General features: G+C 44.8%; 1 protein-coding gene across 1 annotated transcript; it reads right to left on the minus strand.

Moving 5' to 3' along the window:
• Nucleotides 1–19,544: 19,544 nt before the first annotated feature.
• On the minus strand, nucleotides 19,545–60,347 carry LOC137378512 (neurensin-1-like). Its single transcript, XM_068048852.1, has 3 exons — nucleotides 60,170–60,347; nucleotides 46,487–46,672; nucleotides 19,545–23,158 (listed from the first exon to the last, which is right to left on the minus strand). The coding sequence occupies exons 2-3, from the start codon at nucleotides 46,661–46,663 to the stop codon at nucleotides 22,763–22,765; spliced, it is 573 nt and encodes a 190-aa protein (XP_067904953.1). The 5' UTR covers nucleotides 46,664–46,672; nucleotides 60,170–60,347; the 3' UTR covers nucleotides 19,545–22,762.
• Nucleotides 60,348–72,089: the final 11,742 nt, after the last annotated feature.

Consider the following 72,089-nt stretch of genomic DNA (forward strand, 5'->3'; position numbering starts at 1 on the left):
TAACTCTTTCTTGAATATGTTTAATGATTTGGCCTCAACTGCTTTCCGTGGTAGAGAATTCCACAGGTTCACCACTCTCTGGGTGAAGAAATCTCTCCTCATCTCAGTCCTAAATAGCTTACCCCTTATCCTTAGACTGTGACCCCTGGTCCTGGACTCCCTCACCATCGGGAACATCCTTCCTGCATCGAGTCTGTTCAGTCCTGTTAGAATTTTGTAGGTTTCTATGAGATCCCCTCTCATTCTTCTAAACTCCAGCGAATATAAGCCTAATCGACCCAATCCCTCTTCATACATCAGTCCTGCCATCACAGGAATCAATCTGGTAAACCTTCTCTGCACTCCCTCCATAGCAAGAACATCCTTCCTCAGATAAGGAGACCAAAACTGCACACAATACTCCAGATGTAGTCTCACCAAGGCACTGTATAATTGCAGCAAAATATCCTTGCTTCTGTACACGAATCCTCTCACTCGATCATTTAGTTAACAATAATTGGCCTCAGTTGGTTGCCTGCCACTTGTCAACACAGAGCCGATCCAAACCTGAGCTGTCCTCATTTGAAATGGCTCTGTGTTGGGATCATGGTGGCAAACCAGCACGGAGGCTGTCGGTGACAAATTGCGCGCCTGCCAATCTCCAATTCAGACCCCAACCCTTTAAAAAATCCAGCCCATGGTGTGGGGCCCAGAACTGTACGTACTACATGATGTGATTTAACCAGGGCTTTGTATAGCTGCACAAAACTTCAGAAATTGGATAGATTCCTGATGGGAGTGGTTAGCACCGCAGCCTCACAGCTCCAGCGACCCGGGTTCAATTCCGGGTACTGCCTGTGTGGAGTTTGCAAGTTCTCCCTGTGTCTGCGTGGGTTTCCTCCGGGTGCTCCGGTTTCCTCCCACATGCCAAAGACTTGCAGGTTGGTAGGTAAATTGGCCATTAGCAATTGCCCCTAGTATAGGTAGGTGATAGGGAAATATAGGGACAGGTGGGGATGTGGTAGGAATATGGAATTAGTGTAGGATTAGTATAAATGGGTGGTTGATGGTCGGCACAGACTCGGTGGGCCGAAGGGCCTGTTTCAGTGCTGTATCTCTAAACTAATATTGGATACAATCTCCAAGGGAGACCGGGGGAGAAATGTGACCTGGGATGAGAACTAAAATGGTTGGTATCATATCTGCCATCAGTTATTGGCACTTTGGTTTCATTAAAGAGGTAATAACTGCCCACTTCATTAATATAATTGAGAAAGGGTTTGCATATGAAAGTGTGTCGGAGTTTGTTAGTAATCTCACATGCATGTAGCTAATTTTGTGTGGTTCTGTCACATTTTTCCTAATGTTAAGAAACCAGATTTGATTGCAAAATCAAAATAATGCAAGCCCTTGATTATTCGTAGCTAGCCTCAAGGGAAGCATTTCAGCCAGAATAATTTAAGGAATTGGAAGCCCAGTAATTAACGTCTTGAGTAATTACTTTCCTGTTGTGATCCAAACATTAACTCACTATTCTAGTCCTTTTAAACGGTGTTGCATGAAATCTCTCATTTCGCAACAGTAGTCAGTAGATGTCTGTTGGCTGGAAGGTAGCTGTAAGTCAAGATTGGTCTCCGTGTCATGTGGTGTCTGCTCTGATCCAGAACTTCACAGTCGGGGAGAAGGTTGCAAAACCATAGGGACCAACACGGTGACTGAGACAGATTTTTTATTTTGTTTAGAGATACAGCACTGAAACAGGCCCTTTGGTCAACAAGTCTGTGCTGACCAACAACCACCCATTTATACTAATCCTACATTAACCCCATATTCTCTACCACATCCCCACCATTCTCCTACCACCTACCTACACTAGGGGCAATTTACAACGGCCAATTTATCTATCAACCTGCAAGTCTTCGGCTGCGGGAGGAAACCGGAGCACCCGGCGGAAACCCACGCAGGCACAGGAAGAACTTGCAAACTCCACACAGGCAGTACCCAGAACTGAACCCGGGTCGCTGGAGCTATGAGGCTGCGGTGCTAACCACTGCGCCACTGTGCCCCCTAATCTTCTGGGAAAGATAACAACATGTTAATGATGTACTCTATGCAATGTGCAATATAATTTTTGCTTTTGATCCATTATGATTTGGACTTGTGGGGGTACAGAGCATAATTACAAAATTTGCAGATGACATGAACCTTGGACGTACAGTAAACAATGAGGAAGTTATTAATATAGGATTGTAAATATTACAACCAGATTTTCCGACCAGAGTGTTGCGAAATGTCACATTTCATCCGCCAGCATTCAAAGGAATAGAATAGTGAATTAATATCTGTGCTTTGTAATGGATTATAATAGAAAAATAATGACTCAAGAGGTTTTTAAATTATTCCAAGTAATCAAGGGCTTGCATTATTTTGATTTTGCAATCAAATATGATTTCTTAACATTATGGGGAAAAGTTACACAATTAAGCTCACTGCAAAAGAATCCGTTATATGGTTTAAAGTCATGCCTTATGTAACAATCGCATTTCTGCTTTCATACACAATTCCTTTGTCATGTGTATTCACAAAACCTTTAATTTGTTTAATGCCAGAACTACTAGTTTCTCAGGGTGCTCTCAGTATTTGATCTACAATTGTGGCAATGAAGCACATCAGCAAACAAGCCCAAGTGTTGTCATTTGCACGTCTTATTTATTTTTAGAGAGATACAGCACTGAAACAGGCCCTTCGGCCCACCGAGTCTGTGCTAACCATCAACCACCCATTTATACTAATCCCATATTCCTACCACATCCCCACCTGTCCCTATATTCCCCTACCTATACTAGGGGCAATTTATAATGGCCAATTTACTTATCAACAATGTCTTTGGCTGTGGGAGGAAACCGGAGCACCCGATGAAAACCCACATGGTCACAGGGAGAACTTGCAAACTCTGCACAGGCAGTACCCACAATTGAACCCAGGTTGCTAGAGCTGTGAAGCTGCGGTGCTAGCCACTGTGCCACTGTGCCACCCCTTTTAAATATTTGAACGCAAGTGTCTGTTTCAGACCCAAGGGAGTTAACAGCAGCTTCCCTGAGCCAATGAACAGGTATGCAAATGAAATGGGAATGGGGCAGAGACAGGCATAAGGGATCTCCTCCACAGAAATAAAAAAAGACTTGCATTTCTATATTGCCTTTCTCCACCACCGGACGTCTCAAAGCACCTTACAGCCAATTAAGTATTTCTGAAGTGTAGCCACTGTTGTAATGTAGGAAATGTGCAGCCAATTTGTGCACAGCAAGCTCCCACGAGCAGCAATGTGATAATAAAAACAGAAAGTGCTGTTAATACTCAGCAGGTCTGACAGCATCTGTGGAGAGAGAAACAGAGTTAACGTTTCACGTCTGTGACCTTTCATCAGAATGTGATGCTGACCAGCTAATCTGTTTTGCAATGTTGATTGAGGGATAGATGTTTGGACCAGGACACTGGGCTAAACTCACCTGCTCTTCTTCAAAAAAGTACCATGGGATCTTTTACATGCAGCTGAGATGGGCAGACTGGGCCTTGGCTTAACATCTCATCTGAAAGACTGTAGCTGGAACGGGTGAAAATTAAAAAACCGTTAAACAAATCAGGGCTGATTCATCCCATCTGTGGGTGTCAAAGCACAAAGAGCACTTATCACTGAGCTGTTGATTTTACTGCTTTTTGCGTTTACATACAGTAAAATTGACAAGCTCGGTTATACCTAACCACTGCTGTTTTGTTTGTTCTGCACTTCTCCCCTCTTTTCTGCTGGAACCTCTGAGTCATCAGGCCACCATTCTATAGTCACCAACAGCCCTGCACATAGGGTTTCTTGGGTATAGCACTGGGCCAGAAACCTTGTTTTTCGTGAGTTTACCACAGCAAGTTGTGAAACTATGCAGGATCATTTGCATCCACCCAAGAGACTAAATGGGTCCTCAGTTTAACATCTCATCTGAAAGATAGCACCACCAACAGTGCAGCACTCCCACAGTACTGCACTGGAGAGTCAGCCTAGATGATGTACTCAAATCTCTGGAGTGGGAGTTAAACCCACACCCTTTGTGCTCAGAGGTGAGAGTGCTACCCATTGAACCACAGCTGACACACCTTATCACCCTGATCATCCATCTTCAATCACCGAAAAACAAGGACAGCCTGGAAGCAGTTTTTGCGGAGGGCCCTATGGCCGATCCCTATGGATACGGTATATGTACTGGTGCACAATTCAATTCGAATTATGGACTAGAGAAAATCTTTATAAACACATTGATCATATCATTACGTGAAGCAATCAGCAACATTCCCCACAACATGCCAGTTACCAGTGTCCATAAAAATGGAACACAAAGCTTTTATGTAGTAGATCGCACTGCTTGAAATGATGGTGGAAGCAGATTCGATGATCAATTTCTAAAGTGAATTGGATCAATATTTGAAGGGATGAAATTACAGGTCAGGAGAGTGGGGCTAACTGGACACCTCATTCAAAGAGCCCATAACGGACATGATGGGCCAACTAGCCCCCTTCTGTGGTATATCATTCTCCAGCTTTATGGCCCTTCGAGATCTGTGCACTCCTCTAATTCTGGCCTCTTCAGCATCCCTGATTTTAATCACTCCACCATTGGCGGCCGTGCTTTCAGCTGCCCAGGCCCTAAATTCTGGAATTCTCTCCCTAAACCTCGCCATCTCTACTTCTCTCTCCTCCTTTAAGGCACTCCTTAAAACCTACTCTTTGACCAAGCTTTTGGTCATCTGTCCATATATCTCCTTATGTGGCTTGGTGTCAAAATATTTATTAATATTGCTCTTGTTAAGTGTCTTGAAGTGTTTTACTAAAAGCCCCATATAAATGCAAGTTGTTGTTAATTCAATGTTAATTAAACATTTCTCGATACAAAGGATACGGTGGCGGGGACAAGGTAAAAATTCACATTTATACTTCTCTCTTCACCTAAAAGTCCCCGCTGTTCCCTTGTTTCTTTTTATGCTATAGTTGTGCATAGTTCCCACTAAAAGGGAAACTGCTGGTGCTCGGCAGTTAAAACAAACTCATTGCTCGGGGGAAAGAGCAGGATGCAGCAGAAATCTTCCAGATTATCAGCCTGTTCTTCTGGGAACAAATGATCAGTTCGTGTGAAAGTTCCACTGAGGGATGAGTGGAAATGGAGCTAGCTGTGGGAAATATGAAAGGTCACCAATCCCTTGTGCTGAGGCAACGGGCTGAAAAAGCTGTGCTGAAGGCATCAAGAAGTTTAGAAGGGAAGAAAACAAAAACAAAAAGCACACACAGCAATTTTTGGAATCAGGAACACTGCTAGCTGGTAGATAAGGGCTTTTACTGTGATGGCCCTTAATAGAATCAACCTCATTTCTTTTAAATTTTGTTTCAGCTACTTGCTAAAGGTAGTGCTGCAAGATGAAAACTTTCTCATCCTGAGCACCCAATGTTTGGATCAAGCACTACTCCCATCACTGTATGTGTCAGCTGTGGCTCAGTGAAAAACAGGCTAGCCTCTGAGCCAGACAGTGATGGGTTTAAGTTACACTTCCACGTCCAAAATCAAGGCAGGCACTCTCAGTGCAGCATTGAGGAAGGTGGCGTCTTCTAAATGAGATGTTAAAGGGAGGCCTGTCTGCCCCGTCTGGTGGATGTAAAATATCCCATATCATTATTTCAAAGAAGAGCAGGGGAGTCTTCCATGGTGTAATTAAAACAAAAAGTGCTGGAAATACTCAACAGGTCTGGCAGCATCTGTGGAGAGAGAAGCAAAGTTAACCTTTCAGGTCAGTGACCCTTCATCAGGTCACCTGAAATGTTACTGACCTGAAACATTAACTCTGCTTCTCTCTCCACAGATGCTGCCTGACCTGCTGAGCATTTCCAGCACTTTCTGTTTTTATCTCAGATTTCCATCATCTGCAGTATTTTTGACTTTTGTTTTAGAGTCCTCCATGATGGTGTGGGCCAATATTTATCCTTGAAACAACATCACTTAAAAAAAAGATTATTTTGGTCATTATCATATTACTGTTTGTGGGGGCTTGCTGTTTGCAAATTGGCTGCTACATTCCCTATGTTACAACAGCGACTACAAATCCAAATTCAAGTTCTTTCTCTTTACCAGGCTTAGGGTTGGAGGTTCCAGGGATGAGGAACTTCAGTCACGTGGATAGATTGGAGAAGCTGGGGCTGTTCTCCTTGGAGAAGAGACAATGAAGAGGAGATTTGATAGTGCTGTTCAAAATCATGATGGCTTTGGATGCAGTAGATAGGGAGAACTGTTCCCATTGGCTGAAGGATCGAGAACCAGAGGACACCGATGTAAGGTGATTGGCAAAAGAAGCAACAGTGACATGAGGAAAAACTATTTTACGCAGCGAGTGGTTAGGATCTGGAATGCACTGCCTGAGAGTGTGGTGGAGGCAGATTCAACTGAGGCTTTCAAAAGATAACTGGATAATTATCTGGAGGGAAAATATTTGCAGGGTTATGGGGAAAATGCAGGGGAATGGGACTAGCTGAGAGCCAGCATGGACACGATAGGCCGAATGGCCTCCTTTTATGCTGTAACCATTCTATGATTTATATAGCACCTTTTACAACCACCAGATGTCCCAAATTGCTTTGCAGACAATTTGTGCACAGCAAGCTCCCTCAAACAGGATTGTGGGATAATCTGTTCTTTGTGATGTTGATTGAGGGATGAATTTTTTGGCCAAGGCACCAGGGATAACTCTCCTGCTGTTCTTCAAAGTGGTGCCATAGGATCTTTAATGTCCACGTGAGAGAGCAGATGGGGTCTCAGTTTTGCAGCTCTTCCAGAAGATGACATCTCCTCAATACTGCACTCAAGTATCAGTCTCAATTTTTATGCTTAAGCCCTAGAGTGGGAATTGAACCCACAACCGTCTAACACAGAGGCAAGAGTGCTAACAACTGAACCACTCAGTCACCTCAGTAGTCCTGAACACTGTTGACCCCACTTTTAATCTGGTTGACCTCTTTATTTCCACTGAAGAAATGTTATTTCCTTATCTTCACACTTTGTCCTTGGAGACTAGTGGGAGGATTTGTAGGCTTATTAACAGTCTGACAGGGTCCAATGTGAATGCTTCTTTCATGGCTGTAGCCATCATTATACCAGACACTGGAGTGGCTAGTCCTGTAGGGCGGGAGGATTTTACAGGCTCCCACAATATCCACCAGACATGTGTATCCCACAGGATTAAGAACCAAAACATTCTGCCTCATGAATGGAAATGGAAATGCTAAGAGTAAACTACAGGCTCACTCCTGTCATGCAGAGTACAGCTAAATCGTAAAGTAAAGCTCCTTCTGCTATGCTCCAACTAAGGACCCCAGCACTCAGCACCCTCTACTGAAACATTTGACGCGCCAACCTTCCATGTGATCTCTCTGAGTGAGATTGCCAAGCTAGTTGGCCAACTCTAGTCAAATTTTGCCAGTTCTGGCTCCTATAGTTAACAAGGGGCTCATCAGAACCTGGGAATTAGCATTGCTTTGGCATCAGTTGACTGCAAGTTGTCAGAAGGTATTATCAGAAACTCTGTGAAAATTATGTGGAAAGGACAGGAATGTCAGCATGTCCTTTGGAAGCTGAGGTCCTGTCTCATTCATTTGGTTGAATCTATTGAAGAGGTCTCAAAGTTGTTGAATGGCCTTAGTTTGGTAGACATTGTCACAGGAATTTAATTGGGGTTATTCCCACTCAGTCAGGGTAACTTTGGCAGATGTTCGGCAGAAACCCTGTTTCACCCTGCGAGCAGGGTATCTATCAAACTTATGGCAGCAGAACAGAAGAAGCTCCAACCAAATTGCTGGCGTGTGTGTCTCAATTCCCATAAAGCCTTTGATAAATTATGATACAGAAGGCCATTAAGAAGGTTATTCCTGTGGGATTGGTGTGAAGTCTTTAAGGCCGATTGTCAATTGGTTCCATTCAAGTTGGCAGAGTGGAGTTATTGATGGTGGCAGCTCCTGTGTGGGAACAGCTCACAAGTTGGAGTCCCACAAGGATCTGCGGCAGGACAATTGCTTCTCAGGTTCTCTATCAATAGTTTGGATGAAGAGAAGAACTAGAAATTTTACCTTTTACATCACAGGAACAGGCCATTCGGCCCAACAGGTCCACGCTAGTGTTTATGTTCCTCCACACAAGCCCCCTCACACCCGACTTCATCTCAACCTATCAGCATATCCTTTTATTCCTTTATCCCTCATGTACATATCTAGTTTCCTCTTAAATGCATCTACATAAGAACAGAAGAAATAGGAACAAGAATAGGCCATATGGCCCCTTGAGCCTGCTCTGCCATTCAATATGATCTTGGCTGATTTTTCACTTCAACTTCACTTTTCTGCCCGATCCCCATATCCTTTGATTCACTTAGCGTCCCAAGAAATCTATTGATCTCAGTCTTGAATACACTCAATGACTGAGTGTTCACATCTCTCTAGCGTAGAGAATTCCTAAGATTCACAACCCTCTGAGTAAAGAAATTTCTCTTCATCTCTGTCCTAAATGGACGACCACTCATCCTGAGACGATGACTGCTAGTTCTAGACTGTCCAGTTAGCGGAAATATCTACGCTATTCGTCTCAGCTACTCTGTGAAGTTTACACTTAACACAATGATATCTGTGAGAACTAGGACATTCGACTAAATAGATAGACTACAAAGAGATCTAGATACACTGCGGGAATGGGCCCATGTGTAGCAGATGTGTTTCAGTGTGAATAGCTGCAGCATGATATATTTGGTTTGGGGTCATTGCACCATATCGGATTACTCATTTAAGGTTGGGATTCATAGAATATGAAACATTGAACATCTGAAGCCATATAGCAAGTGACCAGGGCATGAGCATGTATAGCTAGCATAGTTAAATGTAAAATTAGAAAAACTAGCCTTGTATTACACAACAATTACTTTATGTAGCAATTCTAACTTAGTCCAATGTCCCAAGATGCTTCACAAAAGCCCAATCAAAGACTAAATAAAAATTTTAAATTGCTGGCATTTGGGGACCTGGGAGTTGACGTTGGTCGGCAAGGACAGTAGTCGAGTTGGACTTGGTGCGGGGTAGGATATGGGAAGCAGAGTTTCGGATGAGCTGAACTTTATGGAGTGTGCAGGATGGGAGGCCTGCTGGGCGAGCACTGCAACAGTTAGTACTTAGTTCAGGGAATAATTCTTCTTGAATTGGATCATGTATTGGTTGGTGACAATTCCAGTAAGCAGTGAATAACCTTTTAACCACAATCTTCTATTCATTTATTTATTGGGAATTAACACTGAGACGTTAGTAAGAATCCTGTGTTGCTCAATGTCATGCTTTTAATTGTGGTGAATGACAAAGGAGATGATGATTGACGGCACAAAACCTGTTGAGAATCTTGTCACTAGCTCCCCTGAATGGTCATTATTGGGAAATGCACAGCAATGCATCACATTGAGTGGGACAGACGGACACAGTCCTAGACTGATTGTCAGTCTGTGCTGAGCTAGTAGACAGCTAGACCGTGGTTTCAATGGTTCTGGTTGAGAGCAGGGAAAAGACAACTAGAGCTCAGATTCTTGAGTACTGTCCGGTGGTCCTGTGTTACATTGGCCCTTGTCCAATGACAGGCATTTTTGGTTACACTGATCATGGGCATCCCTGGGATCTTGGTGCAACATGTGTGACAGAAACCCTGGGCCGGACTTTCAAACCCTGTTGAGAGAGGGAACACTATGAGCATGATTTGAAGCTCGCCTTCTCGAAGGTCAGCACTGGGTCCCGCCACTTCTGGAACGTGATGCAATTTTTACACTTCAGTTGTTAGGGAGGGAACAGGTTGGGCGCCCGGGTCCAATTCATTGCCTGTTGAGCTCATTAAAGAGCTCGTTAACAGGCTTGTCAGGAGCTATTTTTAGGGAACGGGGAAGACTCCATGGCGGGAACACCACAGGGTAGTGAGGATTGTGGAGGGAGATGAGGGCAATGGAAATGGCCCTTTTATTTAAAGAAGAGGCAGCAAATAAAGCTTTGTTGCCTCACATTTGTCTCTCCGAGGATATTGTTGCAGATGTAGGGGTTAAATGTTACACTGGAGACTGACAGGAGACTGGATAGAGAAGTGAGCCCACTGGCATCACCATGACAGCTAAGCTTGGCATGGGAACACCTGGTGAGTGTTAAAAGCCCAGCTGATGGAGGTTAGATGGGAACAGGTGACTTTGACATTGGAGACAGCAGCTAGGATGAGCTGCAGCAGATGTACTTTCCTGGGCAGCAGGAGGCCAGAGGAGCACAGCGAAGGGCTGCAAGCAGAGGAGGGTGCTCCCAAGACATCGGGCGCACAGCCCAAGAGTCAGCTACCTGCAAAAGACAGAGCTCCAGTGCCGTAGGAAGCTGCGCCTATCCAGGCAGATGGTGTCGGTCCTGAGAAGTCTGATCCACAATGACCTGAGGCCTCACGGGCCCCGTGGCAATTCCCTACCTGCAGCCATCAAGGTCTCTGTCAGCCTGACCTTCCATGCAATTGGGTCTTTCCAGCAATCAGCTGTGGACCTAGGTAGCATCTCGTAGTCAGCATCTCATTAGACCATCAGGCAGGTCATGGATGTCCTTTTCAGGAGGGCAGGGACTACACCCACTTTGACACAGATGGGCCTTTGCTCGCAAGGAGGGTATTGAGTCTTGATGCCATTGATGGATTCCTTCAGGTGCAGGGCATCATTGATTTTACCCATGTGGCCATCAAGGCGCCCAGGGATCGGCCAGTGAGATCCATCAACAGGAAGGTCTTCCACTCCCTCAATGTCCAAATAGTCTGCTACTGCAACAAGGGTTTCCTCCATGCGTGCACTCGCTTTCCTGGCAGCTGCCGCATCCTTCATATTCCGCCAGTCCAGACTGCATCAGACCTTCGCTCCATCCCTCAAAGTGTGTGGATGGATCCAAGAGGACAAGGGAAATCCTTTGAAGAGATAGCTACTGGCCCCTCTATGGGAGTCCCAGACAGAGGTGAAACAACCAATGCTACCTGCTCAGTAGGCTAATCATTGAGCAGACCATCAGGTTTCTGAAGATTCTGGTGCCTGGATGCCGGGTGGCACCCTCCAATACCCTTGTTCATTGTAGTGGTCTGCTGCACTCTCTATAACATGGCCCTCTAGAGAGGTGTGCATCTTGAGGACAGTGAGGCCCTGGAAGGAGAAAGACCATTGGGGAGCTGCAGGAGGAGGAAGAGGGGGCAGAGGGGGATTACACTGAAGAAGGAAGTGCCCCTGCTGCACGATGAGATGGTCTCCTCCTCCTGCCACCCTCTGGGAAGAGGACCTCTCTCCTCTCCCTCACAGCCTGCAGCATTAGATCCAGGTGGGCATTGATGAAGTGAGGGTCTGCCCTGCCCCTAATGCCAGGCCTCCAGCTCCCGTGTGTCATCTCACTTCTCTCTGGTGCTGTGGAAGACAGATCTCTCCCTCAGGACAACCAACAGCCTCCCTGATGGCTGCCATGGAAGTTTACATGAGCCTCACACTCGACCTGACCGACTGCCATTTTCAATCCCACTCTGAGGACAGGAAACTCTGGCAGTGCCCTGGGAGCAATCGAGAGCCTATGTTACCCTAGAACTGCCCAAGTTGTTAGTTTTAGAAAGTTTGCCGCACTCAGGCATTGCCCAAGGCGTTATAGAGACCCTGTGTTGCCCTGGAACTGGCCAGTGTGTGGTAGAGAACCTGTGGTATCCTGGCATTGCTTAGGGAGTAATAGAGAGCTTGTGTTAGCTTGAAGCTGCCCAGTAAATGATAGAGAGCTTGTGTTACCCTGGTATTGTATATCTTTCTTCATTCTGTGATAGCTACATTCAAAAACATAATACTTTGCACTGATAGCTAATATTTTCCCCCATCATTTTTAATCGATAACTTACTCATTATTGTGGAATTTACTCCCCTATAACACTGACCTCATGCACTCCCAGTGGCTGTGAAAGATAAAACGCTGAACTTATGAGGCGACTGGAGACGGTGATATCAGACAGTCAGTCAAACAATTATTGTGCTACACTCCCACCGATTGGCAAAGCATGTCTACTACACCTGATGTTTCATTTCAAAAAGCCTTGCCAGCAAGAGTCAAAGGGAATTAAGAATAACTTTAAATGGAGCACCTTCTTCATGAAAAGAGTGTTTGGAAAACCCAGGATACAATGATTTACATTTCATTAAAATTCTTGATTGCACCATCAAGACCAAACTTGACAATTGTCTCCCCAAATAATGAGTAGTTTACATTGTAGCTATAGACTTAAGCGCTGGCATCAGTGTTAATTTATAATGTTGCATTATTATCCTTACAGATACACAATTGACAACATAACAAATGGTGTACATTGAGAACACATCAAGTAAAATCCCTCAGTAATTCAGCAATGTGAATACTTCCTTTGTCCCCACAGCAGCTGCAGGAGCTTGGTTTCATAAACATCATCACATGCCCCACTCACATGGCACTCTTTATATATGAACCCAGACTACCGTTCCCTCTAAATTACCTGCGCAGCAATCTGGAATGTACCGTGCATTTAAATAAACAAGCCGCTCACAACTTCATCAGTTTGTCAGCAGAAATTTCCGAAATTGTGAACGTCATGACTTTTAAAAAATAAACTCCTTCCCATAGATAAAATAGTAGTAATAGAACCCGATTTTAACTCTGTGTAAGTGAGTGGGATTTGAGTGAGTTAAAATCTCGCTTAACTGTCAACAAGCTCTTCCAACATGGAAGGCCTCACATCTTAGCCTTAAGCTGTGCTCACTCAGCATGCAGCCAGATTGAAGGAAAGAACTTTCCTTTATATAGCACCTTTCATGACATTAGGACCTCTCAAAGCCCTTTACAGCCAATTAAGTACTTTTGAAGTATAATCGCTATGGTAATGTAGGAAACGAGGCAGCCAATTTGCACACAGCAAGCTCCCACAAACAGCAATGTGATAATGACCAGATCATCTGTTTTCATGATGTTGGTTGAGGGGTGAATATTGGCCAGGGCACGGGGAGAAATTACCCTGCTCTTCTTTGAAATAGAGTCAAGGGCTGTTCTACATCTGCCTAAGAGGGCAGACAGGGTCTCAGTTTAATGCTTCTTTCGATAACACTGCACTGAAGTGCCAGCCTGGAACTTGCTGTCAAGTCAGTCAAGCACCCACAACCTTGAGAGGGGAGAGTGCTACCAATGTAACCATGGATGAACAATGGGTAGTGATAAAAAAGTGACTTGACTGCCCCTCCTGAGTGGTGCTGAGGCTAAATACGCCACCTTGACTGCTGCTCTGACGGAGCTGAGCAAACGCTTCATATGTTGGATAACTCAGCACCTCCCTGGTTGGTACATCTACTTGCTGAGCCACTGGGGTAGCCCTCTTAGTACAACCGCACATGTATACACCCAAGAAAATACAGATGGAAAACAGATGTCGACCCCGTGTCACCTGGAATAGGCATTGACACCCCACAGGTCCCAGCCAGAATGGAGATGATTGGGTCAATCTCCTGTCAATCACACCCAGAGACTGCATTGCTGTAAACGATAGGGATTGGTTTTATGCCCATAATGTATATTATGTAACTATCATCCACTCGCTGCATTTTGCTAGAGAAATAATCCTGCTTTTATCGGGAGAAGTTGCTGTAGTTTCAGCCATGAGTTCTGTCCGCTGTGGTGCGTAGATACATTATTTAACTAGACTCTGTAGACAGCTTGCTGAGTAAATAGACAGTTTGCTGTAAAATGGACTTTGTTTGCTGTAAGTCCCAACCCGTCCAAGTCATTGGCTGACAGTAGTGTCAATACTCACTCCATTAGGGGAATAAGGCCTGAATCCTTTTACATGTTTGGGCCTCATTATAACTGATCATCATGTTACCAGGGCTCAACAAACGTGGACAGACAGCTCACTCAATAGAGGATAGGAAAAATCTGGTACGCCCTCAATGGAACTGAGACTGAATTAAGCTTTTAAGGCAGAGTGGGGAGGGGTCAGATAAAAATCCCAGTTGGAGGGGAGGGAGGGGAGGGAGGGTGGCAGCACTGAGTAACAAATAGTAGGTGGGAAGATAAATGCTCCTCCTGGACTGCAAAAGGGAATTGTATACTTGAAACGGACAGCTGTTTCGATGCGGCCCTTTAAAGACTGTGCGTCCTGCCACTCAACATGCAGTTCCACTGGGTGATTGCACTCAGTTCCACCCAGTGGAACAGCAACACTGTGCCAGGGTCTTGCAAATGGTGTAGGACCTCAATTTATATATATTAATGAGGCTTTGTGCCTGTTCTTTGGCCGTCCATTTCAAGACCCATATCTTGGTTAGGCTGCCAACTCTCCAGGATTGACTAGGAGTCTCCAGGAATTAAAGATTAATCTCCTGGTTGCTGCGATGAGCAACATCCTGGAGAAAAATCATAGTGGTGTTAAAGAAATAGTTTTCTAAAATGTTCTGTGAACACTTTTGCCTATTAGCTATAAAAATATCTGAAGCAGGGGAAAAATGGATGGTTGGGCAAAGCATTTGGAGGTATGAGTCGATGCGATGAAACCTCCAGGTATGTATCCAACCAGAGTTGGCAACCCTTTTGGGTGAGTATTCTTTTAAAAGCAGTTTTGTCTGTTCACCCCTTTTTTTGTTTCCAACATGAACAGGCATGTTAGCTGAATGGAAATTCCATCCCCCCGCCCCTCACCCACTATCCCAGACACCCCCCAAGCTGCTTTTCTAGAGACCTGAAACCAAATTGTCAGCATTGTCCATTTGGACAAGGAAATGGTGCTGGCGAGGGTGGGGAATGGAAGTGGGGGTGACGGTTTGGGGGGGAGTGCAGGTACATAGGAACATAAGAACAGGAGTAGGCCATTCAGCCCATCGAACCTGCCCCACCATTCAATACGATCATAGCTGATTTTCCACCTCAGTGCCTTTTTCCCACATTATCCTCATATTCCCTTTATGTCATTGGTATTTAGAAATCTGTCAATCTCTGCTTTAAACATACTCGATGACTGAGCTTCCACAGCCCTCTGGGGTAGAGAATTCCAAAGATTCACAACCCTCTGAGTAAAGAAATTTCTCCTCATCTCTGTCCTAAGTGGCTTCCCCCTTATTTTGAAATTGTGTCCCCTGGTTCTAGATTCCCCAACCAGAGGAAATATCTTAGCTGCATCTACCCTGTCTATCCCTTTAAGTATTTTGTAAGTTTCAATGAGATCACTTCTCATTCTTCGAAACTCTAGAGAATACAGGCCCAGTTTCCCCAATCTCTCTTCATAGGACAGTCCCGCCATCCCGGGAACAAGTCTGGTGAACCTTCGTTGCACTCTCTCTATGGCAATAATATCCTTCCTAAAGTAAGGGGACCAAAACTGCACACAGTACGCCAGGTGCAGTCTAACCAAGGTTCTATCCAATTGAAGCAAGACTTTGCTACTCCTGTACTCAAATCCTCTTGCAATTAAGGCTAACATACCACTTGCCTTCTTAATTGTTTGCTGCACCTGCATGTTGGCTTTCAATGACTTATTGACAAGGACTCCCAGGTCCCTTTGTATATCGACATTTTCTAATCTCTTACCATTTAAGAAATATGCTGCACATCTGTTCCTGCTACCAAAATGGATAACTTCACATTTTTCCACATTATATTCCATCTGCCACGTTCTTGCCCACTCACTAAGTCTATCCAAATCCCCTTGAAGTAACTTTGCATCTTCCTCACAACACACATTCCCACCTAGTATTGTGTTATCCGTGAACTTGGAAATACTACATTTGGTCCCCACATCTAAATCATTGATATATATTGTGAACAGCTGGGGCCCAAGCACTGATCCTTGCGGTACCCCATGAGTCACAGCCTGCCTACACGAGAATGACAAGTTTATTCCTATTCTCTGCTTTCTGCCTGTTAACCAATCCTTAATCCATGCCAGTATATTACCTCCTATCCCATGTGCTTTAGTTTTGCTAACCAACCTCCTGTGGGGGACTTTATCAAAAGCCTTCTGCAAGTCCAAGTATATCAATTCTGTTAGTAACATCCTCAAAAAACTCCAACAGGTTCGTCAAACATGATTTCCCATTCATAAATCCATGTTGACTATGCCCAATCAGATCATTATTATCCAAGTGTCCATTTATCACATCCTTGAATAGATTCTAACATTTTTCCAACGACTGATGTAAGGCTAATAGGCTTGTAATTCCCTGTTTTCTCTCTCCCTCCCTTCTTAAATAGCGGGGTGACATTTGCTACCTTCCAATCTGCAGGAACTGTCCAGAATCTATAGAATTTTGGAAGATGATCACCAATGCATCCACTATCTCCATAACTACCTCTTTCAACACTCTGGGATGTCGAATATCAGGTCCTGGGAACTTATCAACCTTCAGCCCCATTAATTTCTCCAAAACAACCTTCTTACTAATACTAATTTCCTCCAATTCGTCATTCTCCCTAATCCCTGGGATCTCTAATTCTGGGAGATTTCTTGTATCTTCCTCAGTGAATACAGACACAAAGTAATCATTTAGCTTCCCTGCCATTTCTCTATTCCCCATTATAAATTCTCCTGACTCTGTCTGTAATGGACCCACATTTGTCTTAGCCAAACGTTTCCCTTTTACATACCTATAGAAGCTTTTACAGTCCATTTTTATGTTTTTTGCTGGCTTACGTTCATATTCTATTCTCCCTTTCTTTATCAGTTTCTTCATCCTCTTTTGCTGTATTCTAAAATCCTCCCAATCCCCAGGTTTACTACTATTTCTGGCAACTTTATAGGCCTTTTCTTTTAATCTTATACAATCCTTAACTTCCTTTGTTATCCATGGTTGACTGCCTTTACTTTTGGGGTATTTGTGCCTTGAAGGAATGTATAGTTGATGTAAACTATGTAATATTTATTTAAAAGACTATCCATTACCTATGTACTGTCATACCTTTTAATGTATTTTCCCATCTTCTGTCACACTTCTCCCTCCCCTTGCCCTGAAGCAAAAGGAAGAGATGGAGCAACACTGCAGGAATTTTAAAAAAAACGAATGGTAAAAAGGAAAGCAAAGTTTGAACAGTGAGTAAAAAGAGAAATCTCAGTAAAACACCCATACAAACTCTGTGCCTGCAGTCGGCAGTGATGTATTTTTTTATTTTATATTTATTTTTCATGAAGTTACGACCAAGAATCATTTCAGAATAAAGGTGGAGTCCGTTGCGATTGGGTTGCTTTAATGTGTCCCCCCTCGGGAGGTGCGTTTTCAGTGTACATCTTTATCTAAGAATCTGCTGCCCTTAATGGAACAGGTCAAGTGGTGAAGCCTCAAAACAGCCATGGTGATTATAAAGCTGCAGTGGTCAAAATCCCTGGTAGCTTCAGGCTCTTGGGACATTGGATGGACTGAAAACAGCCCTGAGGGGTCCAGAGTCAGTGGGATGGGTTAACATAGCACGTAATGGGGTTGAAGTAACACTGTGCAACTTGGGTTGCCAACCCTCCAGGATTGCCCTGGAGTCCACAGGAATGAAAGATTAATCTCCGGGGCACTGCTCAGAGCAACACCCAGGAGAAAAAGTATAGGGATATTAAACAAATAAAAACAATCTTTGAATGCTTTTATTTATTAGTTATAAAAATATGGACGATAAAAGGTTCTTCGACTGACTGTCCAGAATCATCCAATCGGATCATGAACAGGCTTATTTGCTTTCCAATTGGTGTTGCAAGGTGGGGACATCACGAGATGGACATGTCAGGCAACCAATGGTGGGAGAGTGGGGACGGGGTGGTTGGCAGCAGGAGGTCATATGATGACACTTTCAGGAAAACGTCCAAACAAAGTTGGCAGCCCTAATGTACAACATCAGTCACAAATGAAAACACTATTCTTGTGAAATTACTCTGTTCGCCTTTTAAACTATTTTATCTTTTAAACTGGATCAGCACTTTTGTTAAAATGGAGAAGGATATTCGTACAAAAACACACCAACATGGTGGTTATTAAAGTTGCACAGCTCAGTTCAACCCAAAAGGCCTGTATGTGAGGGAGGGGAGAGATTTTTCTGTCTTTGCACCTGGGTGCATTGGATTTCTGGGCACAAGGAAGAGAGAAAAACTGGGTCAGGCCAACTGGATACCAGAATGGGAGCCCTGTCTGCTTTTATATCGATTTTAAATACTAGACGGAGAATTGGGAAAGCTCTCTAAGGTGGCGTGACTTCCCATCGGAATTTCCTCTATTCACTATGCCAAAGACCTTCCAATAATTTCAGGAGTAGGAATTGGAAAACATACCTCAGTATTTCAGTAATTGGTCTGGGCTGTAACCAATGGAAAATTGTAACCTTGGAGAAAGGGTACAGAGGAATTTACCAAGACTTATAACAAGGGATGGGCGACTTCAGTTATATGACAAGACTTAAATAAGCAGGAATTGTTCTCCTTAGAGCAGAGAAGGTTAAGGGCAGATTTAATAGAGGTGTTCAAAATTATATGGGGTTTTGATAGAGTAAATAAGGAGAAACTGTTTGCACTGGTAAGTCACAAGTAGCCAATTACTTGTGTTACGATCACCAAGTTTATGGTTTGTACTAATATTTCAGAGGTCACTTTTAAGGGAAATTGGGGATATTAGATGTGGAGCTGGAGGATAATTGAAATTCCAGAATTTAAAAAGGGTTGCAGGACCACCCGAGATTTACATTTCAAAGATCTTTCTAATGTGTGCTTGCAAGGCCAAAGTTAGAGAGGTGAGAGCCATATAACAGGAGGAGGGAGATATATAATTCTCAAAAGAACCAGAGCAGAGATGAAGAGTTTTTTCTTAAGCTGCAAGTTGGAATGCGCTGCCTGAAAGGGCAGTGAAAGCAGGTTCAATAGTAACTTTCAAAAAGGAATTGGATAAATACTCAAAAAGGAAAAATTTGCATCCCATAACTTTGAACGGTTTCAAACACAGGACTCAAAGATGACAACACATTATCTGACCCACTAATGCACAGAGTCACTACATTCAAATTACTTTCTCTATAGGTCTCCTTACTCCTCATGCCTCACACATTCTCTAGATAAGAGAATGCTCTTCTGCTCCCCAACTCTGGCCTATACCACTCTTGAGTCAGCCGTGTTGAGGCATGAGAGATGCCTCATCCCAATTGTTAACTTTTGCTGCGGAATCAACATGGCATCTCCTCAACCTCCCTCACAGCAGCTCACCATGTAGAGCAGTGACAGGGTAAGAGCCCATGTCCAATCACCTCTCACACAATGTAAGATCAATATTGTTGTGACCCAGTGACCGTGAGATCTTCACGGAACTGATCACATGCTTTCAGCAGCAATCATAAGCAAAAATGCTCTGGAATGGAAAGCTAGTTAGAATTATGAAATTCTGGAATCATGAAATCATGGGCCCGGAATTTAATGCCCCCTCCCACCCTCCCACCCCACCTCCGGCAGCAGGCTGGGAGCGTAAAATCATGTGGGAGGCGAGGTTACTGTGCCCCTTGCTACCTGCCCGGGCTGCTATTTTAACAGCGGCGGGGGAGGTGGCAAATGGCCCGCTTGCCCCAGGCCAATTGAGGCACTTAAGTAGCCAATTATTTGTGTTACGATCACCAAGTTTATGGTTTGTACTAATATTTTAGAGGTCACTTTTAGGGGAATTGGGGACATTAAATGTGTAGCTGTAGGATAATTGAAATTCAAGAATTAAAAAAGGGTTACAGGACCACCCGAGATTTACATTTCAAAGATCTTTCTAATGTGTGCTTGCAAGGCCAAAGTTAGAGAGGTGAGAGCCATATTACAGCAGGTGGACTTGTTTACTTGGGGAACTGTAGCCAGAAGGTCTGAAAGGAATTGTCCTACCAGAAATCAAAGAGGTGTTTTGGAGCTGGAGGTAATTACTTAAATTGCTATCTGGAACATCCCACATGTACTAATTTGCTATGGGGATAGATGATGCAGGGAGATGCCTTTTGGTCAGGTCTTTTTTTTTAACCTCTGTGCTGATGCACAGGCAGTCAGTTGATAGAAAGCTGTGGACTTCGAAAGCAGCTGGAGTCAGGAACAGGAAGACCATCAGGAACCACGGGTGTTTCTGTTTTGAGTCAGGCCTGTGCTCAAGCTGGGACATCCAGATTCTTGAGGTGGTGAATGAGAGGGTTGTCTAGCCAGATGATAAAGGGAGGATCCCAGGAGATCTTCTACCTCGGAAGATAGCTGAGAAATCAAGGAAATGGAACTGCCTTCCTAAGAGCTATTGTAGACTTTGGATTTGTCCCAGGAGAAATAAATGAACTGCCAAGATCCTATAATGTATAGGGGAACTCTTAGGGTAGAAGTAAAAGTCAAATGGGAGTGTTTTGTTGAGATTGAGTTTAAAGTATATGTCTTCATGCTCTGTTAAGATTGTAAGTTTTGAAGTATAAATGATTTCAAATTGTAGTGTTAAGTTAGTTGTGTTTTGCTTTGTTTAACCGTCGTACAGTAATGTTTTTTTTTGCTTAAAACATGAAATCTTGTGGCGTAATTCCTTCAGTAATTCAGAGTTTGAATGTCTTTTAAAAATTGCTACTGGTCTCTAACAGGATCGTAACAGTTGCCACTTAAGGGCCTCCTCCCGCCGCTGCTGATATTTTACCAGTGGCGGGCTGACACTTCAGCACCTGAGGAAGCCGCCCAGTAAAACCGGGTGGCCTCCTTATGGGCTGTGGAGGGGGTTCTCCTGATTGAGCACCCAGTGCCTATGGAAGGGCACCCAGCAGCACTGGCTGTCCCTGTTAAAACTAACCCTACTCTGACCCATCCCCTCCACCCTTGCCAGAGCCTAGCTGATTGTCCTGCTAAGGTCCAACCCCACTTACCTGTTGCAAGACCGATGCCTATCTTGGCTCTACTCACTGGGTGCAGTTCCAGCAGTTGCCACTGCTCCTAGTGGCGCTGCTGGGACTGAAGAGCTGCTGACCCTCCAATCGGAAGGCTGGCAGTTCTTGGAGACGGGACTTCCTGCCTCAGAGAAATCCTGAATGAGGCCAATTAAGGGCCTGGGCCATGCAAAATAGCAGCATGGCTTCCAGGCCTGGTGGAGGCGGGCCCCACCCCCCCCCCCGACTTTTCAGATGGTGGGCGGGGCCAATGCCTCAGCGTTAAATTCTGGCCATGGAGTCATGGAATCATGGAATCGTAGAATTATATTGCAAGAAGGAGGCCATTCAGCCCATCCAGTCTGCTGAATCTGTGGATGAGCCATGCATTTAGTCCCAAGCCCCCCGCTCTTTCCCCATAGCCCTGCAAATTTCTCCTTTTTGTGTACATATCCAATTCCTTTTTACATAAAATTACGTAGAATATACAACACAGAAACAGGCCATTTGGCCCACCTGGTCTATGCCAGCATTTATGCTCCACACAAGCCTCCTCCTATCCCTCTATATCTAATCGTATTAGCATATCTTTCTATCCCTTTCTACTTCATATGTTTATCTGGATTCTCCTTAAGCACAGCTATGCTATTCACCTAAACTGTTTGTTGTGGTAGTGAGTTCTACATTCTAACCATTCCCTGGGTAAAGAAATTTCTCTAGAACTCTTTATTGGATTTATTAGTGACTGTCTTATATTTATGGCTCCTAATTTTGGTTCCACCATGAGCAGAAATAGCTTTGGAAAATTACCATTGAATCTGCTTCCAACACCTTTTCAGGCAATGCATTCCAGATGCTTAAAGAACTTCAAAAGGAAAGGCCTTCTTTGATCTTGAGGAGCACTGCATTATCGTCCCAAGTACTCTCTTGCATTAATGTTGCTTGTTGTCTCCTTCACAACTTTTCCATTTGGAAAAAACTTGCAATGGAATTAATGAATCAAAACTCCCAAGCAAAAGCTGGATTGCAGATGACAAGGTCTCTTTTGTTCACCAATGGTTTTAGCTCCCATTTATGTCTCCCAAATTGCTAGCACATTGCTAGCAATTATAACTGATAATTAAAGAGGGCAGAACTTTGTTGAAGAGGATTTTGTAAGCAGAGCACTCAATGACACACTTGCCGATGTTGTGACTCACCACAACATCATCTTGTAAGTCTTCTCGCCAAAGACATCCTCCTTTACTGAATGCCTATGTTGGGAACTAAGAAAGCCAACAGCAACAATATTAAGTTATATTATACGTCGCCTTCAATGTAGTAAAACATCCCAAGGCATTCTCCAAAGCGTAAATAGAACAAAATTTGATACTGAGCCATGTAAGGAGATAAAGGACAGGTGATCGATAACTTGGTCAAAGAGGTAGACGTTTAAGGACCGTCTTAAAGAAGGAGAGGGAATAGAGAGTCGGAAAGGTTTAGGGAGGGAATTCCAGAGCTTAGGGCCTAAGCAGCTGAGGGCATGGCCACCAATGGTGGAGCAATGAAAATTGGGAATGCACAAGAGGCCAAGAAAAAGATGTCAGGATAGCCGAGCCAGATGTTAAATTGGAACATCTCTGGATTTGTAAAATGTGGGGTTGAGGTTAGGAAGGAGTGGGGGCAAATATTTAGATCAACCAGAAAACTTCATATTAACAAAGAATCCACTTTTAAAGCCTATCCATGGAAATGTGACCATTTGATTAGGACCTCACATTGGAATTCATGTTATAAAGAAGACCTGTTCCATAAGGGTGTAGACGCGGGTCCTCAGGTTCCTGTCTTGGGTTGGACACTTTGTACTCTTGACAAGCTAACAGGGATTTGGGTATCCCCTGGCGACCCAGTCTTTAGAACTGCTTTATACTTTATTTCAAGTGGCCCTTCCTTCTGAATTGGTGAAAACTGTCTTTCTTCATCTCTGGGGGTGTGTCTGGAAATGGTCAGAACCAGAACACATGCTGCAATTGCTGTCCCGCCCACGCTGAACAGGATGGCACCAACAAGCTTGCTGACCTCCAGGGCCTCATTGTACTCGATGGCACGTTTGTCCACGACGAGAAAGTCAGCTTCTCCTATGCCTTCGATCTTCGGTGGCACCAGGTACCCGGTGGTGACTGTTGCTAGGCCGACCAGGAAGAGGATGGTCCCTGCCGACAGGCCCACCTGAAAATGCAAAAAAGAAAAGTCGTTGAACTAACAGATGGAAGGGTTACCTGTATTTCTGGAACTCAATGCTAACTTCACCAATTTGTTCTTCCAGGATGGAGCTTTTCCCAATGGGAGCACAATGCAGGAATTTATGTCCCTTTCCCCTCCTTGAGTTGCTGTCCGTGATGGATAGAATATTGTGGGTGCGATGGGTGGGACATGTTCTCCAATAGGGGCACATCCTGGGAGCACAAACTCACGGGGCTGAATTTTCAGTGGTCAGTGGGGGTGGGACCAGAGGCGGACAGGACCAGAATTTCTCACTGCCCGCTGGCGTGCTGGTTTGCCAGTACAGTCCTGCTTCCGAAGCATTTGCAAACAGTACGAGTTGGGGACGAAACAGCTACCCAAGTGATGGGCAGCCAATAAAAGCAATTGGGGGCCTAGTGAAAGTAGGTGGCTCCAGGTGGCAGATCGGGGGAGGGGCCAGCACTTCAGAGACGTTTCAAACCCCCTCTCCCCACTGAGGTGTCGATCTGATAGACAGCGACAGGTATGGCCACAAAATACTCTGGATGCTGGAAATCTGAAATAGAAACTGAAACACTCAGCAAGTCAGGCAACATGTAATGTTTCAGGTCAATGACCTTTTGTCAGATGAAGTTTAGTCAGTGGAAAAGGAACAGGGTGGGGCGTCAAATCAGATTGTGGATTCGCTATTACGGCCCAAGATTAATTTCAACTCCCATTGTACACAGTTAGTACTGCAGGACATTTGAAGACTGAGGTGATGGGTTCAACGGTCGAGTGGACATTGTCACCATCTGCAAAGAAAAATCATAGGCCAATAAATGGGGGTACGGGCAGTTAATTAGTGGATGTGGCCCTGTGAATTCCAACAACCCTTGTTCAATCATCAAATGTGAACGTAAATAAGAATATCACTGAGGTTAATATTTTCTTGAATTTATCAGTATTTATCTGTGATAGAAAGAAAGAAGACATTGAATTCATGCATTCTCTAATAAAATAACCCCCTGTGTTAACCTGGTCCAATCATATGGTGCATAGGCCAGCTTGGCTCAGTTGGTCACATTCTTGCCTCTGAAGGTTGTGAGTTCAAGCCCCTCAGCCCCCCACAAAACTTCAGCATCTAAGCCAGGCTGATACTTCAGTGCAGTACTGAGGGGGTGCTGCATTGTCAGGGGTGTTGCCTTTTGAATGAAGCATTAAACCGAGGCGCTATCTGTACATTCAGGAAAATGTAGATGATTCGATTGCACTTTATGAAGAAGAACAGGTGATTCCTCCAGACCGTGACTCCTCCCTGAATCAATATCACCCTTACCAGATCAGCAGGTCACAACTCGCTTGCTGCTCGTGTGATCTTGCTGTGTACACATTGGCTGCCGTCTTTGCCGACATTGTGGGAGGGACTGCTTTGGGATCTCCTGAGGAGGTGAGTTAGGGCTATGTAAGAGTGACTTCTTTCTTTACATGAGTGTAGCTGATGGACCATCGCTGTGCATGACACTAACTCCACAAGTGAAATCCTGAAAAAGATGACTCTTTCTGCATTATGGTCCATTCCTAGTTGCTCTGAATGTGGTTGCAGACCTTCTTCTTGAACCACTGGAGACCGTAGACTTACATAGATTTACACAGAATGTACAGCACAGAAACAGGCCATTTGGCCCAACTGGTCCATGCTGGTGTTTATCCTCTACATGAGCTACTCCCACCCCTCTTCATCAAACCTTATTAGCATAACCTTCTATTCCTTTCTCCCTCATGAACTTCTCTGGCTTCCTCTTAAATGCATCTACTGTATTCGTTCCAATCACTCCCTGTGGCAGCAAGTTCCACATTCTCACCGTTCTCTAGGTAAAGAAGTTTCTCTCCTGAATTTCCTATTGGATTTACTACTGACTATCTTATATTTGTGGCCCCTAGTTTTGGTCTGACTCGCGCACACATATAGTCCATGTGGTGAAGGTTTCGTTATTCTTTTCCAGCGGTTTTGATACAACTGAGAGGCTCACTTGGCCAGGTCAGAGGCTGGTTCAGAGTCCTCAGGTGTCTGACTACAGCATGCAACAATATCAACGAGAGCTTCAGTTCAACATGAAATTCGATGTTAACAGCACCGTTCCCTGATTTTATTTTTGTGGGAATTCTGCCCATCTGGAAACCGAGGGGAGATTTCATAGAGGTGTATAAGATTTTGACAGCTTTAGATAAAAAGACAAATAAAAGCTGCTCCCTTTAGCTGATGGTACAAGGACTCGGGGACACAGATTTCAGGTTTTGGGCAAAAATACAGGGGGGATGTGAGGAAGAACTTTGTTACGCAGTGAGTGGTAATGACCTGGAATTCGCTGCCTACGAGGGTGGTGGAATTGGAGACAATCAACGATTTCATAAGGAATGGGCACTTGAAGGAAATAAACTTGCAGGGCTATGGAGATCGAGCGGGGGTGCGGGACTGACCGGATTGCTCTGCAGAGAGCCAGCATGGACCTGATGGGTTGAATGGCCTCATTCTGTGCCATATGACTATGATTCTCTAACCCTAAAAAAGGTACCGAAAGCCAGGCCCTTGGTAAAATTTCAGTCAGCTGCTTCTTAAAGGAGCACTTGATGAATTTAATGCAGGAATATTTTTGACTCTGAAATTTGACTTTTGATTTTTTTTGCGAGTTGGATTTTTGATTTTACCATTTTATTTGCGGCATTTGTTTGATTGGATACTTGGGACCAATATTTTTGATTGCTACAATTAAATATATTTGTATGGGAATTTCTTTGACTGCTCCTTATTTTTTTGGGAGCGAGAGAAAGGAGGAATGTGACAGCTTACACTATCCTGAAGATGGTGCTGTTTCCTGAATTTGTTAATATGGGTGTATTTTTGTTCAATTGCGGAGGAACAAGAGTAAGTCATTCTGAACTTACCACCTCTTACCATGCATGGAAGGGTATAGATTTAAGCAAAAGTAACCTGGGATTGCCTGAAGTATTATTACCTCTAGACTTGACTCTTCCAATGCTCTCCTGGTCAGCTTTCCATCTTACACCCAACATAAACTTAAGCTCAACAAAATTCCGGGCTCGGATTTTCAAATGGCCGTGGGGTTGGGACCTGGTGAGGACACCATTTGTAAATCGCAGTCCCACAGATTGTCTGTGGAACCCACACCTTCAGGATAATCTGCAATCTTCAATGTGACGAAGGTGTTATGGAATGGTATTTTTTGTGGTTTCTTTTATTTCAGAGTTCTGGTCAAGCGGACGCTGTGATGGTCCATAGCAAAGGGATGGAAAGGTGGGGAATGGTGGACCAGCGGTGACGTAGGCATGATTTTAGTTGAACCAGGGTCTGATTAACCACTCACGGATGGCCATCTAGAACGATGTAGTCGAGCACAGACTCGGTGGGCCGAAGGGCCTGTTTCAGTGCTGTATCTCTAAACTAAACTAAACTAAACTAAACTTATCCAACAATACTCCACACAGAGCTGAACTACTCACCTGTGTGCATCCCCTTAGTACCTGTCTCATGGTGCCCTTATCTTTCCTAGTGCTCCTACAAAGTACTACCCCAGTGGCTGCAGCTTGGCTGGTGGCAGGCAGCTGACTTTCACTGGGGGAGACTGCAGATGGCCTTGCAGGATGCCCTTGAATAGCTCTGGGCCTTGTCGGCCTGTCTTTGGACTGCACCACCAGAGCACGGGTGCCAGCAGACTGGGCTGACTGGCTGAGAGGCAACAGCAAGGGCACTGGCAGAGTCGCAGTGGTGAGAGTATGAATGCTGTCATCCTGAGAAAGGACAACAGGTTCATGCTCCACAGAGACACTGGCACACCCTCAGCGGGCACCTCAGTTTGTATGCCGCCTGCATCATCTCAATCGGGCGCGGGGTAGTTGTGCATCGCGCTCCCTGCTAGCGGGCCTTATCGAACTTTTAGCCCAAGGATTCTATGGAGGCAGGCTCTCCCAGAATTCATAGCTGCTGTGAAAGTCCTCCATCATAATTACAGGTAAGCAGGCTTATTGTCGACTCGTTTAGTTGCATTCACAAGTTCCGTAGCTGGAAGCAGTGAAGAGAAACAGTGAGAGACAGGAAAAGAAAGTGAGATAAGGAGAGGTGAGGATAAACAGAAAGAAGAGAAAAAGACACTGTTGCTGCCTCTGGCCCTCTCTGGTAGCCCGGGTGCTGGTTGCAGCTGGTTATGTTTAACTACATTTATATCCTGGGAGTTGCTGAGTTTCCAGGTACAGTAAAGAGATAAAACGGAAGGACAACCAGTATGTCAGACCGACAATCATAGAATCACAGAATGGTTACAGCACAGATGAGGCCATTCGGCCCATCGTGTCCATGCCGGCTCTCTGTAAGAGCAACTTACCTAGGCCCACTTCCCGGCCTTCTCCCTGTCGCCCTGCAATTGTTTTCTCTTCAGATAACTATTCAATTCCCTTTTGAAAGTCTCAATTGAATCGACCTCCCCTGCACTCTCAGTGCATTCCAGATCCGAATCACTCACTGTGGAAAAATGTTTTTCCCCCTGTTGCTGTTGGTTCTTTTGCCAATCACCAAAAAACCTGTATCCTCAGGCTCTCGACCTCTCTGCCAATGGGAACACTTTCTCCCAATCTACTTTGCCCAAAATCCTTATGATTTTGAACAGTTCTGTCTTCCCTAACCGCACCACACCTGGCATCCAGGGTTACCAGCACTCCAGCATTGTCCTGATGTCTCCAGGAATTAAAGATTAATTTCCAGAACACTCGGGAGGAAAATCATGTGGGCATTAAAAAAATTGCGCTTTTAAAAATTGTTCTTTGAACACTTTTTTTTTATTCATTCAATGCTTGGCCAGCATTTATTGCCCATCACTAATTGCCCTTGAGAAGGTGGTGGTGAGCTGCCTTCTTGAACCGCTGCAGTCCGTGTAGGGTAGGTACACCCACAGTGCTGTTAGGAAGAGAGTTCCAGGATTTTGACCCAGCGACAGTGAAGGAACGGCGATATAGTTCCAAGTCAGGATGGTGTGTGACTTGGAGGGGAACTTGCAGGTGGTGGTGTTCCCATGCATTTGCTGCCCTTGTCCTTCTAGTTGGTAGAGGTCACGGGTTTGGAAGGTGCTGTCTAAGGAGCCTTGGTGCGTTACTGCAGTGCATCTTGGAGACGGTACTCACTGCTGCCACTGTGCGTTGGTGGTGGAGGGAGTGAATGTTTGTGGGTGGGGTGCCAATCAAGCCGGCTGCTTTGTCCTGGATGGTGTCAAGCTTCTTGAGTGTTGTTGGAGCTGCACCCATCCAGGCAAGTGGAGAGTATTCCATCACACTCCAGACTTGTGCCTTGTAGATGGTGGACAGGCTTTGGGGAGTCAGGAGGTGAGTTACTCACCACAGGATTCCGAGCTTCTGACCTTCTCTTGTAGTCACGGTATTCATATGGCTACTCCAGTTCTCTTTCTGGTCAATGGTAGCCCCTAGGATGTTGATAGTGGCGGATTCAGCGATCGTAATGCTATTGAATGTCAAGGGGAGATGGTTAGATTCTCTGTTGTTAGAGATGGTCATTGCCTGGGACTTGTGTGGCACGAATGTTACTTGCCACTTATCAGCCCAAGTCTGGATATTGTCCAGGTCTTGCTGCATTCCTACACGGACTGCTTCAGTATCTGAGGAGTCATGAATGGTGCTGAATATTGTGCAATCATCTGCGAACATCCCTACTTCTGACCTTATGATTGAAGGAAGGTCATTGATGAAGCAGCCGAAGATGGTTGGGCCTAGGGCACTACCCTGAGGAACTCCTGTAGTGATGTCCTGGAGCTGAGATGATTGACTTCCAACAACCACAACCATCTTCCTTTGCGCTAGGTATGACTCCAACCAGCTGAGAGTTTTCCCCCTGATTCCCATTGACTTCAGTTTTGCTAGGGCTCCTTGATGCCATACTCAGTTAGATGCTGCCTTGATGTCAAGGACAGTCACTCTCACCTCACCTCTTGAGTTCAGCTCTTTTGTCCATGTTTGAACCAAGGCTGTAATGATGTCAGGAGCTGAGTGGCCCTGGTGGAACCCAAACTGAGCATCACTGAGCAGGTTATTGCTAAGCAAGTGCCGCTTGATAGCACTGTTGATGACACCTTCCATCACTTTACTGATGATTGAGGGTAGACTGATGGGGTGGTAATTGGCCGGGTTGGACTTGTCCTTCTTTTTGTGTACAGGACATACCTGGGAATTTTCCACATTGCCTGGTAGATGACAGTGTTGTAGCTGTACTGGAACAGGTTCTGGAGCATAGGTCTTCAGTACTATTGCCAGAATATTGTCAGGGCCCATAGCCTGTGCAGTATCCAGTGCCTTCAGTCGTTTCTTGATATCACACGGAGTGAATCGAATTGGCTGAAGTCTGGCATATGTGATGCTGGGGACTTCAGGAGGAGGCCGAGATGGATCATCAACTCGACACTTCTGGCTGAAGATTGTTGCAAATGCTTCTGCCTTATCTTTCACACTGATGTGCTGGGCTCCCCCATCATTGAGGATGGGGATATTTGTGGAGCCACCTCCTCCAGTTAGTTGTTTAATTGTCCACCACCATTCACGGCTGGATGTGGCAGGACTGCAGAGCTTAGATCTGATCCGTTGGTTATGGGATCGCTTAGCTCTGTCTATCGCATGCTGCTTACGCATTTTGGCACGCAAGTAGTCCTGGGTTGTAGCTTCACCAGGTTGACACCTCATTTTGAGGTATGCCTGGTGCTGCTCCTGGCATGCCCTACTGCACCCTTCATTGAACCAGGGTTGGTCTCCTGGCTTGATGGTTATCGTAGAGTGGGGAATATGCCGGGCCATGAGGTTACAGATTGTAGTTGAATACAATTCTGTTGCTGCTGATGGCCCACAGCGCCTCATGGATGCCCAGTTTTGCACTGCTAGATCTGTTCGAAATCTATCCCATTCAGCATGGTGCTAGAGCCACACAACACAATATCCTCAATGTGAAGGCGGGACGTCGTCTCCACTAGGACTGTGCGGTGGTCACCCCTACCAATACTGTTTTGGACAGATGCATCTGCAGCAGGCAGATTGGTGAGGACGAAGTCAAGTATTTTTTCCCTCTTGTTGGTTCCCTCACCACCTGCCACATACCCAGTCTAGCAGCTATGTCCTTTAGGATTGGGCCAGCTCGGTCAGTAGTGGTGCTACCGAGCCAGTCTTGCTGATGGACGTTGAAGTCTCCCACTCAGAGTACATTCTGCGCCCTTGCCACCCGCAGTGCTTCCTCCAAGTGCTGTTCATCATGGAGGAGTACTGATTCATCAGCTTAGGGAGGACGGTAGGTGGTAATCAGCAGGAGGTTTCCTTGCCCATGTTTGACCTGATGCCATGAGACTTCATGGGGTCCGGAGTCGATGTTGAGGACTCCCAGGGCAACTCCCGCCTGACTATATACCACTGTGCCACCACCTCTGCTAGATCTGTCCTGCCGGTGGGACGGGACATACCCGGGGATGGTGATAGCAGTGTCTGGGACGGTATCTGTAAGGTATGATTTGGTGCGTATGATTATGTCAGGCAGTGGCATATTGGTATTGTCACTGGACTAGTAACCCAGACACCCAAGGTGTTGTTTTGGGGGCGTGGGTTCGAATCCCACCACAGCAGAAGGTGGAGTTTGAATTCAATTAATAAATGTGGAGCTAAAACCTAGTCTAATGATGGCCATGAAACCATTGTCAATTGTTGTAAAAACCCAACTGGTTCACTAATGTCCTTTAGAGAAGGAAATCTGCCATCCTTACCAGGTCTGGCCTACATGTGACTCCAGACCCACAGCAATGTGGTTGACTTTGCAATGGCCCAGCCAGCCACTCAGTTGGGTCTAACTGCTACAAAGCCAACAAAGAATGAAACTGGACGGACCACCTGACATCGACCTGGGCACCGGAAACAACAACAACACCAGCAAACCCAGCCCTGTCGACCCTGCAAAGTCCTCCATACTAACGTCTGGGGGCTTGTGCCAAAGTTGGGAGAACTGTCCCACAGACTAGTCAAGCAACAGCCTGACAATGTCAAACCGTCCCGACCAGTGTTTCCGACCCTCCAGGATTTGCCTGGAGTCTCCAGGAATTGAAGATTAATCTCCAGGACACTGCTGCAGGCAATACCTGGGAGAAAAATCATAGGGAATTAAATACAATGGGCTGGATCTGAAAAGCCTGCCACCACTCCCAGCTGCAGGCAAAATAAATAGTGGCCCGCGTGTGCAGGCCGTGCGCCGCTGTGCCACCACGATCTCCCATGTGGTGGCTCATTTAAATAGCTGGGTGACCTGTCCCCTCCAATCACATTTCAAAGGGCAGCCAGCCCTGCTGCTTAATTTAAATTTTTTAAGAAACACCCCCTCCCCCCCCACTCCCCCCACTCCTGCCAAAATGTACCGAAGAAAATTCTAACGCCCCTTTCCCACCCCTCCCCCCCACCCCAACAACAATTCAATTAAGTATTTGCCCTTCTCCCACCTCCAGAACACTTAACTTTGGAATATAACCTTCCCCCCCACCAAACTGTACAAAGTTCACCCTTTCCACCATCCCCTACACACATGACGCGTATTTGACCCCATCTCCTCCCCCCCCCAACCCACACTAAACATCTTAACTCCCCCCACTCCCAGCCATGTCACACCTGCTTTCCCCAGATGGGGAATTGAAGGCATGGGAGTGCTGGCCGCCGTTCTGAAGATTGGTCAGTCCCGTTAAATCCCAGGTAAGTTTATTTAAATGTATTCATTTTGTTCATTTAAATATTTAAATGCAGGTCCCATCGCCTAGTGGCGGGGGGCCACCACGGAGCCTCACACCACCGGGAGGATCGGGCCAGACCCTCCTGATGTTGGGCTCCAAGGCAGACCTCTGCCGGAACCATCTTCTGGCCCCCTCCCCACCCCGGTAAAATCCAGCCCAATGTGTGTTTTTATCATTTTCTTTGAACAGTTTTGTTTATTAGATATAAAATTATTGGAGAAGAGGGAGGAATGGTTCAGTTCAATCTTCAGTTCGTTAACACCCTATCTGTACTAATGCTTTGTCTTTCAACACACCATTAACATATCGTTTGCCTTTGCTCCATGACCTCTTGGTCAGCTATGTGGCCTTGTCCAATCTACACCTTTTCCTTTGTTATCTCGTGCCCCACCCCCGGCTAACTTGCTTATAACCTTTGACATTTCTTATATTTGCTAGTTCTGAAGAAGGGTCACTGACCCGAAACTTTAACTCTGCTTCTCTTTCCACAGATGCTGCCAGACCTGCTCAGTGGTTCCAGCATTTCTTGTTTATATTTCAGATTTCCAGCATCCGCAGTATTTTGCTTTTATATTATTATTAGGGAGGAATGGTTGTTTGACTGGTTACGAGGTGTGTTGGGGGTTGGAGGAGGGTGGTTACATGAAGACACCTCTAGCATGCATCCAATTGGAGTTGGGGGTGTGGGGTGTGCAGTGGGGACAGTGTCACTGTTGGCTTTTAAAGGATAATTGCCCGATATCATATTCTGTGAAGAAAGCCAGTACTGTGGGACTATACATCCCAAACTCTGGTGTGGGCAATCTTCCGACTATTGATGTTACCGGTTGGAAAGTAGCCTGCGCGAAATTCAGATAAGTGCTCCTGTGGCCAAGGCTCCTGGTTGGGAGCGAGATGTTGGAAAATGTTTTCCTGTTTCCCAAGTGGCTTCAAAGTATCTCCGGCGAGACGATTGACAAACTCTGCTCCCCGTATCTTAGCTCACTTCAAGTCCCGTTCGTTCATCACCCTGTGCTTGCTGATATACATTGGCCCCCAGTCCAGCAATGCCTCGATTTTAAAAATTCTCATCCTTGTTTTCAAATCCTTCCATAGCCTTACCCATCCCAACCTCTGTCACCTCCTGCAGCCCTACAACCCTCCAAGATCTCTGCGCTCCTCCAATTCTGGCCTCCTGCGCATCCCTGATTTTCTTCACTTCATCATTGGTGACCATGCCTTCAGCTGTCGAGGCCATAAGCCCTTGAATTCCCTTCCCAAACCTCCTCCACCTCTCTTTCTTTTCAAATAGGATGCTCCTAAAACCTACCTCTTTGACCAAGCATTTGCTCACCTGTCCCAACATCTCCCTAGGTGGCTCAGTCACAAATCTTGTTTGATAATCTCTCCTGTAAAGTATCTTGGGACATTGTGCTAAATTAAAGGTGCTAGGTAAATGCAATTTGTTGTTTTACAGCTGCCTAACTCACATCAGCAATTTATAATGACTGTGTCTTTTGGACTCAGAACTGTTTTTTTATTCATCACAAGTACAATCTACTCAATGATATGAGTCATCAGAAAGCACTGTGCATCTGAAAACAGACTGTTCATCAATGGATTTTTCCCTGTCAAAGACTCTTGTGCCTCTGAATCTGTTGCCAGCTGAGCCTATCCTTGAACAAGTCACAGTTTACTTCACAAGGTCACATGAAAATGCACCTTCTTCTCCCTCTTCCCCACTGCACATTCCCACCCCCCGCCCCCCCACCCACCCCCGCCACTGCACCCTCGGCAGCACCCCCCCCTCCCCACCCGGCTGCACCCCTTCCTCACAGAGGTGAAAGGCTCAGTTTCCATGATGTTGCCTAGCAGCCGACATGCGAGCTGACAAATCTAATTACATGAGTGATTTAATGGGAATTTCATCTCGCAAAAGTGCAAACAATGAATGCTTGACCAGAACTGTGTTTAAAACATCATTTTACTTGGCGGTCTTACTTGGGATCATACCCAGCATTGGAAATCAGGATTTAATGCAGTAGTTGCCCGACATTTCCTTTCACATCCATATATAGAGATATCAGTGTCTCAGTGTCAGTGTTAGCTCCTTTAGCAACGACTTTTAGCAACTCACCAAGGCTCCTGTGACAGCACCTTCCAAACCCATGACCTCTACCACGTAGAAGGACAAGGGCAGCAGATGCATGGGAACACCAGCACCTGCAAGTTCCCCTCCAAGCCCCACACCATCCTGATTTGGAACTATGTCACCGTTCCTTCACTGTTCACTGGGTCAAAATCCTGGAACTCCCTTCCTAACAGCACTGTGGGTATACCTACCCCAAATGAACTGCAGCGGTTCAAGAAGGCAGCTCACCACCACCTTCTGAAGGGCAATTAGGGATGGGCAATAAATGCTGGCCTGGCCAGCGACGTCCACATCCCATGAATGAATTTTTTAAAAGGCACATCGGCATCCTTCTCGAACATGCCAGATGCTCATTCCCATCGATTTCAATGGTATAGAAATTTGGCTGAGTTTTATACCAGGTGTGCAATCTTCCCTGCCAGATTACAGAGCCCGCACTGAAAAAAAACCCCATTCTAGACACTAACTTGCTCAGAGAGACTACTGAATCACCGTTATGAGGAAATTCACCCTGGTGTGATCAAAGATTCCTGCTGGAGCTCAGACATGTTATAACAGCTGAATCAAGGCTCTCTGATCTTGCCTTACTAAACTATCTGGCAGATTGCTTGATGCAAACACTGATTTCATGAATTAGGAATGTGCTCCATTCCCCACAACAAATAATCTCTCACTTTGATAAGTCACAAAAAAGTAATTTCAAGAAAGTCAATACAAAACTCTCTGTAATAAGAGACACAATAGTGGGTGTGTGAGATCCTTCATCAACTGTCACCTCAAAGCAGATAAGAATGAAAATCATGCAAAGACACAACACACACACTCTCACGCAAACATTCAAACAGACACTCAACACACACACTCTCACACAAACATTCTAACAGACACTCAACACACACACTCTCACACAAACATTCAAACAGACACTCAACACACACACACTCTCACGCAAACATTCAAACAGACACTCAACACACACACTCTCACGCAAACATTCAAACAGACACTCAACACACACACTCTCACGCAAACATTCAAACAGACACTCAACACACACACTCTCACACAAACATTCTAACAGACACTCAACACACACACTCTCACACAAACATTCAAACAGACACTCAACACACACACACTCTCACGCAAACATTCAAACAGACACTCAACACACACACTCTCACGCAAACATTCAAACAGACACTCAACACACACACTCTCACGCAAACATTCAAACAGACACTCAACACACACACACTCTCACGCAAACATTCAAACAGACACTCAACACACACACTCTCACGCAAACATTCAAACAGACACTCAACACACACACTCTCACGCAAACATTCAAACAGACACTCAACACACACACTCTCACGCAAACATTCAAACAGACACTCAACACACACACTCTCACGCAAACATTCAAACAGACACTCAACACACACACTCTCACGCAAACATTCAAACAGACACTCAACACACACACACACTCTCACGCAAACATTCAAACAGACACTCAACACACACACACACTCTCACGCAAACATTCAAACAGACACTCAACACACACACTCTCACACAAACATTCAAACAGACACTCAACACAGACACACACACACACTGAAACATTCAAACAGACACTCAACACACACACACACTCTCACGCAAACATACAAACAGACACTCAACACACACACTCTCACACAAACATTCAAACAGACACTCAACACACACACACACTCACACACACACTCTCACGCAAACATTCAAACAGACACTCAACACACACACACACTCTCACGCAAACATCCAAACAGACACTCAACACACACACTCTCACACAAACATTCAAACAGACACTCAAAACACACACACACTCACACTGAAACATTCAAACAGACACTCAACACACACACACACTCACACTGAAACATTCAAACAGACACTCAACACACACACACACTCTCACGCAAACATTCAAACAGACACTCAACACACACACACACTCTCACGCAAACATTCAAACAGACACTCAACACACACACTCTCACACAAACATTCAAACAGACACTCAACACACACACACACTCACACACACACTCTCACGCAAACATTCAAACAGACACTCAATACACACACACACTCTCACGCAAACATCCAAACAGACACTCAACACACACACTCTCACACAAACATTCAAACAGACACTCAACACACACACACACTCACACTGAAACATTCAAACAGACACTCAACACACACACACACTCACACTGAAACATTCAAACAGACACTCAACACACACACACACTCTCACGCAAACATTCAAACAGACACTCAACACACACACACACTCTCACGCAAACATTCAAACAGACACTCAACACACACACTCTCACACAAACATTCAAACAGACACTCAACACACACTCACACTGAAATATTCAAACAGACACTCAACACACACACACACTCTCACGCAAACATTCAAACAGACACTCAACACACACTCACACTGAAACATTCAAACAGACACTCAACACACACTCACACTGAAACATTCAAACAGACACTCAACACACACACACACTCTCACACAAACATTCAAACAGACACTCAACACACACACTCTCACACAAACATTCAAACAGACACTCAACACACACACACACACTGAAACATTCAAACAGACACTCAACACACACACACACTCTCACACGAACATTCAAACAGACACTCAACACACACACACACACTCACACTGGAACATTCAAACAGACACTCAACACACACTCACACTGAAACATTCAAACAGACACTCAACACACACACACACTCTCACGCAAACATTCAAACAGACACTCAACACACACACACACACACACTCTCACGCAAACATTCAAACAGACACTCAACACACACACACACTCTCATGCAAACATTCAAACAGACACAACACACACGCACACTCTCACGCAAACATTCAAACAGACACTCAACACACACACTCTCACACAAACATTCAAACAGACACTCAACACACACACACGCTCACAGTGAAACATTCAAACAGACACTCAACACACACACACACTCTCACGCAAACATTCAAACAGACACTCAACACACACACACACTCTCACGCAAACATTCAAACAGACACTCAACACACACACTCTCACACAAACATTCAAACAGACACTCAACACACACACACACTCACACTGAAACATTCAAACAGACACTCAACACACACACACACTCTCACGCAAACATTCAAACAGACACTCAACACACACACACACTCTCACGCAAACATTCAAACAGACACTCAACACATACACACACTCTCACCCAAACATTCAAACAGACACTCAACACACACACACACTCTCACACAAACATTCAAACAGACACTCAACACACACACACACTCTCACACAAACATTCAAACAGACACTCAACAGACACACACACTCTCACACAAACATTCAAACAGACACTCAACACACACACACACTCTCACACAAACATTCAAACAGACACTCAACACACACACACACTCACACTGAAACATTCAAACAGACACTCAACACACACACACACTCTCACGCAAACATTCAAACAGACACTCAACACACACACACACTCTCACGCAAACATTCAAACAGACACTCAACACATACACACACTCTCACCCAAACATTCAAACAGACACTCAACACACACACACACTCTCACACAAACATTCAAACAGACACTCAACACACACACACACTCTCACGCAAACATTCAAACAGACACTCAACACACACACACACTCTCACGCAAACATTCAAACAGACACTCAACACATACACACACTCTCACCCAAACATTCAAACAGACACTCAACACACACACACACTCTCACGCAAACATTCAAACAGACACTCAACACATACACACACTCTCACCCAAACATTCAAACAGACACTCAACACACACACACACTCTCACACAAACATTCAAACAGACACTCAACACACACACACACTCTCACACAAACATTCAAACAGACACTCAACAGACACACACACTCTCACACAAACATTCAAACAGACACTCAACACACACACACACTCTCACACAAACATTCAAACAGACACTCAACACACACACACACTCTCACGCAAACATTCAAACAGACACTCAACACATACACACACTCTCACCCAAACATTCAAACAGACACTCAACACACACACACACTCTCACACAAACATTCAAACAGACACTCAACACACACACACACTCTCACACAAACATTCAAACAGACACTCAACAGACACACACACTCTCACACAAACATTCAAACAGACACTCAACACACACACACACTCTCACACAAACATTCAAACAGACACTCAACACATACACACACTCACACTGAAACATTCAAACAGACACTCAACACACACACACACTCTCACGCAAACATTCAAACAGACACTCAACACACACACACACTCTCACGCAAACATTCAAACAGACACTCAACACATACACACACTCTCACCCAAACATTCAAACAGACACTCAACACACACACACACTCTCACACAAACATTCAAACAGACACTCAACACACACACACACTCTCACACAAACATTCAAACAGACACTCAACAGACACACACACTCTCACACAAACATTCAAACAGACACTCAACACACACACACACTCTCACACAAACATTCAAACAGACACTCAACACACACACACACTCTCACGCAAACATTCAAACAGACACTCAACACACACACACACTCTCACACAAACATTCAAACAGACACTCAACACACACACACACTCACACTGAAACATTCAAACAGACACTCAACACACACACACACTCACACTGAAACATTCAAACAGACACTCAACACACACACACACTCTCACACAAACATTCAAACAGACACTCAACACACACACACACTCACGCAAACATTCAAACAGACACTCAACACACACACACTCTCACGCAAACATTCAAACAGACACTCAACACACACACACTCTCACGCAAACATTCAAACAGACACTCAACACACACACACACTCTCACGCAAACATTCAAACAGACACTCAACACGCACACACACACACACTCTCACGCAAACATTCAAACAGACACTCAACACACACACACACTCTCACGCAAACATTCAAACAGACACTCAACACACACACACACACTCACACTGAAACATTCAAACAGACACTCAACACACACACACACACTCTCACGCAAGCATTCAAACAGACACTCAACACACACACACACTCTCACGCAAACATTCAAACAGACACTCAACACACACACACACTCTCACGCAAACATTCAAACAGACACTCAACACACACATCTGTAAACAACCCACCCAGAACCCTGGGACCCGCTAGACCAATTGAACCAGAAATAACTTCCCCAGGTAAGAAATGTCCCAGAATCACGACTCTTTCCTGGAATGATAAAAATTGCAGAGTTTGAGATGTCTAATTGTATTTTCACATCAGATTTTTGCTGCCTGAGTTAATTTGTCAGACATGTTATGATTCATTAAATGATTTAACAAGCAATGTTCCACAGTGTTCTAAAATAGAACTTATTGGAAGGCAGCCCAGTATAGTATAACAGAACTTGGGACAAGACGGAATGGTAAACAACAAAAACTTGCATTTATACAGTGCCTATAACATCGTAAAATGTCCCAGTGTGCTTCACAAGAATGACTATGAAACAAAGTTTGACACCAAGTCATATAATGAAATATTAGGACAGGGAATTTGGTCAAAAAGATAGGCTTTAAGGAGCATCTTAAAGGAGGAGTGAGAGATAGAGAGGCAGAGAGGCTTCGGGAGGGAATTCCAGAGCTTTTGCCCAGGCAGCTGAAGGCACGGCCACCAATGGTGGAGTGATTAAAATCAGGGATGCTCAAGGGGACAGAATTTGTGGAGTGCAAAGGAGTTGTGGGAAAGATGGGCATGGATTTGCGTAAAACATAAGTTAATGCTCCCTACCCCATCTCTGTAACCTCCTTCATTCCTACAGCCTCCGAGATCTCTTTGCTGCTCCAATTCCAGCCGTGGGGGACCAAAAGCTTGGCCAGCAGAAGTGTTTTTTTTTAATGTAGGTTCTTAAAGGAAGAGGAGAGTGGAGAAGTGGAGAGGTTTAGGAAGTGAATTCTAGAGCTTAGGGCCTAGGTAGCTGAAGGCATGGCCACCAATGGTGGGGTGGAGGGAGTAGATACCTGCTCCGTAGGTATCTTGAATTCAATGACATGGCCATGAGATATAGTAAGAAAGATGAGGATGTATACAATATAACATTCCCGTCAATACTAATGTACAGCAATGCTAATCGACAGGGATTCATTAACAAGGGTTGAATCTTCTCCCAGTACCATGACTGTTCTACACAATGTGCTGCAATAGAAGGCTGGCTGTCAGTGACGGCATTCACCAGCCAGGATCATCCTCCACAGCCCTGGCACAAGCTCACTGAGCAATTAAAACACAAATATGTAGTAAAATACATAAAGAAATAGGCCCTTACAATGTTTTACACACTGGAATAATGATAACGCAAATCATACCACAGTGTTAAAGTCTAAGCATCTGCTCCAGTGTTTGTGGGAAACTCACTTACGGTGAGTTTTGTCGGGAGTGGGAGCGGACCCATATTTGCTTGAGGCCCCTGGCGTGGGCTCAGGTGAGGGCGCCTTTTGGCTGTGGCCCCTGGGTAGGCCAGGGCCTTAATCCACCCTCGGTATTGACACCTCAGCCACAGAGCGGAATCAAAGTCCATTCGATTCAGATGATATGTTGTTATATAAATACCGATGCCCAGAATAATATCCAGACTGAAATCTAGTCTCTGATAATAACAAACTGTTCAAGCTCCAGTCCTGACATGCTTACAGCATTGTGTGCATCTCTTGATCAGATTGTTGCCATGTAACCAAGGCCAGGATCCTTTATTCTACAGACTAAGCCAACTAAACATCGTGCCCACTCTCTAAACAGTCCTAGATATCTGTCATTCTGTAAATATAAGCACCACCTAGATTCATTCATTGGATAACCTTAGAGAAGAGAAGGTTGAGAGGAGATTTGATAGTGGTGTTCAAAATCATGAAGGGACTGGACAGAGTAGATAGAGAGCAACCATTCCCACTGGGGGAAGGTTCGAGAACCAGAAGACACTGATTTAAAGTTTTTTTTTATTCTTTCATTGGATGTGTGTGTCACTGGCAAGGCCAGCATTTGTTGCCCATCCCTAATTGCCCTTGACAACTGAGTGGCTTGCTGGGCCGTTTCAGAGGGCAGTTAAAAGTCAACCACATTGCTTTGGGTGTGAAGTCACATGTTGACCAGACATGTAAGGACAGCAGATTTCCTTCCCTAAAGGGGATTAGTGAACCAGATGGGTTTTTATGACAATCGAGGATAGTTTCATAGCACCATTAGAGACTAGCTTTCAATTGCAGATTTTAAAAATTAATTCATTGAACTTATCAATTAATTTAATTTAAATTCCACCAACTGCCATGATGGGATTTGTACCCATGTCCCCAGGGCATTAGCCTGGGCCTCTGGATTACTAATCCAGCACCATTACCACTAAAAAGGCAACCTGAGGAACAAAAGGCAACTTGAGGAAAATCATTTTTATGCAGCATGTGGTGAGGACCTGGAATGTCCTGCCTGACGGTGTGGCAGAAGCAGGTTCAATTGAGGCCTTCAAAAGAGAATTGCGTAATTATCTGATGAGAAAAAAATTGCACGGCTAGGGGGAAAGGGTAGGGGAGTGGGACTAGGTGAATTGATCTTGTAGAGAGTTGGCACAGACATGACAGGCTGAATGGCCTCCTTCTGTCAAGTGACCATTTTATGATTCCATGAAGATTTTCTCATAATTTTAAAAGAAAGATAAATGTTTATTGTACAACACCTGAGACATACACAATAACACCCACACTCACACTCATACAGATACACACACACTCAAGAAAAGATAGAGATTATAAAGATAACATGCATTAGGTCTGATGATTTTAAAGAGTCCACTGTTAAACTTGTTTTCACTGGGGTGAAGATTTGAAACGGTGCAGGCCTGTAATCTTTACCTTTGTTCACTGAAGAATGACATGGGATGTTCAGAAAGATGGATGCACTGTTGCAGACGGTCCTTGTTATATTCCAGCCAAAGGTCAATGGCAAAGTCCTGGTATGATTTCTCAGGGAGTTCAAAGTCAAACTCCAGTCACTGCCTAAATGTAGTTCAAAGCTGGTAAACTTAGGCAGGATCCCTTCTCTTCAATGGGATAGATGGATCTTCTTTGTCTACTCAGAACATACCTTTATTAAAGTTCATTATCAGAAACCTAGTTTCTGTTATGTGACCATAATTTCTCCTTCCATTGTCCTCATAAATGATTTCTGATGGTGAGACCATTGTAGACAATGGTGTCCGGGTATCACTCATCCCCATCTCACCTTGATAAAGTAGGTTTGTTTCACACACCCATTTGAATTTGAGTTTGGGGTCAAAAAGTCTGTGACAGTATTGTTAACCCCGTCAGCTGGAGAGAAGCAGCCAATTCCACAGAAAGGATTGTTTTCATTTTAATGATTTCTCAGGGTTGTGTCCAGGAAGATCTTATGTATTTTAATGACTTCTCCAAGACTTGCCCAGACGTGAAAATTAATTCAGGGTTCTTGTAGTTCTATGTGTATTGGCAGGAAAGAAAGGGTCAACCTGACCTCTTACACAAAAATTGTCCATTTCGGGTTTCCTTCATAAGTTCATTTTATGGTTCATAAGTTTGGCTAGCGGGGGTGTGACACTATCATCGATTGCCATAAAAACCCATCTGGTTCCCTAATGCCCTTTTAGGGAAGGAAATCTGCCATCCTTACCTGGTCTGGCCTACATGTGACTCTTAACTGCCCTCTGAAACAGCTTAGCAAGCCATTCAGTTGTTGAGGGCAATTAGGGATGGATAACAGATGCTGGCCTTGCCAGCGATGACCACATCCCACGAAAGAATTTTAAAAAGTTATAAGGCAGGCCTTGTACATCTGAAGAGCGCCCATTGCATTTTGTCTGCGTGGGTAGTAAGTTGCTACCTTGTTGTGTAATAGCACTGATGCTCGATTTTATCAGTGACAGCATTTTCTTCATATTATCATTTTTACTGTGCAAGTTGTTTCTGAGACAAACTTCAGATCCAGGCTATTTAATAAACAGAAGAAGCCTTTGGTAAGAGAGTTCCTAAATAAAGTATAGCCAGACAATGTTTGAAATATTGCCTTTCCAATCCCATGCCTTTCAGAAATAAATAATATAAAAATGTTAGAGATATCCAGCTGGAGTATTGTGGGAACCAGTTCTGGGCACCATGCTTCAGGAAAGATGTAAAGGCCTTAGAAAGAGTACAGAGGAGGTTTACCAGGATGCTGCCAGGCATGAGGGACTTTAGTTATGAGGAGAGATTGGAAAAGTTGGAACACAGAAGGTTAACAGGTGACCGAATAAAGGTTTTCAGGATGATGAGCGTTTTAATAGAGTTAATAAAGAAAAACTACCCCTCCCTCAAGCAACTGGGCCAATAACCTGAGATCATAGATTTCAAATCATTGGAAAAAGCTCTAGCGGGGAGATGAGGAGAAGTTTTTCCACTGAGAGTTGTTGGGATCTGGAATGCTCTACCCGAAAAGGTGGTGGAAGCTGATTCCATAAATAATTTTAAAAGGGAGTTGGACTGGTACTTGAGGATAAGGAACTTACCGCGGTGTGGAACTAAACATGGCAGCTCTTTCAAGGAGCTAGCACAAGCAAGATGGGTTGAATGGCCTCCTCAATACTGTAAGCTTCTTTGTTTCGATGATTCCGAAGAAGAGGAAGGGAGTTCTCCTCAATGTCTTAGCCAATATTCATCCCTCAAGCAATATCAGTAAGATCAGATTATCTGGCCATTATCATATTGCTGTTTGTGGGGCCCTACTGTATGTAAATTGACACAAGCAGTCGCCTGTTCTGGCTGTGACTGATTGTCGACGATTGCTGAGATAGATTGATCAGGAGTTTCTCCAGTAATTCCCCTCATTGGTAGCTGGAAATAGGCACGCATTTGGGAAGAATTTGGGACAAGGATTCCAGCCTGGCAAACAATCAAGAAAGGGAAAAGGTGGGAGAGCAGAGAAAAATAAATCATAAAATAACTTGCCAAAATAAATAAAATATATAGTCCTGGCATTTAAAGATGTATAAGATAGTCACTAATAAATCTAATAGGGAATTTAGGAGAAACTTCTTTACTGAGAGAGCGGTGAGAATGTGGAACTCGCTCCCAAATGGAGTAGTTGAAGCAAATAGCATGGATGCATTTAAGGGGAAGCCAGATAAGTACATGAGGGAGAAAGGAATAGAAGCATATGCTGATAGGGTGAGATGAAGTAAGGTGGGAAGAGGCTCGTGTGGAGCATAAACCTCGGCATGGACCTGTTGGGCTGAATGGCCTGTTTCAGTGCTGTAAATACTATGTAATTCCATGTAATTATAGACCTCCTTAAACATACGGTGACTGTCAGCCCAATGATTTTAGGATCAATGTGCAGCGTTTTCTGCTGTTCAGAGGGCTGTAAAAATAGACAGGATACCTACATAAATGAAATATGTCTGAAAAGTCCACGAAAAGAGGGCAGGACTTGGAGGCAGCTTGGTGTGCATGTGTATGTGTGCAACCTAAGGGTCTCAATTTATGAATAAACCCTAGAAAAGAATTGAGACAGTAACAGTTCTTGTTCTGACTTGGATGGGGTATAGGCCCCACTCACTCATTTCCCCATCAACAACAACAACTTACTTTTATATAGCGCCTGTAATGTAGTAAAACGTTCCACGTTGCTTCACTGGAACGTTTTCAAAACAATGAGACGCATAAGCAGATATTAGGGCAGGTGACTAAAAGCTTGGGCAAAGATGTAGGCTTTAAGGAGCATCTGGATTCTGGCCTCTTGTACATCCTCGATTTTAATCATTCCACCATTGGGGGAGGGGGGCGCGTGCCTTCACCTGTCAAGGTCCTAAACTCTGTGTTTTCCTCCCTAAACCTCTCTGCCTCACCACTTCCCTCTCTCCTTTAAGAGTCTTCTTAAAGCCTATCTCTTTGACCAAGCTTTAGGCCACCTGTCCTAATATTTTCTTATGTGGTTCGATTTTTTTATGGTAATGTTTCTGTGAAGCACCTTTGGATGTTTTACTACCAAAGTTGTAAAGGCAAATTGTTGTTATCTCTGATAACAGGAAATTGTGATGGAAACCACATCTGCCAAATGTAAGCATATTAATTTTGTCATATGGAACATTATTTGAACATTTACTGGACATTGAAAATAACTTGTTTAAAAAGAGCACAGAGCAGTGGCTGAAAACATGGCTGCACATTTGCATTCTGAATGATAGTTGCACAGAGAGACAATGGAAGTGCTCCCTGATTCAATTAGCCAGATGGATTTTGTCAATAGTGATGATCAAAAGACATTGAGACTCATTGTCTGTGGAAGAGCCAGCATTCCACTCCCCTCCCCCACCCCACCCACTGAGTGTGTCTGGTAAGCTTTGAAGAATCAACAAACCTCGCAGATGATGCTATCTCAAACAAAGAGCTAGTCACATGCCTAACTTGCTGGCCAACCTTGGAATTGATTGAATTGTGCTCACAGTAAACTTGAGGCAGACTGCTTTTGAAGACCAAAGAGAAGCAAGGTCCCTCTCTCTGTCTCACTCTCATGCAAAGTTCCAGGGACCCACGAAAGTAAATTAAGCCTCAAGGCAGAAGACCCCTTCAGCCTTCTGGTACCAGTGAAACAGGTTTGAAAGTGTGAACTGGGCCCCAACAAGAACTGCAAGACTTAACTTCAATCTAAGACTTTACATCCAACCCAAAACCAGTAACTGAATTCCATCTACTACTTCAAGCCTCCTCCCTTTAATTCTTTCTCCTCCTCTGTCTCTATTTGTGTGAGTGTTTATTGCATATGCATGCTAGCGTGGTAGCGTTGCATATCCTTGGTAGTTTTAACTGAGTTAGAGTTTTAAGGTTAATAAACTTACACCTTTCTTGTTTAAACCTGAGGAAACCTGCCTGGTTGATTTCTTTACAATTACAATTAGAGAGCAGTGAGCAGGGACTCACTGAGGGGAAGCTAAAAACATTGTGTCTTAAAAGTCAAACCTTGTAACAGCCAAACCAGGAAGAGGCCGAGAGGGGAGCCCTAGACCACCTCCTCACCTGGTGCATTCTGACAGAGCCTCTTACCTTCCAGAGGGCAGACCGCCACCCACTGGAGGAGCGCTGCATGCTCAGCCCGTCTGGGTCATCGTCCTCCAGCATTGAGCCAGTACAGTCCTCATAGAACAGGTGGAGATAGGATCGTACCCCATAGCGCTGCTCTCCCCGCGTGTGAGTCGTGCAGAAATCCGCACAGCCCGCCATGGAGTTCGCCTGGGAAAAAAAAGTACAGAACCAGCTCTTTGATTCACACAGTAATCATGGAAGAGAAAAGAATAAAACAAACGCCCATTCAGCTAATCACGCCCACTCCTTCTGCAGAGCGTTTACAATCGGCTCCATCATTGACTCTTCCCACCTATTTGATTGTGCGAGGAAACACTCTTGAGAATTCCTCCTTCATTATCAAAGGAAAGCCCTGAAACACTCATCCATCCCCACATCTCCACCACGCACACACACACACACACAATGATGATTAAAAATCTCTGCTTTTCACATTGTTTCTGCTGCAAGCACTAACCTTGAACGTGAACTCCACAGCCTCACAGCTCTTTGTATGTAATACAGTTCCTCCTGTCCTTCGTTCCAGATCTCTTATTTAATCTTATTCAATGGTCCCCTTTGTTAACACAACCACTGGAAGCAGTTTGCTCCGATTAACACTGTCCAACCCTTTCATACTTTTAAATGCTTCGATTATATTGTCCCATAATATGGACCCAGTTTTCTTTGCATTTGTATTTCTTCATACCAGGTGGCCTCCTAGCTATCTCTCTATCCTCTCTAAAACCTCAATATCTTTCCTATAGTGTCCAGCTCACTATTGCGCAGAGTAAAAGTGGAGTTTGTGGCAGCAGATCAGACATAATCATATTGAATGGTGGAGCAGGCTAGAGGGGCCGAATGGTCTATTCCTGCTCCTATTTCCTGCGTTCGTACTCTAACTGAGGTCTGAAGAGAGTGAGTGCAGTTGGCATGAAAGTTCTGCTCACGTTGTTGTGCTATGGACTACCCCTGCAGCAAGTGATACCAATCCGGAATTGTACACAAGGTGCAAAATATCAAGGCGTCCTCTTCTGACCTCATATCCTTTCCAGCGCTAAAGACCGCTTACTTTCACCTCCATAACAATGGCTGTCTCCGTGACTGCCTCAGCTCGTCTGCTACTGAAACTTACATTTATGCTTTTGTTACCTCCAGACTCGATGATTCCAATGCTGTCCAGGCTGGCCTCGCATCTTACACCCTCCAGTTACTTCAGCTCATCCACATCTCTGCTGCTCGTGTCCCAACTCGCACCGAATCCTGCTCACTCCATCACCCCCTGTGCTCGCTGACTCACCAGGGTTAAACCTCATAGGAAATAGGCCATTCAGCCCATTGAGCCTGCCCCACCATTCAAACTGATCATGGCTAATCATCTGCCTCTACGCCATTTTCCTCCACTATCCCCATATCCCCTACTTGCCTCATCTTTGAATGGCACTGACCGTATCACTGTTTGTGCTTATACAGAGCACTGCTATCAATATTTAATAAGCTCAACACTATTCAGAGCATGGGAAAAGAAATTCTTTCATTATCGCAGAAACATGTCACACACCTGATCCAGTGAATTGTTTTTTTCCTGCAAGATGAACTGTGAGCTGGAAAGGGGTTTAGACCGATGTCCTCCATGGCCTTACCCCTCCCTATCTCTGAAACCTGCTTGACCCCATGATTCCACGAGATCTCTGTGCTCCTCCAATTCTGGCCTCTTGAGCATGCCAGAACTTAAACACATTGTGGCAATGTTTTTGCTCATGGGGTCAGGTCTTTGGGAGGACAAGCCTCTCCATCCACCACCCCTTCTCCACCCCCACATCCTTTGCCTGTGTCCCGTGACCCCAGCCGATTTCCTAGTGTCACGGCAATTTAATTAACTTGGATGGGCAGTGTGGTCTGTTATAGTGGCACTGGGCTGCCCACCTCAGGCAGGAGGAGGGGGTTGCCGTAGCGTCAGTACCCGAAAACGCTTATAGCTCCCTTTAAACCATAAATCATGCCAGTGGGATGCAATTGGTCACTCTGCAATTGATTGCTCTATAATCGAAAACTCTGTAATTAATCGTTCTGCCCTAGTTAAAGGGACTCTTTGAAATCTAACCCAGCCCCCCATGTCCCTGAGCCATGTCGGGTGCCAGGACGTACTAGCTTTTTTTTTACATTTGGCTTTGCTAAGGCGCAAATGACGAGAGCAAATCTGCCCACATTAGTGCCCGCTTTTCCCAGTGCCACTTTGGCTGGAAGTCCTGGACATGGTGCTATGTTGCGGGGAGCTCATGGAATGGTTTCACAATTGAAAGAAGTGCCAGAAAGTTCTCTTAATGTCCTGTGCATAACTTTTTCCTTAATCAACATTAAAAACAGATGAAGTGTCACTTGGATTGTGAACTTTGTGGATCGAGGGATTTGAGACGTTGGAGTTTGATGTGTTGGGGGTTTGGGGTTTGGGGTATTGGGGGCTTGGGTTGTTGGGGGTTTGGGGGATTGGGGAGGTGGGGGTTTGGGTTGTTGGGGGTTTGGGGAGTTGGGGGTTTGGGTTGTTGGGGGTTTGGGTTGTTGGGGTTTGGGGGATTGGGGAGGTGGGGGTTTGGGTTGTTGGGGGTTTGGGTTGTTGAGGGTTTGGGGGATTGGGGAGGTGGGGGTTTGGGTTGTTGGGGGTTTGGGTTGTTGGGGTTTGGGGGATTGGGGAGGTGGGGGTTTGGGTTGTTGGGGGTTTGGGTTGTTGGGGTTTGGGGGATTGGGGAGGTGGGGGTTTGGGTTGTTGGGGGTTTGGGTTGTTGAGGGTTTGGGGTTTTGGGGGTTGGGGTTTAGGGTTTATGAGGTTTTGTGATGCTGAGGATTTGGGGGTATTTGGGATTTGAGGGTTTGTGGGTTTAGGGTTTTGGGGTCTGGGGGTTTGGGGATTTGGGTTGTTGGGGTTTTGAGGTTCAGGGTTGTGGGGGGTTTGGGTTTGGGGGTTTTGGGGTTTGGGGGGTTGTGGGTGTTGGGGTGTCAGGTCTGGCAGGGCTTTCAGTTCTGGGGATTCTAGTGTTAGTGGCCTAAGGATTATGACGGTGGTTTGTCAGGACTGTGGGGATTTATAAAAATGGTTCCCTCCATAGATCCGATCATTCTTTGTTCTCTCTGTGATCACACTGCCCGTTTCTGTAATTCCAGTATCCCTTCCTGTTGGGATAACACAGACTTTTCAATCCCTAGTGCACTGGATGTTCCCTCCAGCAATTAATTTTATTAGTTTGTTTTGCAGACTACAAATCAAAAGAATTTTATCTTAATCTCTTTAAATATAAATCACTCATAAAGTTGCAAATGTGTCTCAAGTTCTCTTTCATTCCCCAAAGCTATTTTTGAGCAATTATAAATTCAGTACAGTATTTCCCGCTATTTCAATTAGTAATTTCAACTAACCCCTCCCTCATTCTGGGTACTGCCTGTGCGGAGTTTACAAGTTCTCCCTGTGACTGCGTGGGTTTCCGCCGGGTGCTCCGGTTTCCACCCACAGCCAAAGACTTGCAGGTTGATAGGTAAATTGGCCATGGTAAATTGCCCCTAGTGTAGGTAGGTGGTAGGAGAATTGAGGGAAGGTGGGGATGTGGTAGGGAATATGGGATTAATGTAGGAGTAGTATAAGTGGGTGGTTGTTGGTCCGTACAGACTCGGTGGGCCGAAGGGCCTGTTTCAGTGCTGTATCTCTAAATAAAAATAAAAAGATAAATAACTCAGCAGTCTCCAACTGGGGGAGGGGTTAAGGTTAGGGGAAGGTCAGGCAATACTCGTCACCTGTCCCCAACAGTATTGTATTATCACCCGTTATAAGCATACAAGAGATTTAAAGAAAAGAACTTGCATTTATATAGCACCATTTGGGACATCCCAAAGTGCTTTGGAGCCAATGAGGTACAGTCACTATTGTAATGTATGAAACATAGCAGCCAATTTGCAAACAGCTAGGTCCCACAGCTAACAATGTGATAATGATCAGATAATCTGTTTTTTCAGTGATGTTGGTTGAGGGATAAATACTGACCAGGACACTAAGGAAAATTCCCCTGCTCTTCTTCAAAATAACATTATGGAATCTTTTATACCGATCTGATAGGGCAGACGTGGCCTCAGTTTAATGCCTCATCCAGAGGACACCACCTCTGACAGTGCAGCACTCCCTCAGTACAGAATTGGGTCAAGCGTGGAATTGGTATTTAAACTTCTGGAGTGGGGTCAGAACCCACAATTCAGATGATTCAGCGATGAGAATGCTACCAACTGGCTGGCACAGGTTGTGAGTTGATCAGGCCTCAATTTCCCCAAATCTCTTGGATCAGCACCTACTTGACAACTATTCATCAGGTGTAAAGGTCAGGAGATTTGGGGTGGAGACCCTTTACGATGCCCTGGGATTTTTAAGGTTTCCGCTGAGGTTCGGGGCATGTACTACAGCTGCAGTGTACAGACCCAGTGTTGCCAGGATAACAAGAGGAGGCATTTCATGCCCTACTGCCATAATTTCCTGTGGTTGTATCCCAGGGTGGCCATTTCCAGTGGTTCACCTTCCCTTCAAGAAGCTGACAGTCAGCCTTGCTCCTGGATACTCCCTGATCCTCCCTCAGGTTGGAGACTCTGAAGGGGATGAGGCAGTTAGGCGAAGAAGGGCTTAAAACTATGTGGCTTTGTTATCCATTCATTTTTGAGCTTGTCGGCCATCTAGCTGTCAGTCCTACAACAACAACTTGCATTTATATGCTGTATCTATAAATAAATAATAATAAATAAAATCTGACACCGAGCTACAAAAGGAGATATTAGGACAGGTAACCAAATGGCCAAAGGGAGAGGTTTTAAGGAGCATCTTAAAGGAGGAGAGAGAAAGTGAGTTAGAGAGGCGGAGAGGTTTAGGGAGGGAATTCCAGAGTTAGGGCCCAGACAGTTGAAGGCACGGCTGCTAATTGGAACAGAGCAGAGATTTCAGATGGTTGTAGGGCTGGAGGGATTTGAATGTGAGGATGAGAATTTTAAAATCGAGGTATTGCTGGACTGCGAGCCAATGTAGGTCAGGGAGCACAGGGGTAATAGGTAAATGGGACTTAGTGTGAGTTAGGATACGGGCAGTAGAGTTTTAGATAAAGTCACGCTAATAGTCAATGGTAACAAAGGCATGAATGAGGATTTCTGAGAAGATGTGGGGGCTTCTTCCAAAGAGGTGGAAGTTGGCAGTCTTGCTGATGGAGCTAATATGGTGCGAAGCTTACCTCAAGGTCAAAGGTTGTGGGCAGTCTAATTCAGCCTCGACAGTGGCCAGGGAGAGGGGTGGAGTAGGTGGCTAGGGAATGGAAGTCACAGCAGTAGTCCTGCAGCTGCAGGCCTCTTTCTGTCGCCTCCCTAATTCCCTTGTCAAGTTCTTGCACGGAAGGTGGAATGAGCCTGCATCAGGGATGTGACGAGGCTGTATTAATCACCCAATTCAACACATTTGAGTGTACAGGTTGGCCTGGGCAATTAGGGCTCAGTCAGGCCTCAGCTGCTGATAACATGAACAACCTGTGCCCCAGTGAACACAGCCATCATTTACTAGTTCCCATGAATCCTTGGCAATAAATTTAGCATTTTAGAGCATTTGCAGTTCTGCTTGGAATATTTGAAAATATGGGCTGCAGGTGAAGAGTTTGTAAATTACTCCGTGTGATACCAATGCACGATCACTTAATGAATTCATATGAAACTACTTTGTCAGTTCTGGAATCGAGATGTTGACCCTTTTATTTTACAAGCTAATTCCTGGCTAATAGACTCAAATTAATTTGCCAAATGGAACTTCAAAAATAGACATCACAGCACGCTCATTTTAAACCTAATTTTAGCAGCAAGGGCAATTGAACACACTACACGGATTGAGCAGCATTTTAATCATGCGCAAGGACATTTTACATCTTTGTAAAGCACTGGAGAAAGTGCAAAAATATTTGCAAGGATGATACTGGAACTCAGAGGTTATAACTATCAGAAAAGACTGAAGAGGCTGGGGGCTCTTTTCTCTAGGAAAGAGTGGGTTGAGAAGTGACCTTATAGAGGTCTTTAAAATTATGAAGGGGTTCGATAGGGTAGACGTAGAGAAAATGTTTCCACTTCTGGGAGCTTTCAAAACTAGAGGACAAGATTATAAGATAGCACTAATAAATCCAACAGGAAATACTTCTTGACCCAAAGAGTGGCTAGAATGTGGAACTCGCTACCACATGGAGTACTTCAGGTGAATAGCATAGATGCATGTAAGGGGAAGCTAGATAAGCACATGAGGGAGAAAGGTATAGAGGGATATGTTGATGAGGTGCAATGAATTAGAATGGAAGGAGAGTTGTGTGGAACGCAAACACTAGCATAGACCTGTTGGGCCGAATGGCCTGTTTCTGTGCTGTAAATTGTAAGTAATAAAATATGATTTCATGGGATTTCTCATTCTTGTGTTCAAATCCCTCCATGGCCTTGTCCCTTTCTATCTTTGTAACCATCTCCACCCAACAACCCCTTGAAATCTCTACAGTCCTCCAACTCTGGCCTCTTGCACCTGCCCTGCTTCCTTCACTCCATCATTGAACCAAGTCGTGTCTCTGCCCATCTAGGCCCTAAGCTCTGGAATTCCCTCACTGAACCTCTCTGCCTCTCATCTTTTATAAGACACTCTTTAAAACTTATCTTTGACCAAGCTTTTGGTCACCTGTCCTAATATCTCCTTAAGTGGGGAGCTACATAAGCTCCTTAAGCTATATAAATACAAGTTCTGAGGACAGAGACTTTCATTCCATCGCCCGGATAACATCCAGGCCCAGAATTCGAATGCTCTGAACTGATTAATCTCCCCATTATTACATTTGTTCCTTGCTTCAGATGACTGGGAGGGGGATGGAGAGACCATGTCACAGAGATCAGACAATTAAGATTGCGAATGAGTCATTGATTCAATTTGTGTGTACAATGTATTTGTAAGCAGCTCCAAGGCCCTCCTGCTGCTCTCCACAACTGCGCTACTCAATCCAGGTGACTGTAGCGAGTGACTCACAACACAAATCGTCTCGAATGATTTTAATTGCTCCACCACTGGCGGTAATGTCTTCAGCTGCCGTGGCCCCAAGGGAATTCCCTCCCTAAACCTCTCCTCCTCGCCACCCTCTCTCCTCCTTTAAGACTCTCCTTCAAATCTTTAAGATCTTTGACCAAGTTTTTGGTCATCTGTCCTAATGTCTGCTTATGTGGCTCAGTATTAAATTTTATACATAGACATAGTTCACCGTATTCACAACACAGAGTCAGGCCATTCAGCCCAACTGGTCTATACGTGAGCCTCCTTTCACCCTACTTCATCAAACCCCATCAACATATCCTTCCTCCTTCTTGTTTATCATTTGGTAATCATTCCTGTGAAGCACCTTGGTGACCTTTTACTGCATTAAAGGTGCTGTATAAAGGTGCTTGGCCATGTGAGCCGCATGGAAGATGGCAGGATCCCCAAAGACACATTGTACAGCGAGCTCGCCACTGGTATCAGACCCACCGGCCGTCCATGTCTCCGCTATAAAGACGTCTGCAAACGCGACATGAAATCGTGTGACATTGATCACAAGTCGTGGGAGTCAGTTGTCAGCATTCGCCAGAGCTGGCGGGAAGCCATAAAGACAGGGCTAAATTGTGGCGAGTCGAAGAGACTTAGTAGTTGGCAGGAAAAAAGACAAAGGCGCAAGGGGAGAGCCAACTGTGTAACAGCCCCGGCAAACAAATTTCTCTGCAGCACCTGTGGAAGAGCCTGTCACTCCAGAATTGGCCTTTATAGCCACTCCAGGCGCTGCTTCACAAACCACTGACCACCTCCAGGCGCGTATCCATTGTCTCTCGAGATAAGGAGGCCCAAAAGAATAACGGCAAGCTGTTGTTGTTATCTTTGAAGAAATAATCTCACAGGAGCTGAAGTCGTTCTGCTTACCCACTTTAAAGTTGGCACACTTTGATCAACTGGAGAAAGAACGGTATATGTGCAAGGATCTCTTAGCCAGGCATGAATTCAGACTTAAACTTTCCAACGTGTCTTGAATGCTATTAAACCCTCAGCAGGGTAAGTACTTGACTGAGGTAAGTGGCTTATTATTCTCCTTGAGAGCCTGCCTTTTCACTGCCCCCAAGACTTCTTGCGCAAAAAGGCAGCCACACAAAGAGGCTAATGGTGCCGTGCGTGTTAAGTCAATGAATCTGTGGACTGTCCACTCTGTGTCATACCACTAGCCTTTCCCCTCAATTTTCATGGTTACCAAATTCTACAGAATCTCATCAGAAACTGGGTCGCTGGTGAATTATTTTCTCCTCTCCTGCAGGCACGGATTCCTGCTGCAGCACAGTTCCACACAGCATCGCCCCCCCCCCCCCCCCCCCCCCCCACTGCTTGCCTCATGGAGTGGCTGGACAATGGATAATTGGGAGCTGTTAAACAACAGTGGGCATCACTGCCAATCCTGATCCTGCCTCACTCTATGTTCACACATATATACATTTTTCAGGGGTCACTGGATATTAATCAGAAATAGGTGGACGTAAATAATCCCACATCGCTATTTCGAAGAAGAGCAGGGGAGTTATCCCCGGTGTCCTAGCCAATATTTATCCCTCAATCAAGATTGTTAATAGTATATTATTGGATGTTTAATTGTATTCAGGTGGTGGGCATTAACTGGAGATTCACTTGTGCTCCTGCATATAGGAGCAAACTGAAAATGTGGTTGATGGGTTAGGAGGTGCATGTTTGTAATGTGTATCTCAGTAAATAAAAGCTTATAAGTGTGTAAAGACTACACTCCAGTTCTATCCTTCACTCCTGGACTATCTGGAGTGTAACAGATGTCATTATAAAAACAGATTATCTAATCGATATCACATTGCTGTTTTTGGGAACTTCCTGTGCACAAGCTCGCACATTTCCTACAGTACAATAGTGGCTACAATTCAAAAGCACTTCCTTGACTGTAAAGCCCTTTGGGATGCCTTGAGCCTGTGAAAGGTGCTATATAAATGTAAGTATTTCAAGCTGCTTTCTTTTGAAGGCTGGCTGATGGTTTCCTCCTTCCTAACACAGAGCAACTGCGCTTCCCGATGTGGAGCTGCGCTGTGAGAGTAGGGAGGTGCTACGATTCTCCTTGGTTTGCTCTTTTGGCATAACTCAGCTAGGGGGGCAGGAGGGACACTATGACATTTTCAACACCCATGGGTTTCTCAGAAAACAAAATTGAGCCAGAGGTCCTACACCTGACTGAATAGGGTAAAAGCAGGATCAGGTCTAGAGGCACTGACCCAGTGTACACTGCCGATGCTTGCTACCTAAGCTCAAACATGGATAACAGACACTTGGTGAGATACTGTAGAGTGGTCTGTACCCTTGGAGTCAGCTACCAGCATGAGTCAGCATCTACAGCCAAGGAAGGGAGTAGAGTCAAGATGTAAGAAATTTTTTTGAAGAAGTAGAGACAGTGAGTGACATACACAAGGAAAGAGAGGAGAGACAGCAGCAGAAAAAGTGTGGGATAAAGAGAGAGAGGATAGGTGATCAGAGGAGGGACATTGCTCCATCAAACCCTCTCAGGTTAGGTACAGCACGGGTTAGATGTAGAGTAAAGCTCTCTCTACACTGCCTCATCAAGTATTTTCAGATTAGGGGCAGCAATGGTTAGATGCTGAGTAAATATCTATAGTAGCATACTATACTAAGCCTCACCAGATTAGACTGCGCTGGCTCCAAATGAGGCTCCTGCTTTGATCTTATCTCTATGATGATATGCACTTGTTGGGTCAGGTTTGAGCCCCTTTGATGCTTGTTCTGGTGCAGTGAGATCCACCACTAGCTGTCTTCACTGATAGGCTAAGTGCTACCATTTTGTTTTGTGCTTTTTCTGTTTTTAACAGCTATCCCACATTCCAGTTCCATGCTGCCTTTGTCCGTGCTTCATGACAGAAGCTAAAAATAATACAGAAATGTTCCCTTCTTTCTTCATGTCGTATTTATTACTCCTGAACTTCAGTTTGCTGAGTTAGAAATACATCTCACTACCCTGAAGGTTAGGTGAAAAGAGTGATCTTAAGTTACCCTGGCTGGTTCCATCAACATCTCAAAATAGAGAGGGTGCAGCCAACAGGATATGTGCATTATAGAGATGCGTTTAAGGGGAAGCTAGAAAGATACATGAGGGAGAAAGGATTAGAAGGATATGCTGATAGGGTGAGATGGAGTAGGTTGGAAGGAGACTCATGTGGAGCATAAACACCAGCACGGACCCGTTGGGCTGAATGGCCTGATTCTGTGCTGTAAACTCTGTCATTCTATTCAGTTCCTTTTATTGTAAAAGAAAAGCCCCACAGGGCTTCACAGGCAGATGATTGGGAAGGAAGTGAATTGGAGAGTGACCAAAGACCAGATTCAAGAGATGGGGTTTGAGAAGACTCTCACAAAGGGTGAGGGAGGACCAGAGGTTTAGGAAAGAGATCCATGTCAGGTGTTTGAATGAGGAGGAGCAGTTTGCAAGTTCTCCCTGTGTCTGTGTGGGTTTTCTCCGGGTGCTCCGGTTTCCTCCCACAAGCCAAAAATACTTGCAGGTTGGTAGGTAAATTGGCCATTATAAATTGCCCCTAGTATAGGTAGGTGGTAGGGAAATATAGGAACAGGTGGGGATGTGGTAGGAATATAGGATTAGTGTAGGATTAGTATAAATGGGTGGTTGATTGTCAGCACAGACTCGGTGGGCCAAAGGACCTGTTTCAGGGCTGTATCTCTAAACTAAATTACTTGCTGTACCTGCATACTAACCTTTTGTGACTCATGCACTGGAACACCTAGATCCCTCTGCATCTCGGAATTCTGCAGTTGTTCTCCATTTAAGTAATACTCTGCTTTTTTATTCTTCCTGCCAAAGTGAACAACTTCACATTTTCCCACATTATACTCCATCTGCCAGATTTTTGCCCTCTCACTCAACCTTTCTATATCGGTCTGCAACTTCCTTATGTCCTCTTCACAACATACTTTCCTACCTATCTTTGTGTCATCTGCAAATTTAGCTACCATGCCATCCCTCCCCTCATCTAAGTCATTGATATAAATTGTAAAAAGTTGAGGCCCCATCACAGACCCATGCGGGACTCCACTCATCACATCCTGCCAATCAGAAAAGGACCCATTTATGCATACTCTCTGTTTTCTGCCAGCTAGCCAGTCTTCTATCCATGCTAATATGTTACCCCCTACACCATGAGCTCCTACTTTGCTAAATAACCTTTTATGTGGCACCTTGTCAAATGCCCTCTGGAAATCCAAGTACAGAACGTCAACAGGCTCCCCTTTATCCACAGTGCATGTTACTCCTTGAAAGAACTCCAATAAATTGGCTAAACACGATTTCCCTTCCACAAAACCATGTTGACTATTCCCGATTACCTTGAGTTTTTCTAAGTGCCCAGCCATAGCCTCCTTAATGATCGATTCTAACACCTTCCCCATGACAGACATCAAGCTAACTGGCCTATAGTTACGTGGAGATATTGCTAACAGTAAAGACAATCAACGGGATGAAATTTCGGTTATTATACCTTTAGTGTGAGTTGACACCAGCACAAGGTGGCATTTTCTGTTTTTTTCTCTCCAAAATGATCAAACAGGAGGAATCTGATCCCCAAAATGTTAAAGCAAAATGAGCTTGTCGCATTGCAAATGAGTCAGACTTGACAGTGAGGGACAGACACATGGATAGACTTTTAGATTGATTCATTGAGGTAAAGATACAGACAGATAATTATATTTATAGTGTGTATATATATCACAAAAACAGACACACACATGCAGATACACACACTATGTTATATATATATAACTGAATTTTGACGAGTGAGTTTAAGGAATATAGTTAATTCTGATACAGCAGCTTTTTAGTATCATTCACAACATTGATCACAGCATCAGCTGAATGTTCTATTATTTTGGATTACGTATATCGAGAGAGAAGTGGCGAGAATGAAAGACCTTGAGGCGAAGTTGTTAAAAAACAGCTTCGGAGGTCGATTGACACAATTAAGACTAAAATAAAGAAGGAATAGATTCGTGTAAATAGGAGAACAAATGTTAACTGACAGGCCATTGAAGGGAAGAAATGTAATAGCTAGCTGGTGAAAATGTGTAATGCGAAGCTGAATACAGAGGAAGTAGAGATGAGCCACACACACATGAATACAGGAACAGAATGTGCAAACACGAATCCGTGGAGAGATTTAACTGTTGCTCGGAGGCATTGCTTGCAAAGCCAGCCTTTGTGAGTTAACTCCTCCCAAAGAAACATCTTGTTCAGCTATTCCCGCTCCCTAATTTTCCAGGATAGGGCACATGAGTGGAGAGGTGCAGGAGTTCATACAACATGATTAATAAAGAGTGAAAATCAGCATTCACAAACCCTTGAGCGACAAGGTACAGAGGATCAGGAGGACACCATTCAGCCCCTTCAGTCTATTCCATCATTCAATTAGATCATGACTCCATCTACACGCCTTGGCTCCTTAGCCCTTAACACCCTTACCTAACAAAAATCTATCAAACTCAGTTTCGAAACTTTCAATTGACCCCCAGCCTCAATAACCTTTTGGGGTAGAGAGAAGAAGGAATTCCTGACATCACCCCTGAACAGCATAACTCTAATTTTAAATGTTTTACCTCCTTTTCCTGGGCGCCCTCACCAGAGTAAACACTTTCTCTCTATCCACCCTGCCAACTTAATCATCTTAAGCACCTCAATTAAATCAATCCTCAATTCTCAAGGGAGCACAAGCCTAGTCTGTGTGACCTTTCCTCGTTATTTAATCCATTTAGACTTGGTGTCATTCTGGACAATCTGTACCTCACCTCCTCCAAGGGCAACATATCCTGGAGAAGGAGGAGGAATGTGCGAGGGAGGGAATGAGAGGCGGGGTGAGGAGGGCAAATAAGTGGATGAGAAAAAGTAAAGGTAAGAACAGTGAGAGAGTTATAATGAGAGAGAAAGAGAGGCGGCAGAGACAGAGAGAGAAAGAACTTTCAAATAGATAATAAGAAAATATTAGCAAAGGAAAAGCTTAAAGGTGGAAAAGCTAAAAGCCTTAAAATAATCGAGAATTTAAAAAAATATCAGCTTCAAGGACTATAGGTAACAGAAATTGCAGACAATGAGAACCTTTTCTCTTCCTTTTATTGTAGAAAGGACAGATGGAATTTGAAAGCTATTTACCAGATAACACAAGATAAACAATGGAGAGAAAGGGTGAGAGACACAGAGAGGAGGGAAATAATAAATAAAATAGTAGAGAAATCTCAGCCCTCAATCCAAAAGAATTGTCCATCTCTAACTCTTTCCATAGAAAAGGATTTTTTAAAATGACTTCAACTACAAATGTAGACTTTAATCAAAAGTAATGTAGTTCAGAGTTGCATATCTTTGGCATTATCTTATTTTGACACAAATATCAATAATAATACATTCCAACTGCTAGTGCTATGAAGTGACAGAGACAGACATCGACAGAGGAATTGGCTGTCAGACAGAAAGACAATGACAAACAATACAGAGAGTGACAGAGGCAGAGAGACTGATCAAGTGCTCACTCTCCTGTATGTTTTACCTGTTGCAGCACAGATCTCTAACACTGCTCTCTACACAGCAATTCCATCCACCAGACTCGGATGCCAGATGAGGATTAATCTCTGCTCTGAAGTCGAGTTGGCGATGAATTCTGTTCTGTCGGACTGCACCTGCAGCCTGTCAGCTTCACACTGAGCGCACGCATCTACATCCATACACACACACTCCCAAGCACACACACACACCCTGAGCAGCTGATCACTGCTGCCCACTTCAACCTTGAGAACCGTGCAGACGTACAGGAAGCACCATAACTAATTCGATTATGCAATTCCTGTCCCTGTTGTTGCCTTGGCTCCGTCCCCGACACACAGAACTAGGCACGGTTGTTGGAGAATGATGCGATAATCCTTCAAGCCTTCTCTGAGAATCTAACAGAATATAGAATATAGAATACATGATTCTGGTACAAATAAAACTGGCATCTGGCAAGATGGGAAAGTTAAACAGAACAGGATTACAAATTATCTGATATTTTCCCGCCTGACATTTGGGATTTCTTTCTCATTGTTGTACCAATAACAGGCTTATTCTCGTAATGAGACACTTCTCAATTTTATTTTATTACCCTGTGAAAATCTGATGTCATATATAGTGCAGTAGTAATCTATATATATATATTTGTTATTCTAAATAGTATAGTTTTGTTTTTATTTAATACAGCATATAATCACTTTGCAATCTCTCGTCAGTTTGTTATTCTAAGTAATTAATATACATTCATTGAAAAAAAAGACTTGCATATATAACGCTTGCCGTGGTTTCAGGATATCCCAAAGTGCTTTACAGTCATTGAAGCACTATTTGAAGTGTAGTCATTGTAGTAATGTAGAAACATGGCAACCAGCACACAGCCAGCTGCCTCAAACAGCAATATGATAATGGCCAGATACTACACAGTTTGTCCTGTTCCTGAAACTGCCATTTTGCCTCCTTCCCCAAGGAAATCTCTGCTAATGTTATCAACATTTTCTCTGATTAATACCCACAGGTCAGCATTGTACCTGTCATTATTGCACGATTCATCCTCATTACACTTCCTTTTTCACTGGGTTTGAGCCTCATTACAGTGGGACCTTCATTACACCCGCCATGACATTCCCTATTACAGTGGGGTGATCCTTCCTTACACAACAATAACAACTTGTATTTACCTAGCACCTTTAACGCAGTAAAACAGCCCAAGGTGCTGCACAGGAGCATTATCAAACAAAATTTGACAACTCCCATTACCCTCTTTACATCTCCATTACATGCTGTCATCACCCTTCCCATGATAATGAGGTTGACCATCATTGTATCTCTATTACATAGGGTTTTACATTTATTACATCTCATTATAATGAGATTGACAGTTATTACATTGTTACGACCAAGTGAGCAATGTGTCTAGGGGTCCGTTATTATCTTCACCTGGTCTTATTGTAACATGGTTTAATTTTAAACACACTGTGTTTTGTGCTCACCTTTTTGTGAATCCTTGTTCACAGTTTTCCAACTATAAGATAAAGAAACCAATTCACATGGGGTTTTTCAGGTTTAAAGAAGAAAGATTAAATTTTAGTAAAACTTAAAACTTAAACTCTAATACTGTTCACACCTATGGATATACGACATACCCATGCTAGCAAGCACACGTGATACACACATGCAATTAGGGACAGAAAAGAGAAGAAAAGATAAGGTGGAACAGTTTGAGGCAATATCTTGTTACGGTGCTTCGAGCTCACTGTAGTCCTTTTGTAAGTAGTCTTGCTTTTCTTTGGGGCCCAGTAGTCTTCTCAAAACCTTGTTCACGTCGGAAACTTTTCTTTCTTTGAGTTTCATATGTTTTCACAAGATTCAAATCCGTGGGAAGGAGATGGAAGCAGGCAGACATGAGAGGAGGTAATTCCTGCTTCAGTTCCAGGAGAGATCTTTACTCCATGAGCACACGGCTTTGTCTCAGTTCAAAATCCTTTGTTGGAAGTTCAAATTCAAAAACTCCAGCCAGCTAGTCATGTGATTAAAACTGGTTTGACCACTGCTTCTGTGTATTGGGAAGCAACAGTGTTTGTTCCAACACTGCTAGTTACTATTCAAAAATGTCTTTCCCGTCAGGGGCTTCCAATATTAATTTTTGATGTTCATGTGACGAAATAATGGGTGCCTCAGTCTTGGTAGGTGGAGGGGGGGGGGGGGTGGTGGGGGGGTTTGCCTGACAACATCTTCTTTTACATTGGCCCATAAGTGCCTCTGGATGCCTTTAAGAAGTTCTCATTCTTCATTGGCCAATGCCAGTCAATCCACACATTGGCTGCAGTGCAGCTGACCTTTAGGATTGATTAAGAGCACTTTGTGTCAGATGTACTACTAAACTGTCTGATAATTGAGTTCACTGAGCTGTTACCCTGGCAACTTATTAAATCTGGATGTCTGACTTGAATATATGGTGGAGCCAGCCTTTGTCTCAATGCTTAGATGTCTCTGAACGGACAGGGGGCATTCTGAAGGGGGAGGGTGAGCAGCCAGAGGTTGTGGTACATATAGGTACCAACGCCATAGGCAGGAAGAGTGATGAGGTCCTGCAGGGGGAGTTCAGGGAGTTAGGTGGTAAGTTAAAAAACAGGACCTCTAGAGTTGTAATCTCGGGATTACTCCCTGTGCCACGTGCCAGTGAGGCTAGAAATAGGAAGATAGTGCAGCTAAACACGTGGCTGAGCAGCTGGTGTAGAAGGGAGGGTTTCAGATATCTGGACCATTGGGCTCTCTTCAGGGACAGATGGGACCTGTACAAGAAGGACGGGTTGCATCTAAACTGGAGGGGCACTAATATCCTGGCTGCAAGATTTGCTAGCGTCACTCGGGAGGGTTTAAACTAGTGTGGCAGGGGGAAGGGAACCAGAGCAGTAGGACAGCTAGTGAAATAAATGAGGAGGACATAGTAAATAAGGCCAGTAGGACTAAGAGGAAGAGCAGGCAGGGAGATGTTGCTGAGCACAGCGGGACTGGTGGTCTGAAGTGCATTTGTTTCAATGTGAGAAGTATAACAGGTAAGGCAGATGAACTTAGAGCTTGGATTAGTACTTGGAAATATGATGTTGTTGCTATTACAGAAACATGGTTGAGGGAAGGGCAGGATTGGCAGCTAAATGTTCCAGGCTTTAGAAGCTTCAGGCGGGATAGAGGGGGATGTAAAAGGGGTGGGCGAGTTGCATTACTGGTTAAGGAGAATATCACAGCTGTACTGTGGGAGGACACCTCAGAGGGGCCATGCAGCGAGGCAATATGGGTGGAGCTCAGGAATAGGAAGGATGCAGTCACGATGTTGGGGGTTTACTACAGGCCTCCCAGCCAGTGGGAGATAGAGGATCAGATATGTAGACAGATTTTGGAAAGATGTAAAGGTAACAGGGATGTGGTGGTGGGTGATTTTAACTTCCCCTATATTGACTGGGACTCACTTAGTGCTAGGGGCTTGGATGGGGCAGAATTTGTGAGGAGCATCCAGGAGGGCTTCTTGAAACAGTATGTAGATAGTCCAACTAGGGATGGGGCCATTCTGGACCTGGTATTGGGGAATGATCCCGGCCAGGTGGCCGAAGTTTCAGTGGGAGAGCATTTTGGGAGCAGTGACCATAATTCCATAAGTTTTAAGGTACTTGTGGATAAGGATAAGAGTAGTCCTCGGGTGAAGGTGCTAAATTGGGGGAAGGCTAATTATAACAATATTAGGCAGGAACTGAAGAATTTAGATTGGGGGCGGCTGTTTGAGGGTATATCAACATCTGACATATGGGAGTCTTTCAAACGTCAGCTGATTAGAATCCAGGACCAGCATGTTCCTGTGAGGAAGAAAGACAAGTTTGGCAAGTTTTGGGAAGCTTGGATAACACGGGATATTGTGAGCCTAGTCAAAAACAAAAAGGAAGCATTTGTAAGGGCTGGAAGGCTAGGAACAGACGAATCCCTTGATGAATATAAAGACAGTAGGAAGGAACTTAAGCAAGGAGTTAGGAGGGCTAAAAGGGGTCATGAAAAGTCATTGGCAAACAGGATTAAGGAAAATCCCAAGGCTTTTTATACGTATATAAAGAGCAAGAGGGTAACCAGGGAAAGGGTTGGCCCATTCAAGGACAGAGATGGGAATCTATGTGTGGAGCCAGAGGAAATGGGCTGGGTGCTAAATGAGTACTTTGCATCAGTATTCACCAAGGAGAAGGACTTGGTGGATGATGAGCCTAGGGAAGGGAGAGCAGATAGTCTCAGTCATCTCATTATCAAAAAGGAGGAGGTGTTGGGTGTCTTGCAAAGCATTAAGGTAGATAAGTCCCCAGGGCCTGATGGGATCTACCCTAGAATACTGAGGGAGGCAAGGGAAGAAATTGCTGGGTCCTTGACAGAAATCTTTGTATCCTCTTTGGCGACAGGTGAGGTCCCAGAGGACTGGAGAATAGCCAATGTTGTGCCTTTGTTTAAGAAGGGTAGTAAGGAAAATCCAGGAAATTATAGGACGGTGAGCCTTACGTCAGTGGTAGGGAAACTATTAGAGAGGATTATCGGGACAGGATTTACTCCCATTTGGAAACAAACGAACTTATTAGTGAGAGACAGCATGGTTTTGTGATGGGAAGGTCGTGTTTTTTTGATTGAGTTTTTTGAGGAAGTGACGAAGATGATTGATGAAGGAAGGGCAGTGGATGTTATCTATATGGACTTTAGTAAAGCCTTTGACAAGGTCCCGCATGGCAGACTGATACAAAAGGTGAAGTCACACGGGATCAGAGGTGAGCTGGCAAGATGGATACAGAACTGGCTCTGTCATAGAAGACAGAGGGTATCAGTGGATGGGTGTTTTTCTGAATGGAGGGATGTGACTAGTGGCGTTCCGCAGGGATCAGTGCTGGGACCTTTGCTGTTTGTAGTATATATAAATGATTTGGAGGAAAATGTAGCTGGTCTGATTAGTAAGTTTGTGGAACACACAAAGGTTGGTGGAGTTGCGGATAGTGATGAGGATTGCCAGAGGATGCAGCAGGATATAGATCGGTTGGAGACTTGGGCGGAGAAATGGCAGATGGAGTTTAATCTGGACAAATGTAAGGTAATGCATTTTGGAAGGTCTAATACAGGTGGGAAGTATACAGTAAATGGCAGAACCCTTAGGAGTATTGACAGGCAGAGAGATCTGGGCGTACAAGTCCACAGGTCACTGAAAGTGGCAACGCAGGTGGATAAGGTAGTCAAGAAAGCATACGGCATGCTTGCCTTCATCGGTCGGGGCATAGAGTATAAAAATTGGCAAATCATGTTGCAGCTGTACAGAACTTTAGTTAGGCCACACTTAGAATATTGCGTGCAATTTTGGTCGCCACACTACCAGAAGGACGTGGAGGCTTTGGAGAGGGTACAGAAGAGGTTTACCAGAATGTTGCCTGGTCTGGAGGGTATTAGCTATGAGGAGAAGTTGGATAAACTCGGATTGTTTTCACTGGAACGACAGAGGTGGAGGGACGACCTGATAGAGGTTTACAAAGTTATGAGCGGCATGGACAGAGTGGATAGTCAGAAGCTTTTTCCCAGGGTGGAAGAGTCAGTTACTAGGGGATTTAGGTTTAAGGTGCGAGGGGCAAAGTTTAGAGGGGATGTGTGAGGCAAGTTTTTTACACAGAGGGTAGTGACTGCCTGGAACTTGCTGCCAGGGGAGGTGGTGGAAGCAGATACGAGAGCAACGTTTAAGAGGCACCTTGACAAATACATGAATAGGATGGGAATAGAGGCATACGGACCCCAGAAGTGCAGAAGGTTTTAATTTAGACAGGCTTGGAGGGCTAAATGGCCTGTTCCTGTGCTGTACTGTTCTTTGTTCTTTGTTCTAAACTCTAATTCGGTTGGTGCCTATGGATACACGATGTGCCTACGCTAGCATTCATACGCAATACACACATGCTTACAGGCTTAAAGACAGGATTCTTGGTAGTGTGGAGGAACAGAGGGATCTTGGGGTCCATGTCCAAAGATCGCTCAAAGTTGCCACCCAAGTTGATAGGGTTGTTAAGAAGGCGTATGGTGTGTTGGCTTTCATTAACAGGGGGATTGAGTTTAAGAGCTGCGAGGTTATGCTGCAGCTCTATAAGGCCCTGGTTCGACCACACTTGGAATATTGTGTTCAGTTCTGGTCGCCTCATTATAGGAAGGATGTGGAAGCTTTAGAGAGGGTGCAGAGGAGATTTACCAGGATGCTGCCTGGGCTAGAGGGCATGTCTTATGAAGAAAGATTGAGGGTGCTCGGGCTTTTCTCATTTGAGCGAAGAAGGATGAGAGGTGACTTGATAGAGGGGTACAATGTGATGAGAGGCATAGATAGAGTGGATAGCCAGAGACTTTTTCCCAGGGCGGAAAGGGCTATCACCAGGGGGCATAATTTTAAGGTGATTGGAGGAAGGTTTCGGGGAGATGTCAGAGGTAGGTTCTTTACACAGAGAGTGGTGGGTGCTTGGAATGCGCTGCCAGCGGTGGTAGTAGAAGCAGATACATTAGGGACATTTAAGCGACTCTTGGATAGGTACACAGATGATAGTAGAATGAAGGGTAAGTGGTTAGTTTGATCTTAGAGTAGGTTAAAGGTTCGGCACAACATCATGGGCCGAAGGGCCTGTGCTGTACTGTTCTATGTTCTATGTTCTATGTTCTATGCAAATAGGGACAGAAAAGAGAAGAAAAATAAAGTGGAAAGGTTTGAGGCAATAGCTGAAGAGTTGTTGTTGTGGTTCTTCGAGCTCACTGTAGCATCCTTGATTGTGGGTAGGTCTTTTCATTGAGGCCTAGTATTCTTCCTAAATCTTGTTCACTGTGGGAGACTTTACTCTCTTGTGGTTCGTGTGTCTTCAATGGGTTTTGGAGTTCCGTGAGAAAGAGATGGGAACCGACAGGCAGTCAGGAGGTCTTCTTCACTCCAGGAGCATTCTGCTTTCTGCCTTCTCCAAGCTCTCAGTTCAAAACTGTACCATTCAGAAAAAACCCAGACTGCCAAGCAGGTTAGTCATGTGACTAGCTGGTTTGACCACATCTGTTTGTGGATTGTATTGGAGCAGAGGATAGCTCCTTTGTTCCAACACTGTCTGTTAACATGCATAAATGTCTTTCCAGCCAGGGGCCTGGCAACCCCTTGTAACAGGCCTTCTCTTCTTCCCAGGAACAATTTGAAATTTAATGTCCATATGGCGAAATTAATGTGCCTCATTCTTGGCAGGTGGGGGCCTGCATGACAGGTGTCATTCTATTGAATCCTTTTTGTACCTTCTCCAATGCTTTCTCGTGTCTAATCAATCTCAGCGTGAGCTTTCCATACAGCTATTGGTTCATACTGGGCTGCAACACAGGACCATGTACAACTCATTTATATGATGTTACACCCATGACCAACGGATCAGGTCTAAGCTCTGCAGTCCTGCCATATCCGGCCATGGTGGTGGACAATTAAACAACTAACTGGAGGAGGTGGCTCCACAGATATCCCCATTTTCAATGATGGGGGAGCCCAGCACATCAGTGCGAAAGATAAGGCTGAAGCATTTGCAACAATTCTCAGCCAGAAGTGCCGAGTTGATGATCCATCCCGCCCTCCTCCTGAAGTCCCCAGCATCACAGATGCCAGACTTCAGCCACTTCGATTCACTCTGTGTGATATCAAGAAACGACTGAAGGCACTGGATACTGCAAAGGCTATGGGCCCTGACAACATTTCGTCAATAGTACTGAAGACCTGTGCTCCAGAACTTGCCGCGCCCCTAGCCAAGCTGTTCCAGTACAGCTACAACACTGGCATCTACCCAGTAATGTGGAAAATTGCGCAGGTATGTCCTGTACACAAAAAGCAGGACAAGTCCAACCCGGCCAATTACCGCCCCATCAGTCTACTTTCAATCACCAGTAAAGTGATGTAAAGTGTCATCAACGTGCCATCAAGCAGCCCTTGCTTAGCAATAACCTGCTCAGTGACGCTCAATTTGGGTTCTGCCAGGGCCGCTCAACTCCTGACCTCATGACAGCCTTGGTTCAAACATGGACAAAAGAGCTGAACTCAGAAGGTTAGGTGAGAGTGACTGCCCTTGACATCAAGGCTGCATTTGACTGAGAATGGCATCAAGGAGCCCTAGCAATATTGGCGTCAATGGGAATCAGGGGGAAAACCCTCTGCTGGTTGAAGTCATACCTAGCACAAAGGAGGATGGTTGTGGTTGTTGGAGGTCAATCATCTGAGCTCCAGAACATCACTACAGGAGTTCCTCAGGGTAGTGTCCTGGGCCCAATCATCTTCAGCTGCTTCATCAATGACCTTCCTTCAATCATACAGTCAGAAGTGGGGATGCTCGCTGATGATTGCACAATGTTCAGCACCATTCACGATTCCTCAGATACTGAAGCAGTCCATGTAGAAATACAGCAAGACCTGGACAATATCCAGGCACGGGCTGATAAGTGGCAAATTACATTCACGCCACACAAATGCCAGGCAATGACCATCTCCAACAAGAGAGAATCTAACCATCTCCCCTTGACATTCAATGGCATTGCTATTGCTGAATTCCCAACTATCAACATCCTAGGGTTACCATTGACCAGAAACTGAACTGGAGTAGTCACGTAAATACTGTAGCTACAAGAGCAGGTCAGAGGCTAGGAATCCTGCGGCGAGTAACTCACCTCCTGACTCCCCAAATCCTGTCCACCATCTGCAAGGCACAAGTCAGGAGTGTGGTGGAATACTCTCCACTTGCCTGGATGGGTGCAGCTCCAACAACACTCAAGAAGCTCGACACCATCCAGGACAAAGCAGACTGCTTGATTGTCACCCCATCCAAAAACATTCACTCCCTCCACCACTGAAGCACAGTGGCAGCAGTGTGTACCATCTACAAGATGCACTGCAGTAACGCACCAAGGCTCCTTCGACAGCACCTTCCAAATCCGCGACCTCTACCACCTAGAAGGACAAGGGCAGCAAATGAATGGGAACACCACCACCTGCAAGTTCCCGTGCAAGTCACACACCATCCTGACTTGGAACTATATCGCCGTTCTTTCTCTGTCACTGTGTCAAAATCCTGGAACTCCCTTCCTAACAGCACTGTGGGTGTACCTACCCCACATGGACTGCAGCGGTTCAAGAAGGCAGCTCACCACCACCTTCTCAAGGGCCATTAGGGATGGGCAATAAATGCTGGCCTGGCCAGCGATGCCCACATCCCATGAATGAATAAAAAATACCCAAGCAAATGTTTTATGAGACTATCTTGGGTTTTAAAAAAGCAATGACTTTCCCTGTTCATTTCGGGGCTACATGTTTGTGACTCTGTGTTGAAGTTGAATATGGCAGTTATACTACATAACAACAAGAAGGCCACACTTATAGCCTGACTCTAATTAGCACCATGTTTACAAGAGTACACAACTTACTCTAGCGGAAAGGTTAAAACTCCACACACACATGTTCTGATCTATCGATCTAGAACTGTAAAAGTATTTCACTTAGTGCATGTGCTTTTCTCCCTGCCTTTCAAAGGCGTCACACCTGTAAGTGTCACAGTTATGGGGTTTCACAAATCAGGACATCAGATTTTTGATGAATTAAATGTGAATGTATTAGAAACAGTTTGATACAGTTGATAAGGACCAACAAAAAATGAGTAAGTAGCAGGAAGCTTAGGAATGTGAAGTGATACATTTTGGTAGGAGGAACATGGAGAGACAATGGGCTGAATTTACAGCCTCACCCCCGACGTCAGGGGTTGTGGCGAGGGGGGCTGGAAAATGACTCTGGCTGAGGCCTGCCATGGGCTTCGATGCCAGGAAGGCCCGGCCCGATATTACCGGTGGCACAAGGCCTTGTGGCAGCCTCCCCACCGCTGCTCAGTGAAGGGAGCCAAATTTAAATATTTAAATAAATGTAAATTAACGAATAAATGACATACCTGCTCCCGTTGAGCGATATTGGTGCTGGTGGCCGGCACTCATGCACCTTGGGGTCCCTGGCCGGGGATCCGAGGCAAACCACTGGTGGGGAGGGGGGAGCAGGTAAGCTTTAGTCCGGGGTGGGGGCGAAGTGGGGTCAAACTCATCCGATTGGTGTAGGGGATGGTGGGAAGGGGTAAAGTGCATAGTTTCTGAACTTTATGGGGGGGGGGGGTTGAAGGTCAGGTGCACAAGGTAAGTATTTCGGTGGGGGGAAGAGGGCAAGGAATGAATTATATGGTTGTTGGGGGGGGGGGGGTGGGAGAGGGGCTAGAAACATGAATTTAATTTTTCCAAATCAATTTTAAATCACTATTTCTTTAACTAATACAATTGTAATGATGGGGATCGAAGCCCTTTAAAAATGGTGTCAGCGCCTGCACAAAGGTTGCTGATGCCGTTGTCGGGGACGGACCGCCCACCCCCTCCAAGTTATCGGGGTGGGGGGATGGTGACAGTCTGCCCCAGCCCTTTAAATGAGCGTTTAATATCATGCCGATTTTGGAGGCGGCAGTATAAAATGCAGCCCAATATAAAATAAAGGGTACAATTCTAAAGGAGGTGCAGGAGCAGAGGGACCTGAGTGTATATGTGCATAAGTCATTGAAGATGGCAGGACAGGTTGAGAGAACGGGCATAGAGTACAAGAGCAAGGAAGTTATGTTGAACTTGCATAAGGCACCAGTTTGGCCTCCGATGGAGTATTGCATCCAGTTCTGTACACCGTGCTTTAGGAAGGATGTGAAGTTCCTCATACCTGGAACTATTCTCGTGAATCTTTTCTGCACTCCCTCGAACGCCTTCTTCTTCTTCTTGGGCGCTTACCCATTTTCTCTCGAGACAAGGAGGCCAAAGAAGAAGAGAAGGCGTTCGAGGGGATGCAGAAAAGATTCATGAGAATAGTTCCAGGTATGGGGAACTTCATTTATAAAGATAGATTGGAGAAGTTGGGACTGTTTTCCTTGGATAAGAGAAGGCTGCGAGGAGATTTGATAGAGGTATTCAAAATCATGAGGGGTCTGGACGGAGTAAATAGGGAGAAACTGTTCACACTCACGAAAGGATCAAGAATGAGAGGGCACAGATTTAAAGGATTTGGTAAGAGAAGCAAACACATCATGAGAAAAAACTTTTTCACTGCGAGTGGTTAAGGTCTGGAATGCGTTGCCTGACTGTGTGGTGGAGACAGGTTCAATTGAAGCATTCAAAAGGGAACTCGACAGTTATATGAAAAGGAAGAATGTGCAGGGTTATGGGGAGAAGGCAGGGGAGTGGCACTCCGTGGAATGCTCATTAGGCGAGCTGGTGCAGACATGATGGGCTGCATGGCCTCCTTCTGCGCTGTAACAATTCTGTGTTTCTGTGAAACAAATCATTGGGGTTTATTTGGGGTGGTTGTCGACCCTAAACTGGTGAATAACAGGAAATGCCCAATGGAATCACTCTGAAAGATAGTTTGAGGCGCCATCTTCAAACTTTACCACAACTGAAGGTTTCTCAATAACAGTATCAGCTCCAAATTTCCATGGGGTGCAATTCCAAAACTTACTCTTCACACTCGGTGTTCCGACAACCAATCATACGCTGACTGCCTGGGAGACTGAGGATATGAGAACTCCCAGCATTGGGAGGAGAGAGTAATTTTGACATTTGTGTAAAATGCATAATATTGGATCAGCCACCTGTTAAAAAGCTCTCTTGCTTTTCGTCTCCATTGACATCTTCCCACTGTGCACTGTAGCTAACTCTTCTGGGTGTGTGAGTGATGTGTAGCAAATGAGCAGAAGGGTGAACTGCGATGCACAATGGAGCAACTCCAACCAGCCTCAAATCTTCTGTTTTCCCAGGAACCACATGAGCAGCAACAGTTAGGATTGGAAAGGGTTGGAGGATGTGAAGGGTCCAAA

This window comes from Heterodontus francisci, chromosome 16, assembly GCF_036365525.1.
Source record: "Heterodontus francisci isolate sHetFra1 chromosome 16, sHetFra1.hap1, whole genome shotgun sequence".
In the NCBI taxonomy this organism is placed as follows: domain Eukaryota; kingdom Metazoa; phylum Chordata; class Chondrichthyes; order Heterodontiformes; family Heterodontidae; genus Heterodontus; species Heterodontus francisci.

Bases quoted from the DNA above. Each gene is read 5' to 3' on its own strand.
- LOC137378512 (XM_068048852.1), bottom strand. From the start codon at position 46,663: ATGGCGGGCTGTGCGGATTTCTGCACGACTCACACGCGGGGAGAGCAG. The intron at 23,159-46,486 runs GTAAGAGGCTCT...TTGCATTTTCAG, and splicing joins GGCGGTCTGCCCTCTGGAAG to GTGGGCCTGTCGGCAGGGAC.